Source organism: Hesperophylax consimilis, chromosome 22, assembly GCF_061612785.1.
Source record: "Hesperophylax consimilis isolate HC1 chromosome 22, BYU_Hcon_1.0, whole genome shotgun sequence".
Classification (NCBI taxonomy): Eukaryota; Metazoa; Arthropoda; class Insecta; order Trichoptera; family Limnephilidae; genus Hesperophylax; species Hesperophylax consimilis.
In genome coordinates, this window is record NC_142857.1 from 2,787,705 (window position 1) to 2,859,793 (window position 72,089).

Sequence of the window (72,089 nt, forward strand, 5' to 3'; positions counted from 1 at the left end):
TATTTTACGGAATAACTAACTAGGGTACCCCGCAATACTTCGCTATTGCTAATGTCTTTCTCAGGGGTCTCCGATTTCTTCCACCATTCACTAATGTATATATATGATATTGCGTTAAGTATTCCTCAGGCGTCCCTGACTTCTTCTACGATTCAATAAAAACAATCCTAGCACTAAGAAGAACACACATTGAAAATTTTTGCTATATTGGTCGACTACTTTTCAAGTTTTGCCTTCACAAACATAAGCAGACTTAATTTTTCTTATATACAAGATGATATCGACATATTAAGAATCTTGATACAATTTTACGTGTGACAGATTGCACAATACGCCGTATTTATTTGCACATACAAATCGAATATTAAGTACGAAAGTCGTACAACAGTTACATTTTCAGATATTTGTATCTGGTCGAATTGTTAATATTTTACGGAGTAATATTCACACCTTTCGACACAGGTAATGATCACATTTAATTAATAAGCCCAGCGCCTTACACCTTTATCAGTAGCGGTTTTGTATTGTGGCGGCAATTAATTTGTGGGTCGATTGCGAAAAGCTGTGGATTTGTAATCGAATAGTTCTTAGTGCTTTGATAATAACACGGAAACCCAGGATTGTGCCGCGGGCTCTGTTTGGTGACAAAATATCCACAGTTAAGAGCCTGAAGTAGATTCTGAAATTAATTTAAATTGGTATTGCTACTAAATATAGTGGCAACAAAAACGATTTTGATAATCGGTGATACTGATATGATGTTATATAAGCCCTTGTTCGCAGTATCTTGGAATAAAGCTCCATTATTTGGGCCTCTTCGTAAATGTACAAAAAAGGTTTTTGCGTTAATCATATTTGATTATTGAGAGAATATACGTACTATCCATTCCTGTATCCATCATTGTTCCTAACAGGAATGCTTGATTTGAACACCTTAGAACAGTGGTTCTTAACCTTTTTGGGGGTACCGAACCCCACCAGTTACATATGCACATTCACCGAACCCCTCCTAATTTGAAAAATTAGGAGTAAATGTCTATGGTCCGTATATAATGACTATGGTCATTTTCGGGCGGCCATCTTGACCGGTAATCGCAAGCTCTACCGCTGCGTGATCACCTGCAGCCAATGATGGACAAGCGGGGCATGTCACCACGAATCATATAAGTCGGGGGTCTTGACCTCCACCGAACCCCCGAGACTGACTCACCGAACCCCTGGGGTTCGATCGAACCCAGGTTAAGAACCACTGCCTTAGAAGAACGCTGAAAAAAAATTTCTCACACTAATCTCTGGAACGATACTTAATCCATTTATATTGAAAGAGGTTAACTTATGCCTAACAAGTATACTCGTGGGAGATCCCATGCATTTTTTATACTCTGAAAGCGGGAACTTCTGCCTATCAGAACTTGCCAATCAACAGAGCGACTCTACTGCTTAATTATTCTGTTTTTACCATCGAAGTTTTTGGCGTCACTTACATACAGTTTAGCAACTATCTTTTGACGTATGCCACAAAATACTTAAACTGCTTCCATGATCTTTTATACTTACATGTACCTAAAATTTGTAATGTTCTAAGTAATATATTGGTGCATAAACGTTTTATAGAAAATATATCAAAATATAGTTGCCGAACTGTCAAAAAGTGGCATTGAAAATGTCGATTTTCAATGGAATTTGTCAAGTGCATGCAAATCTTGGAGGTGGCAATTGACCCTCTTCCCGATATCCGATCGATCCGATGGACTCGTTGTCGTTGACAATGCATTCTATCATCATGGTGACAATCACTTACACACACGCCGACATATACGCTTTGGATGACATTACAGCAGTTGATATACGAAATAAATGTCAGTCCTACGCGATCAAAATTCGCGAAGTCGTCAGCGCTTTTGATTCCAGTCCCTGGAAGGAAGGTACAATGCTCAGTCAAACCAAGTTTTTTTTTAGTTTAAAAAAGTTATAGTATAAAATATATTTTTTAACTTTTTTACCTTTTTATATGTAGTAAATAAAAAAATAACTTTTTGTTATATACCACTTTAAATTAATCAATACATGAAAACCAACCAGGATTCAATACATGACAGCCCATGACAGCCAACCAGGTTTCAATAAATAACAGCCAAACAGGTTTCAATATATGACAGACAACCAGGTTTCAATACATGACAGCCAACTAGGTTTCAATAAATAACAGCCAACCAGGTTTCAATACATGACAGCCAACTAGGTTTCAATACATGACAGCCAACCAGGTTTCAATACATGACAGCCAACCAGGTTTCAATACATGACAGCCAACTAGGTTTCAATACATGACAGCCAACCAGGTTTCAATAAATGACAGCCAACCAGGTTTCAATACATGACATCCAACCAGGTTTCAATACATGACAGTCAGCCAGGTTTCAATACATGACAGCCAACCAGGTTTCGCTTACCTCAAGCTTTGTCAGGGCATATAGATTATTTATAAGATAGGTATATAAAAACACACGCGTATTCGAATCTAACGTTGTGTTAAAATTTAAAACCAATCGGTGAAGAAGTTTCGTAGATTTAAGATTTTTAGACGAAAATTTACATTTTATTTAAATATTTATGTTTATATTTTGGAATAACTTTATTGAGTAAAACCTCAAATTGTAATATTTAATTATTGAAGACAATATTGGCAATTTCTAAACGAAAATCTGAAACAGAAAAATCAGGAAAGGATACGGTCACATCTAGGACTCGAACCCATGACCCGTGCCCCGGCAAGACAAGGGTCCTGGGTTCGAGTCTGAGATGTAACCGTATCCTTTTCTGATTTTTCTGTTCCAGATTTTCGTTTAGAAATCGCCAATATTGTCTTCAATAATTCAATATTTAATTATTAGTATAATAGAGATTGGCTGAAGTTCCCGGCATAGCCAAGGCTTTTTGCAGAGTTTTTCCAAATAAAATCGTCAATATGGCAATAATTAAAAAAAAATGTGAATTCCGCACAAGAGTCCCAACTGTCCTTAGCTGAATGTGAATGCGACTATGGCATTCTCGATTGGGGTATGTCGTGAGACAGGTTGGATTAGGTTAGGTTAAGTAAGGTGAATGTTTGCCTCTCACAACGACAATGATTTTTAAAATTAAAATTCACTATACGTAATGTAAATACAAAATATAACGGAGAAAATATTAAAGTACAGTGATGGTGATGGTTTTATAGTTCTCCTCACTAGAGAGTCCTGTGCTGAGGCGGACTTAAAAACTTTTCCCACTAAAAACACAACACATAAATACGCTACAAGGCTCACAGAAAACTTATTAATACCAAAAGCAAACAAAAAAATATTCCAAAAAGGACCATACTACATGGCCATTAAAGTATATAACAACCTTCCACATAACATTAAATAAATACAGGATACACACAAATTCAAATCGTTACTAAACACTTTCCTTGATAATAAATGTCACTACACGTTGAGTGAATACCTCACGTAAATGAAACGCCTATTTTTATTGGTATATATATTTGTATTTTTTTAATTTTTCATTGGTATACTGTTATTTTATCTGTATAAACATTGTAATTATTTTAATAAAACAAATTATATTATAAAAACATTGTAATTAAATAAATGTGGTTAGCTGGAAGAAATGGGACCTACCCATAAGCTACACCTTTTGTAATTTTTATTTTACAATAAATAATTTTTAACACATTTTGATCGGGCAGTTTTCGGCCGCGTACTACGCTGGTAACGGGTGATTTTTCGCGTAATTTCGCGCTAACGTAGACCTCTAGAAAAATTGCGATAACTTCAAAAATATTTGTTTGATTTCAATAATTCTTTTAGCAAATTATTAATTTTATTTCATTTTATTTTATTATATTTAGAAATGTATTCTTCATCGTTAAACTAGTGCAGAATTTCACATAAAGTAGGAAAGTTTTGAAAAAAATAATATTTTTTTTACATAACATCCTTTATTTTACAAATTATACACAAAAATTATTTCTAAATGTTAAATAAAAATTATTATTGCATGGCTACAACCCTACAGACGCTATATAGCGAAAACTCAAGTATATTGGAACCCGTATTTTAACGTGACCCGCGCTCCACTAACAATCTATCAAAAACGTATAAATACGTGATCCGCTCTCTAGCATTAATTTGCTAAAAACGTATTAATACGTGATCCGATTACAATGTGTTAATTTGATTTTAAATTATTTAATTATACATATTTGTAATAAGCATTTACTTTGTGGATCGTCATAATTTACAATAAAAAATATAAATTTGTTTTAGACCACTTTAAAGATTATTGACAGTGGTCTAAAACAAGTTTATATCTTTTTATTGTATTTTATTTGTTTCCCATATTGGTTTTAGTGTTTTTTTTAAGTTTCTTCAATGAACTCTTTCAGCCCGATTTTAATTCTTGGTCGATACTCATTAAACTTTTCTATTCGTTTAATATCTGTGGAGAGGATGTTGAGAAGTTTTGTTACATGATAAGTTTACGAATACTCGACACTCCAAACCATTTGAACTCTTTTTATTATTTTTCTACCCCCTGAAAATCAAAGCCCTGAAAATTTTTAACTACAAATTAAATTCTCATAATTCGTGTCGTTATCATTTCTATTTCCGGATACATATATATTTTTCAAAAATCATCTTCCCTCACAACGATATTCAAAACACCTCTTCCATACATTAAAACTAATTTCATAATAAATTCAAGTTCTTTTTGAATCCCTATTAAACGCACTAGTCTAAGCTGAAGTGCTTCCTTATGACTTTTGAATCTGTCAAAAGAAATAGAATATATATTTTTATCTCGATAGATAATCATTTTGCGGAGATATAATTAAGGCAGGTATCTTAATCTTAAAAAACATCACAAGTAACTTATTGATAAAAAACAAAGCACGCGTTTCTACATTTGAACTCTTTTGATATTCAATAAAATATTATTTGATTTGTTATATTATTTTACTTTCAAGCTCTTGGAAATTTAATACATAGGAGTATTTTTTAAATACCCTGGATAATTAGAGAGCAATGCAGTTCTTCATCAAAAAGCGTCGACACTTGAACATTTTTATCAGCAATGAAATTAAAATAAGTCTATTTTTGATCGCATAATTTTTTTTATTTTATTTTATTTTTTATTTTTATTCCAGATCTCGGGGAGGGTGGTGCAATCCCACGAGCTCCATATTATACATAGAATATATATAAAGTAAATATAAAAAAATATTGTAAGATAATACATACACAATAAACGAAAACAAAAGATAATAATAATAATACAAAAAAACATAATGAGATTAAAGTTTTTTAAAAAGAAAAAAAATATATATATATGAATATATATTTTTTTTTTATCTACGACATCAGGATTTGGCTCCATCGCTTGTAAATAGGTCCCTGCCAGAAGTGCAGTGCTGCCATCACAAGACCGTTTTTGCTCGTGGCTAGTCGTGTTCGAAAGCTGGTGATCCGTTTTTTCATTAGTGCTCGGAATCCGGGAGCACGCCCTTCTACAAACATCTCAGTGGCACTGCAGTACCAGGACAGCCCAAAAGGTATTCGGTACGAATTTTTGTACTGTACTTCCATTCTTTTTAGAGATGCTTTGTTGAAGTTGGTCCACAGCTCCGAAGTATATAGACTCATTCAGAATGTGTTAAAAAGTTGCCTTTTTGCTTTTGGGCCACACTTGTTAAATCGTCGAGCAATCATATTTGCTCCGATGCACAGTGATCTTCTCTGTCGCTCAATATCCATATCATTATTGAGCTCCGCTGTTACAATGTGTCCTAAGTATTTGACCTCGGGTTTTTCACTTATTTTTGTGCCGTTTAGGCTGACGGGTAGTACTTTTGTAGGGCCTGGGCCCGTTTTTAATACTAGTAACACAGATTTAGTTGGGTTGTAGACCATATTATGTTTAGCGGCATATTTTTCGCGTATCTTTAATAGCTTTCTCAATGCTTTGATGCTTGGAGACAAAATAACCATGTCATCTGTGTACGCAATGTTAATTACGCAAATGTTTCCCAGGTAACAACCTATATTCGCCGAGGTGAGTTTATTGCTTAAATCATTCATATAGACGTTAAATAAAATTGGTGATAAGCTTCCCCCTTGTCTGACGCCACATTTCGTATTCACTGGTACTGACATTTTATTTTTCCAGATAACTTGGTTCTCTTGTTGATGATGCCAGATCGCCAGAATGTTACTTATTGAACTGGGTACATTCTTTTCTTTTAGTTTTTTCCAAAGCAGTGCATGAGATACTCGGTCGAAAGCTTTACTTAGGTCTTGAAAGCAGGCATACGCTGTTGTTTTTCTTGCATTATAATATTCGATACTTTGTTTAAAACTGAATATTGCCATATCTGTTGACAATTAAGATTTAAAACCAAATTGGCTGTCGGACGTAAATAGTTTAACTTCTATGTAAATTTGTAAAACCCTTTCAAATATTCTGGATATTATTGTGGCTAGAGATATCGGCCTATAGTTGGAAGCACTGGATATGTCTTCTTGTCGTAATTTAACTAACGGTACTATAATTGTACGTGAGAAGTTTCTTGGCATATGCATATGTTGAAGTATCTGTGTGAATAGCGTTGCTAGAAGCGTGTATATTTTTTCACCTGCATTTCTAACGTGTTCAATGCTCAGGCTATCATAACCGGGCGATTTTCCAGCTTTCATGCGTTTTACAGCTGTTTTGACCATATCTTTCGTAACGATTATGTTTCCGTCCTCATCTTCGCATGGCTTTTCTAAGATGGTGGATTTGTTTTATTCCGATATTTTTGAAAAGTTGGTTATGAAAATATTAGCAATCTTTTCTGCGTCCGATTCTCCTTCAATATGGGTGGATATCTGTGCTTTAGCTTTTAAAACGTTGCCTGTTTTTTGCCAAAATTCTTTAAAGTCTTTGTTCTCAATTGCACCTGATATTTTGTCCATTTTTATTTGTTCCGCTGTTTTTTGACATTTTCTTGATTCATATTTAAATTTTTTTATCAGTATTTTTCTATTTTCTGCCAAGGGACCCGACCGGGGTTTTCCATTTTCAATCCATTTCATAAGTGCATTTCGTGATCCTTCATAATGAATCGATACATTGTCGTTCCATCCAGGAATATGTTTGGATGTGGTTTTATTATGTTTGCGCCAACTTTCAAAGACGTTTTTAGCGGCAGTACTTAGTGACTCTACAATCCTCCCATATAGTTCGTCTATGGCATCTTTATGAAACATATTTTTGCATCCTGACTTTTTACAGAGTTCGACCCCGCTGCTGCATTTAATTCGGTTTGTTAAAAATGATGCAGTTGCAGAATAGGACATGATCTACGAAGTATTATGTGCTCTCCATTTTACTGGATCTAAAGCCATCGGGGAAATTTCCTCCGTTGCGGTTATACCTGTTGTTTCTAAACAAATTGACATGGGCCGGTGATCTGTCCAGTCAACATCGTACTTTACCGAAATATTTTTTGTCATCTTTTGAATTGTGGCCGTCCCTATACAGTGATCTAACCAGCTTGTTGTGTTATGTGCATCACTAACATATGTGTAAGAATTTTCTGGCATTTTTTCAATATCGATGCAGTGATATTTGTTTTCTTTGCAGAATGATAATAAATCTTTCCCAAACAATGTTCTTGGATCGGCATTAAAATCACCCATAATAAGGCAGTTCGTATATTGTTTATCTTCAATAAGTGAATGCAGGTTTGCCAGGCATCTTGAAAATTCGGGTATGTTATCATTGTAGAAAGTTGGCATGTAAACTGTGAGAATGCACAACAATCCTTTATCCAGTTTTATTTCTATTCCCGATAACCTATTGTCATTGCAGTCGATAGCCTTGGCCCTTATTGCGCTCCGCCACAATACGCCCGTCCCACCGTAAGGACGCCCTCTAAGTATGCCGGTAGATGTATCTATGGCAGATGTGCCCAAGCTTGAAAATTTTGGGTGTATTTCTGAAAGATAATTTATGTCAGTGGGTAATAGCCATGTTTCTTGTAATAAAATGACATCATATTCTTCACATATTTCGTGAATAAATTTCACTGTCCTTCTCACTGATCTGCAATTGATAGTAATAATTTTAAGAGGATCCATTATGTGTATTGTTTGAAATTTTGTCTGTGCTGTGATTTCTTTCTTTAAAGATTCGGTACACTATTCCTTTGGGCCAGAAAATATTTCTCCATAAAAATACTGATTTTCTGCGCGAGGGTTGTTATTTTGAATGTTTTAAACGGGGTCGGTTTGAATGGTTTGAGCCATTCTACGTCTATAAAAGATTGGTTCTTGGAAGTAACATAGTTTTTGAGGTCATCAGCACTCGTTGGGAGCTAATAAGGAGCGACAAAACAAGATGACTTAATTAGTAAATCTATGGAAAATTGTTAGAAGACAATGTATTGTGTAGTTTCTGTGTCGGTCTCTGCGTTTTTTACCTCTTACAATATGCGTCCCTTTAAGACCCTGAAGTCCCGAAAACCCTTCTGAATATAAGGAAAGGCGTTCCTCTAATTAAATCTCACTCAAGGAGATAGGTGGAAATTTGAGTGGCAATCAAGTGTCAAAGAAATGCCCATCTCGTGCACGACCCCACTGAGAGACAGCCTGGATTCTCACTGCCTCGTAAACACTTATCCGCCATCAATAGGACAAACTACTCCCACAGTTGTTGTGCCCACATGATGCATGGATGGGGCCTTAAAGAGTCGGCGATGTGTGAATGCGGTGTGGTGGAGACCACCAAACATGTGGTCAACGAATTCCCGTTAGATTCATTCCCCGGTGTGATTGATGAGGTCTACAGAACGATGCCAGAGGCCCTGACTCCAATCCCACCACCACATGAAAAAAAAGATGACACCTTCATTTTCTCAACAAGACCCCCCACACAGCAACTCCAAAAGTAATAGGCCCCGAGGATAATTGTTTACCTCAGTACCTCATGTCTTAAAATAGTAGGGAAGACGAGACATAATAATTATCATGGTATTGAAACCTCCATGACTGGCACGAGTACAAATCTTCGTACAAATCTGCGTGACTTATTCCTGGCTGTAGATCTCAATGATGATAATCAACTTCCAATTTTAACTTAGAAATATATAAATCTATTTTTCATGCCAACTACTAAACCATCCGCCAATTTCCCACAAGGATATACATAGCTGCCAAACAAGTCTCTCTTCCTGCTTGATTCAGATTCATACATCGTTCCATACATACCTATCTTTTATACCGATCATTTACACGATCTGACTCAATTAATTGTTAATTTTGAAAGTGCCACCTTTCTCGAGCGCCCGCAATTTCTTTTTTCATTCGCTAATAATATAAATGCACTTATTATGTTTCATCCTCTGACTCAGATAAAAGATCCAGGAGTCATTTTAGACGGTCTAATTTCAATTTTTCATCATCATTTAAATGACTTATGCAGTAGAAAATATAAAGTGCTGGAATTTGTCATTCGCAATTTTCACTCATTCCATAACCTACTAACATTAAGACTCCTTTACAACTAACTGGTACCAATAAGAACAACGAACATTCACTTATCTTGTACCATCTATTTCTAATACGATGCCATTGGATGTAAAAAGTGGATCAACGTGCACCACTGCACTATTTATTTTTGGAATAAATTAGTGATTGAAATCTCAAATTGTAATATTTAACTATTGAAGACAATCGCATTCTTAAACCATAATTTGAAACCGAAAAATTTGAAAAAAAATATGTATATAAATCTCGCATCTCGGACATGAAGCCAGGATCAACAATGAGTACTCGTTGTTCGAGTGGAAATACGTTTGGCGTATGTAAGTATGTACAGTCGACGAGACTCAAGAATAATAATGTCGACTGTCGAATTGGAGAATCGATACCTTCGCCTTGCCAACTTTAGTGAGAATAGAAGCAAATATACGGCACACAAAAGAAGACAACGAGTCACGAAGCTGACCGAAAGAAGCGTCGTCCCGTCTTGTCACGCTTGCTACACAAGAATTGGTTTTACCCCCTTAGGCGCACCAAAGAATGTTTCACATCAATAAAATGTATATAGCACCATCATATTCTGCTGACACACCTATTTATGTTAATTCACTCTTATTAGTACAAAAAAATATTTGGCATTAAAAACACCATGTTATTCAATTGTGAGATCGAATAATGCTAAAAATGATTAAATTAATAAGCATTAAAAATCACGACCTTGAGATCTTAAGAATAACTACATCAAGATGCATAGACATGAATAAATCAAATTTGAAAGTGGTGAAGCAACAATAAGTATGTATAATATTAGTGCGGGGAATTGGTGTATTTTTGGAGCCACCCTTTCCCCTTCCAAGATGATCTCGAAGGCTTCAGAGGAGTATAAAGGCATTGCGGCGTCTCCCCTCACAACACAAGCAGTTTTCCTCTCAGAAAAGGCTCATACAAGACAATCATGAACGCTCTGGTGAGTCACCCATCATTCTATTGTTTTCCGCTATTGGAAGTTTTTTAAAGTGATCGCGAGATTTGTTGAAAACAAGTTGTTTCTTTCGGTAGTGCAATGTTGATTATTGAACAGGATATAAATTGTTTTCATCAGACAATTAAATCTTAATGTGGCGTATTAAATTCAGGATTTATTTGAATAATTCTCAAAATAATAATAACTCTCCTTTTAACTGCAATTTAAAATTGCCTGTGTACCTATTAACTAGTTTTGACTAAAACTATTGATATTTCTGACAAAAAAATGTGCTACATTTGGAATATTTTATAGTTTGGTATTGTGACAGTATTTATATTTTGATGAGATTACATTGTTTGTATTTTATTGGTTAAAATATGATATACATTGATATAAATAACAGTTATAATCCAGAAATTAGTACTTTGATGACTTTACTCCGTTTGTTTAAGTTGTTCCACTAATAAAAAATGCTGTTTATTTAAAAGAAGATACTTACATTTAAAAAAATAATAATATATTTATTTTCTTAGGAGAACGTATACTTAAAATAGGCTTATTTTTGTTGTATTTTACTAAAGAAATATTATGTTATTATCAACTTGTTTGAATCGTAGTGATTGAATTTTTAACTGTAACCAGTAATTAAAAAACATAAATATGGTAATTTTCTTAATAAAATTTATAAGTATGTAGCATGTATTTTTTATTGACCCCTCAGGCCTCTGACATATTAACCGTTATATTTCTCAAAGACGCTGTCAGCCTGTCGGAGAATGTGTTTGTATTTCTACTTTGCAATAAAATTCAATCAAATGGAATATCTCTGAATGTATCCCAACAATAAAAGCTGTTTTCAAAAAGTGATAAAAAACGCTTTCTTATTTTATTGTTAGAAAAGTAAATATAATTATTGATACATCAAAATTTAGAATTAAACCTGTTTTAGTCTAAACACTAAACTAAAATAATAATAAAAATACTCGTTTTATTAGATGAGTGTATTATACACATTACTATCACCTCACTTTTATTAGATGCATGTATTATAAACATTACTATCACCTCACTTTTATTAGATGCATGTATTATAAACATTACTATTACCTCACTTTTATTAGATGAATGTATAATAAACATTACTATCACCTCACTTTTATTAGATGCATGTATTATAAACATTACTATCACCTCACTTTTATTAGATGCATGTATTATAAACATTACTATCACCTCACTTTTATTAGATGCATGTATTATAAACATTACTATCACCTCACTTTTATTAGATGAATGTATTATAAACATTACAGTCACCTCACTTTTATGCTATTTTATATAAAAATAATGAATAAAAAATTTCTTAAAGTTTCATAAATTTTTCTCAAATTTCGATCGGAACTATTAGTTTCAAAGAGGTGTACATTTAAATTCGTTTGCAGATAATTTTTATACATATTTGAATATAAATGATGTTTTTTCCCTTTATAACGCCATTTAAATCATATTTCTCATCATGATAGGAAGGGAGATACAACGATTTCTATGACACTATATAAGTTGTTCCCGAAAGAGAACATATTGACTTAACGGAAAACACATTTTGTTCCCAAAACTGAAAAAAAATGCCTGAAGGTTTAAGGAAGTTAGTTTTGAAACTTTTGATCAGTGAGTCATAGTGGTATTTTGAATTTTCATTGGTTTTCAGCTTGAAACGAAATATTTACGACTTTTCGAAATTCGTGTTTTTTAAATGTTCTATTTATTTATATAGTGCGAGCATAAGTCAAGGAATCAATAGTTTTTATAAGCTTTGAACATAAACTTTAAATATCCAAACAAACGTGTTTTTTCTATTCTGGTCAACGTAACTAATCACAATCGGAAATTCCCACGGTGTAACCTTTATTGGGAAAGGTTATCTGATGCCTTCATTGATTTACGGACCTGTTCAAACAAATAACGTTGTACGAATATAAGCTGCAATTAAATTAGTAATGGATCAAATTAGTTATATTCACCAATATTACTTCGTTCTAACCTCAATATTATTAATGGTTTGACCGGTTTCGGAAATCCAGGATAAAAACAAGATTTAATTAAATTTTTTAATTGCAGCCAAAATATAATTTTGAATTTTAAATACAAAAATTACGTAAAATAATTAGGTCTCAATGGCCGAGTGGTTAGGGGCAGGGCAACGCCAGAAAGTTAAAAATCCTTGGTTCGATTGCCAGTTGAGATATAGTTAACTTTTTATTTTTATTTTTAACGTTTTATTATTAAATTTATTTGAAATGTTGACAGGTTTTGAAAGCACTTTTTCTTAGGAAAGACAAAGGTTTAAAATTTAAATAAATTAATAAATTTATCTGTTAATGTAGAGCCACCATATACTATTGTTTTTGCTTTGAACTCGAAGCATATTTCATACTTAAACGAATTGCGTTAAAATCCAGTATCTTTGTTAACCAAACGTCTGTTGGCGTTTGCGTCCGACGGGAATAAAACCGTCACCAATCGATCAAAACGTTAAATCTCAATACAATAGTTACAAAATTTCACGGTAATCTGACCAATTAACGCGCGTCGATCGATAATAATATAAAGCAAATTCAATTCACTGCCGGTAGAAGCATAAAACCCATGGGAACAATTGCGAGTAACGAATTCATGGAAAACGTTGTATCCTATTTGTGAAAAAAATATACAAATGCCATTAAAGTCCGAGTTGTTTTTAAACTTTTGCTAGAATGGCTGCGGGCCGAGTCGCAGTCACGCGTTTTACTTATTAAGGTTTCGATACAAAGGTCTAAGATCAAAATTACTATGTAGTGAAATGTTTGCTGCATAGATCAAGGATGGGCATTTAGTATTTGAACTGCACTGAGACTGTTGTTAGTTATAAGAATACATTTTCATTCAATAATAGGATTCAACTGATTTTCTATAATTCGCGAGTGTGTCCCGCTGTTGGGTTTAGTAACCAGTTGTTTTTTCTAGCCTGTAAATAATAGTCCCTGGGTATATCTCTTTACTTTGCCAAAAGGGGCTATTCGTATGATAGTTTCCTTTATTTTAACTGACTGTTTGTATATTCTTGTCATGATATCAGGTGGAATTATTGTGCTCTGTCGGTTTTTAAATATAAGATCACAGCCTGAAGCATACAAGCAAGCTAAGTAATCAACAGCCTCTTTGTTGACTTTTTGCTTCCTGTCGCTATTTCCAAAATGAATTCTTTTGAGATTCTGTGGGAACTTTAATACCGTTTGTGTGCAAATATTATTAAAATTACGCACTGGTTCACATGTGCTGGAATCGGATCATGATGATAAAACATGTTGAAGTAGTCGTAGGAGTCGTCTTTTAGCGTTGTATTTTAAATAGCTCCTGGTTTATTGTCTAAAATACATTTATAACATGTTTTGTTTATTTTCAACAGTTTATCGCAACTTTACTGTGCCTGGGAGCTGTCGCCTCCGCAGGATGGGCAGGACATGAAGATGGCCAGTGGAAGGGAGAGGGCTTGGCTGAGAGCCAGGATCATGGACAGTACGACCATGGAAACGGTGCGTTCGGAGTCTCCGTCTACGGTGGTCACTATGGAGGAGCCCCCGCCCACTACGCCGGAGCCAACTACGCCGGAGCTAACTACGCCGGATCTTACGCTCATGGAGCCGCTCCTCTGGGGCATGACGGCAACGTCATCGATACCCCCGAAGTAGCTCACGCCAAGGCCGCCCACTTCGCCGCTAAGGCCTCTGCCGCCCATGGGGCTCATGGTGCTTACTCCCACGGAGGTCTTGCAGCCCCTGGATACGGTGCTTATGCCGCTCCTGCTCTCCATGGCGCTTATGGCGGATACGCTAACGGTGCTCACGCTGTCCCCGCTCTCCAGGGCGCTTATGGCGGATATGCTAACGGTGCTTACGCTGCCCCCGCTCTCCAGGGCGCTTATGGCGGACACGCCAACGGCGCTTACGGTGCCCCTGCTCTTCATAGTGCTTATGGAGGATACTCCAACGGTGCTTATGCTAATGGTGGATACGGACATGGTGCTCATGGAGCCGCTCCCCTTGGACATGATGGAAACGTAATTGATACCCCTGAAGTAGCTCACGCTAAGGCAGCCCACTTCGCGGCTAAGGCCTCCGCTGCTAATGGTGCTCATGGAGGTTACGGATCTCACGGTGCTTATGGATCTAACGGGGCTTATGGTGCCCTTTCCTACGGAGCTCCTTCTTCTTACGGAGGTTATGGACACGGTGCTTACGCTCATGGTGGAGCCCCCATCGGTCAAGACGGTCAGGTCGTAGACACCCCTGAAGTAGCCCACGCCAAGGCTGCTCACTTCGCCGCCAAAGCTGCTGCATCCCATGGATCTCACGGACATTACGGACATGGACAGTGGTAATTCCATCAACTGCCTCGCCATTGTGTTGTGATAACCCTGCGTCACTATTATATTGTAGTTGTAAAGATCTATGTAAATATTCATTTTTATACCAACCCCCATATAATATAATAAAATCCTATCCCGTTCTCCGCCAATCCTTTCCCATGAAACAGTTATATAAATATTTATTTATTATATTGTATTCCTTACCTCTGTCCTGTAAATAAATATGTAGGTTTTTATATCGACATTACATTAACTTCAACATCGCAAATAAAGCAAACGAAATAAATCGAATGAATAAAATACGTTTTTTTACTGTAACAAATTCCCCAAGGTTAACTTTTACTAAAGATCATTATCATTGGAACTCATTGCGTGTCTGGTACTATTAAATTTATTGCATGTCTACTTGTGTGTGAATCATTATTATTCCGATGAAATAATCAGATTATGAATAAATGTTTGTAGGCTAACTGAGTGAGTGCTTCTTGTTAATACCTTTAACAGGAAAATAGAAAATGAAAACTCTGAATACTAATATCTTTTAAAAGTTTTTTTTTGTCATATTTAAAATTTTTAATTTTTTTAATTTTTGTTTGTTTTAAAAAAAAAATTTTATTGGAAATACGCACTTATACTTTTTTATTTAAAGCTTTAATTCATATTTACATAATAATCGTTTTCATGTATTTATCTTATTTATTGATTATCTGTTTATACTACCGGTATCTCCCAGGTGAAAGACCACTATTCAGAATTGTAACGTTGCTTGAATTGGCTTTAGCCATCTTTGGTGACGAGATCTGAATAGCCAGGTGCTTTCCTTTTCCTTGTTCTCTTTCCATTCTCCCCCACTACTTTGAGCTTAACAACATTCCCAAAATCGGAGGTGACTTAGTTTTGCTGGCTTCAGACGGTTGGGAGCAGTTAGGACTATTGTGCACATTAAAAAATAAAGATTTCAATATTTAAAAAAAATATATTCAAATCTTAAAAATTGAGGCACAGAAATGCTCACCAAAAACTTCTATCAGTGTCCCTTTGCAATTTTTAATTGAATTCCCTTAAAAATTGTTTACTCAATTTTTTTTTGTTTCTAAATAGGAAAAAATATGAAATTGTATCTAGATTTACTATTTAAAACATATAATCTTCTTATTCTGGTACCATTTTCTATTAGAGGTTGTCTATCGTCTTGGTGATCTTCACACTGCAGGTTAAAGTCTAGAACAACTCTGCGGAACTGCATTCGTACCAGTTTTCAAATCTGTTATCTTGTCGTTCATCATAAAATAGACTTTGGTGGTTCGCTACGTTTGTTAATTTAGTGCTCAAGTTCATTGGGTGAGGTGTGTTCAGGATTCGCCTGCCCACCATCTGCGTGAGGTGCCTGATCTGGAGAGGCTGGTTTGGGGCTACCCTTTGACCTCTCCTGGTCCCATCTATCAATATATTCGTTCGTCCGTCACTCCTAGAAATACTGGTTCATATCGTTTTTCTTTCCAGAACTTTTTCTTCTCCCTTTACTTAAAAACGACCACCCCAACAGCATCCCTAAAGATGACATAGGCCACGAGGGAAATTATTTTCCTCAAGACCTCCTGTTTAAAATAAAAAAAATATTGTAAAAAAAGGTCCAGATTTTAAGTATTTTTCTCTGTTTTCCATATATTGTAATTTTTCATAAGTTTTCCTACCTGTTAACAGTGGTTATAGTATGACGTAACCGGTTTCGCTCTGGTGAATATCCTAAAAGAATGCAAGGCCGACGCAAGTGTAATGAACGCGCCTAAAAAATATATTTTTTGAGAAAAAATTTAAATGTATTTCCATACTAATTTCGGTTGCTGGTGCGTGAAGTGAAATATTCCCGCGTGAAATTATTTACGTTCAATGAACTCAAATTTGCTTTGAATTTAAGTAAAATTTTCAAAATTGGAATCAGTTGTGTGAAGAATCCAGACAGTCGATAAAGTAACCTTTACATACCAATTATATAATATTTTAGCAGAAAATTATTTTAATAAGATTGCGTTTTGAAAATTGTAATTATAATATCCGGTGCTTTTTTACGGGCCTGCGCTATAATTCTTATATAATCAGTACATTATTACTAAAAAAAAAATGACGTGGCCGTTATCAAAATATCACTCGGCTGTTCCAAATTAAATTTGATTTTTTTTAAATTATATTTTATTTATTTATTGCGCTAATTAAAAAAATAAAACTGATCAAAACAAGGCGTTTTATTTATAATAACAACAATATGTGTGTAAGGAGTGAATGAACGAAAAATGTTGTATTTTCTTTAAACCCTTGTGAAGAATAGGCTTGACACCTTCAAATTTTCAGGCTATCAAATTAATGAGGGATTAACGAAGGTTAACGCAATTTTTTAAATTTGTTTACATTTCTAAATTGGAAATATCTCCAGTGGTGACTGCAAAGTTAAGTCTGTCAAATTGTAAAATATTAAATTATTTATCACATTATGAAGAAATTTTACTTTCGAGATCACTGGTTAACACAATAACGACCTGGTAATTCTCTATACCTTTAATGACAGCGACCGTCACATTGACGGCTGATCACATGTCAGTGAAATTTTTGGTATAATGCAAAAAAAAAACAATAAGATTGAAATTCCTTGCTTTATTTAATTAGGTACACATTTGGTAGAGTAAAATCAACAAAAACACAAGCTAAACGAATATTTGGTGACATGAGATACAATACTAACAAACGACAACAAAAGACAATGACCAATCAAGACTGATCGAGTTCGAATGATTTGCGATACTTGAAGAGACAGACAGATTAGTACTAAAATTTCTCGAGGTGGAATGGGTATGTGGTATGGAGTTTCATTGCCGCCGTCACATTGACGGCGTCGGTCTTTATGGATAGAAATCATCATATTTTAGTAAATCACATATGTTCCTGTTTTTGCCACTATAGTCGTTAAATCAACTATGAAATGTAAAAAAAATCAAATGAATACAATAAACTGTAAGCAAAATATCTTCACATTACATTTGACAGCCGTCAAAATGACGGCTACGGTCTTTCTAGTGTTGAGATACAAGACATAGAAAATACACGGTAGATAGAATGTAAACAATGCCATGAAATAAATGTTAACACCGATTATTTGATTATGTTGCGAGTCAACATTGAAAGGTTTTATCAAGTTTAGAATAAATTAATCAAATTTCAAGCTCTGATTGTCATTTGGTTGGATTAGATAAAGGCGTCAATAAACATTAAAGTTGTTGTACGTGGTTTTCACTGTCAATGAATCTTTAAATTATACATTTCACTTAATTAATATAGTTTGTGATATTTAAAAATGCATTTTTTTTTTATTTCTTGCTAGAGCAATCCCGATGAGTTACAAAACTCATTTTAGGATGAGAGGAACTTACAATACATAGGTGGGAGTTAATAGGCACATTTTTAAATTGGTATTTTGATATCAAACTTATAAGTTTTACATACGAAACAGTACAAAAATAGAAAAAGGGAGGTTAAGTAGAACCAAGTAGAATAAACAAAAAAGGCAACAGAAAGGGATATACACATAAGCACAAAGCCAAGGCAGGAATTTACAAGAAGGTATTACAATATACCCACTAATATATTGGTAAAAATAGATTATGCTCGATTACAAATACAGGGGAAAGAAGAGAAAAAGAAACAAGACAAAATACAACACGACAAGAATTACGTATTTTCGTTTTTATATGTATTTAAAAAATATTCTTTTAAAGCATTACTTTAATTATTTTTATATGCCAGCTGTTTTTATACATATCTGGAAGAGAGTTATAGAGTGTGTAGGCAATATAACCATATACCGGACACCCTGTATATCATAGTCATCATAGGTAGGTACTATGTAAAACTTTATCGGACTGTCAAGCAGTGTCGCACATTATTATTATACACGTGATTCTCCCATTTATTACTTTTGTTTCCTTTTCATATTATAAAATAGTATTTATTTTATTCTTTTCATTTTTTAATACTATATACCTTTCTAATTTTTTTATTTTTTTTATTTTTTACAAACTCTTATTGCCTTTCAGACATTTTATAAGCACTTCATTCTTGCTTATACTACTTTATTGTATATTATTACATATAATTTCTTACTTTGACTTAATACTATACTACAGATTGCTACTTATATTTTTTTATATCTCTTTTTTTCATACTTTTAACCTTACTACTATTTACTGATTATACCATTATACTTAGATTTATATTGTTGCATTCCTTATGTTGCTGTACTATTCTCTGTAATTTAGTATGTGAATGGCACATGTTGTGCCGTATATGTGAAAATAAATAAATAAATATAGTTAATAGATTTTATCTCATATTTTGTAGTGTGTGTTAGAGGAATGCGGATGTTATTGTTATTACGATTATTATATATGTTCAAAAATATGGTTTTAAAACCTTACTTTGAATTTTTGGTATGTGCTGGCTATTTTTATACATATCTGGAAGAGAGTTAGATAGTGTGTATTTAAAATAATACATAGTATATTTGCGGCACGTTCATGATTGAGAATTGAAACATTGCTTGAAATGGCTTTGGCCGTGTTTGGTGACCAGACCTCAATAGCCAGGTATTTCCCAACCTTCTCTTTCCCATCCCAAATACCTTCAGCCTAACAAGATGCCCCATTTGGGGATGCCGAGTCTCACTAGCCGCAGACGGTTGGGACTTTTGCGCAGTAAGTACTAACATTAAAAATATGTCTCAGTTAAATTGTAGTAAATTTGTTTTAAATTCCAACACCTGAAATGTTGAAAACGCCAAATATTAGATTACGTGCATTTTCCGTTAAACAATAATCGTTTATGTTTCTCAAGAGACAGATATAAAATGATTATTGTATTGTTGTACGCAAAGCATGTTTGTTGTAATCGCCTGAGTTTAGTAAGAGGACCTTCATAAGTCAATGGTATGCGTGATGGAAAGGTTTTGAAGTTGTGATTTCGTATTGGAAAATGTATTAAGATTGTAAGGTTTATATTGCCGACAATGATCGATAATAATGATAAACTTTTTACACAGTATCACAAAGTAGTAGAGGTTTAATAGTGTGCTTTATTTAATAGAAAGTTGAAAATAAATATATTCGTAAGTTTCGTTGCTAACTAATAATAATAATATCATATGACAGGATCCCTAGTGTTGTCAGACACATTAAAAAATATATAAACCCAACTTATATAAATACCTAATAATAATAATAGTGTTTTTTTACATACATTTTATTTATTTATTTTCTGAAGATCGAGAGTTTACATTTTATCAGTTTGTGTGAAAAATAAATCTTAATATGGATTTCCTCCTGGTGACTTTTTTTTTGCATTAACACCACACAAGAGGGCCTGTGTCATCTCTGGGAATGTTGTGTGGAGGGTGTTTTCGAGGAGAGAAAGGAGTGAAAACGGGTCTTGAAGAGATCAATGTTGTAGGAGGGAGGAAAATCGTTTCACAGCCAAGCTGTTGAACTCAAGAACAAGTTGTAGAATCGACCCGTTCTCAGGGGACAAATGTCAACCATATACATATGTTGAGAGCGCGTTTGTCGTGTTTTCGATTATGCACCGATGCCGAAAGGATCAATGACGCTCGGAGCAACTTTCATTGTAATACCGGCAGAACAGGGACATCATACTTACCTGACGCCTGTGCTCTTAGGATTGCAATCCTCTTGTTAAGAGAGGAGAATCTATTAAACGAACCGGTCGTTTCTGCATAGAGTCAGTGGTTTTTCAGGTATTTTGAGACCCCAGACCAGAGATGACTGCCAAATTCAAAAGTGGGGCGCACTTGCAATTTGTACAGGGTCAGCAGTTGTGTTCTATTAAAGTATCTGCGGGTCCTGTACTACAGTACGCCCAGCTGCTGAGAGGCTATATTGACTCTGGCCCGATGGAGCCCACGTGACTTAGAGTTACAGCAAGCATATCAATGGAAGGTATCTTCGGAAGATTGTTATCGTTTGAAAAACTCAGCCACTTTCATGTTACTATTGAATAATATGATATTTGAAAATTAATAAATCGAATTTATCGTTGTTTTGTATGTACGTGCCCACACGGGCCAGTGGTTTTGCCTTAGGCAACTATGGACATTAATACAGACCTATAGAAATGGTCTGAAAATGGAATAGAATGTTTGTGAACCAACGAGTAACGCGATAGTCCCTTCTTGCGTGCTGGAATAATAATAAACTCGGCCTTTGTTTATTTACTGCTCTGCAATTGAAAATATGTATTACAAATTTTTAGCGTTGGTATCACTCGCTTAATTTATTAACTGAAAGTTGAAAGAAGATTTAGGTATTTTTTAATTTTTTTATAGTGAATACCTCACAAGAGTCCCAACTGCTCCCGTCTGGAGCCAGTGAGACTATGGCATCCCCAATTGGGGGATGTTGTGAGGCTGAAGGTAAGTAGGGAAGGGAAAGAGGAAGGGGGGAAGTACCTGGCTATTCAGATCTAGTCACTAAACACGGCTAAAGCCATTTGGAGCAACGTTTTCAATTCTGAATGGTGGTCTTACACCAGGGCGATACTGGTAGTATCTTCCACTCTGGAACGTGCCGCAAATATACTATATATTATTTTTAATTAATTAATTGTGAAATAACACAAATTAATCAAATAAAATTTATTTGCGCACGCCGGGTTCGAACCCGCGACCTTCGGAATGGCAGTCCAATGCGTTACCACTGGACTATGCCGGCCGTCAGGTAACAGGGCAATAAAATATATATCGCGTTGATAATTATTTCAAGATATTCGAATAGAAGTTTAGACATCTTGTTTGCAATTTAGAATATCGTTAACTAAAAAGTCAGAAAAAAAAGATGTCCTTTTTAAATATATCAATTTTTTCTTTTTTGTTTTCGATAATGAAGTAATACAAATCATGGATGTGGAAATTAAACTACTTTATGAGATCCGAACGGGCTGAAACACGGCAGAAAGACTCCTTGTTGAATGCGTTCTGTCATTTTAGTGGAAACCACGCGCACACATACGTATAAATGTCGGTCCTACCTACGTCAGTAGAGTTGTTGACTCCAGCTCCTGGGTTGGAAGGTTCAATTTTCAGCCAATTTATTTTTATTAATTAATGAGATGATTTTAATTTTAATATTTTTTATTGTTGTTAATTTATAAACATGAAACTTACACTCTTTTTAGTTACGTTCATAATCAAGTATCTCTATGTTTTATATTAAGATTTTTTTTTTACAAAGAAAGACAAACATTCCCGGGTTACGAATAACCAGACGATATTTGAAAATCTCCTATTACCACCACACTAAACTGAAAATGTTGCTTGTGTTGTGATGAAGGACTTAGCCAGCCGAGGAATTGAACACACTACGCCAGGGTGGGACCCAAACGCGATGTCAACTCAGCCACCGACCGTCATTATTTTAAATACCATAAATATTATACACGTTGTCTATAAAAGTATTGGTAACAAGTAAAATACTGGTGAATCTACAACCGACAAATAACTTTTATAACACTTGGACGCATTACAGTATATTTTTTTACTGTTATTTTTTTAGCTGTTGCTGATTTTTTTTAGATAATCGATATTAAAATTTAAACTTGTGCTCAATTTACTCGAAAAAGAAATTTCAAATTAAAAAAGTTTTTATTCAACATCGCATTTAAGTGTGATGTAGATTCACTAGTTTCCCGATTTTACCGCTAATTTCTAGACACTCTGTATATGGAACTATTGTTAATATCTGGTTACTATTATTACTTTTAATAGAATAGAAATAATATTGGGTGAAATTGAATTATCAGCCTAATTTTTAAATAAACTTTTTTTAGGGAGCTGATTTTATATCTGTATTTCTCGTCCGTTCTTCTCGACATTTTTATAATTCTTTCAAAATTACCATACCTCATGTATCTAAGGTTTTTTCATCCACATTTTATGGGAATGGAAAATACTCTCATCTCTTCCCCCTGGTGAAAAACCACCAATTAGGTAGGTAAACATAGCTTGAAATTGCTTTAGCCTTGTTTTTTTTTTAACAGAACTGAATATCCAGGTACTTTCCAACCTTCTTCTTTCCCATCCCTATCCCCATCCAACTGCCTTCAGCTTCAAACAATATTGGGGATAATATAATCTCACTGGCTCCAGATGGATGGGAGCAGTAGGGACACTTTCTACTTCCCATTGTCCTATCTCTCTCTCCGCTACGCACAACCTAATAACATATCCGTTATATTGTCGTATAACTCCACTTCTAAGGGATCGTTGTCACTTTCTGATGCCCTGAAAAAATAGAGTTTAAGATCTGCTTAATGACCTTCAAAGCATTGCAAGGAATGGCGCTAGGCGCCAGCCAATATATCGGAACTATGTGTTTGACAAAATTTAAACAATAGACAGCTTACTCTAAGGTCAGAAGATATAGATGTTAGTAATGGTCTAATCGAACTTTCTAGGTCAAATCGAGCCGTATACTATGATCGCTTTTTTCGTGTAACAAGCCCGCTCATCTGGAATAGACTACCATCAGCTCTTACAAATCTCCAGAATTTGGCTGAATTTATGCAGGCTTTAAAAATCAAATTATTTAAATAAATCCTACCATTCATAAATCTTAACTTCTTTTCAATATTTTATCAATAGCCATTTTCTAAAATTTCCGGTAATTGTTTGGTTTTGGTTGCCTCGTTATTATACCTTTAAAATGTCTGCTCAGAAGATTCTCATTTTTGAGCACAAACTGCCTCCTGTTTTATATTATGTTTTAGTTTTAATATCCTTGTTTTGTCCTGTCCTGCTGTTATTGTTATTCTAAGTTTTGCCATCACTTTGTATAAACAGTATATTTAGTGTTATTATATTAGATCTGTATTGGTTAAGACACACTGTAGGAATAATTTTAAGAACATGACCACTAATAATAAATTACCATTTTTAACTTTGTTAGAGTAAAGCGCACTTGATGTAAAATGACACTAAACTGCGCTATATAAATGCCATGTTATTATTTTTATTATATCCCAACTGGGGATTCAGTATGTAGTCTCACTGGCTCCAGACGTTTGGGAACAAAATAAATATATCTTAGAGATCCGTCTAGCTCAGAAGATAAAAGGCAAGCGTAGTAAATTAAGTTTTTAAGAGGTCAATAAAATCCTTTCTAACGTCAGTAAAAATATTCGTGCCAAAGATGAAAAAATTATCGACAGAAAACATAGAATTTCAAGATCACGTTTGGCTATTGCACTCCCAATGCAGTACGTTCCTTCCCCTACCACAGGCGAGGCTCCGAGGCTTTCGCCGCGTATAAAGCCTCGCGTTCTCTCCCCTTACGGCACAAGCAGTTTTCCTCTCAGAAAAGGCTCACTCAACAATCAACATGAACGCTCTGGTAAGTTACCACCGTGCAGTCATTTATTTCTAATCCAAAATAAACTATTCGATTGGATCAAATTAGTGAAGTGAAAAGATTTTTTATGGGTCTTTAGTGTTTAATGAGAACGAATTCAAAATCAAAAATAATAACTTATTGTCGATGGATTTTCACATGTTGTCAAGCATACTTGAATTAATTTTTAATTTTATTTTAAATGCTTCTATTTGAATTTCTCTTTTGCTTTTGACAATGAAATTGAAAATTTTGAAATCGGAAATTAACCCACTTCCCGAAATGTAATAGATCTGAAATTCGGCAGATAGCTACAAAATGCGTTGTCGATGACAATGCATTTTATACACAATCTTTGTGGCAATCACGTACACACAGGAAGACATATACGCATGTTTACTGAAATCTAATGACTTTTTAGCTGTTAATATACGAAATAAATGTCGGTTTTACCCGATCAGCATTTAGCGAGGTTGGTAGAGTTGACGACTCCGGTTCCTGGATAGGAAGGTTCAATAGCCATTTTGTTTTATTTTTAAATTTTAACAGAAGTATAATAATTAAAAAACTTTGGTTTTTATAATTTTAAAATTATAGTTCCAAAAAAAAATTATCTATTATTTTAACATTCTCAACATTTGGGCACCATTTCTCTTGTCATGCTGTGCTAGAAAATCTGTTCTACTATGTGGTATCTTGAACGACGTGCTATGTAAAGTGTTTTGTTCTGGATACTTTCTTCTTCTACTCCCATATCATTTAAGTCAAATCACAAAATTTCATTATAATAATTAAAGGTGATATTTTCTACCGGTTCTTTAAAATAACACGTTGAAAGCAGACTAATTTATTTCAAGATACTTTCAAGGGCTCGGTGGAGCATATTTTTGCTAAAACGAAGGATTAAGGGAATTTAAATTAGTTTCAAGATAGTCCAAGATAATAGGGCTCGGTGGACGAGGGTTAAGGCTTTCGACTAGCAATCCAGTGGTCGTGGGTTCAAATCACAAAATAAATTTTTCACAATTGATTTATTAAAAATAATTCGTTGTATACCTACCAGGTCGCAACGGGTTCCAGGGTGGAAAACACTGTCAGTATCGTCATGGTATAAGACCATTATTCAGCATTGAAATGGCTTTAGAAATGTTTGGTGAAACTCAGATCTGATGTGCTCCAGATGGTTGGAAGCCGTTAAGACTCTTGTGCAGAATTATCTTTAAAAAAACATCTTTGTTGATATAAAATGCTTGTTTATGTGGTGTTGCAATAAAGTTTTGGTGTGTCGTGGTACTGGTTCTCCAAGTGGGGAGTAACATACTTGTGAATATGTATTTACAATAAATTGTTTAGATGCTAACTCCACTCTCCAAATGATTAGCAAAAAAACTAACCGATAATTATATCTCTTACAGTTTTTCGCAACTCTAGTGTGTGTCGGAGCCGTAGTATCTGCTAACGGATGGGCTGGACACGGAGCATGGGCGGGCAATGGCGCATGGGCTCATGGAGCCGCCCCCATCGGTCATGATGGTCGTGTGGTAGACACCCCCGAGGTAGCTCATGCCAAGGCTGCTCACTTCGCCGCCAAGGCTGCCGCTTCCCACGGAGCACATGGTGCAGGAATCTACGGACCCGGAGTCTATGGTGCCATCGGAGTTCCCTCCGTGTATGGTGCCCATGGTGCGTACGCTCATGGACCCGCTCCTCTGGCTCATGATGGTGTTGTCGTAGATACCGCCGAGGTTGCCCACGCTAAGATCACCCACGCTTCCGCTGTTGCCCGCCTTTCCCAAGGAATCGCTCATGGTGGTCCAGTGTACGGAGGACTCGCCCATGGAGGCTATGGTGCTGGTTACGGAGCTCCCGCTATCTATGGTGGTCATGGTGCCTGGACTCATGGAGGCGCCCCAATCGGTCATGATGGTCGTGTAGTAGACACCCCTGAGGTCGCCCACGCCAAGGCCGCTCACTTCTCCGCCATCGCCGCTGCTTCTCACGGAGCTCATGGACATTATTAATTCATAACACCCCAGCACCGTGTTGCGAAGACCCTGCGTTAATGTTATTTTAATTTTAATAACGCCATGTGTATATATTATTCATTACTTCCCCCTCTTCATCTTCGTAGTATTTTTCTAACAGAATCACTCATTTTAGTTTGATTTCCTCCCTCTGTGTTTTAAGTTGTTATTTTTATACCTCCAACCTGAAAAAGCAAACGAAATAAATCGAATATAAAAAACTCTCGTTTTTTATTGTTATTTAATAGCGCAAACCTGTAAAAAATTAGATGGTGTAAATTAACAAAAAATCAGTAAAAAAATTGTTGGTCTGAAGTCTCCAACTTTGAGACCAAAAGTTAATCACCTCCAGGAGAAGGCTCGCGCCTGGTTAAGGCCAATTTGGTTAGTTTCATCATATCAATAACTCAAGCGTATCTGATTTCGGAATTCCTGATGCAATTTGATGGAAGCACCCTCCATCCTTGGAGTAAGTATATCAGACCAGCTCCAGTGTCGGAACTCCATAGAAGCCCAAGTAAATCTGGCTTCCAACAGCTGCTAACCTTGTAAAAATCTCAAGTATGCCCAACAATTGAATTCGGAAGCCATCTCTTGGATGGAGCCCACATAATTGGCAAACCTATTTAAAATAACAGTAAGTACAACGAATTATATTAGATCACATGTGCTGTTCCTAAAAGCTAACATATTGACTCAATGAATAAAAGTAGTTTGTTCCCTAAACCGAACAAATTAGCCTGAGAGGTTAAGTGTATAGTTTCACGTGTCTTTGAGATATACACAGTTTGATGATGCAGTATCGTCACAAAATCCAAAGATATATTCCTGTTCCCCTACCACATTAATAAAAAAATATATTAACACGCACACATGAGATTCAAGACCTTAATTTGATCGAAGCAAATCTCTCTTTCAAATGCCACACATCTGCCATTGTCTCCGTCGCTAGAAAAATGATTGGATTTGTTCTTCATAATAAAAGAGCATTTACTAACGCATTACGTAGAAAATATGAAGTATTTCGCAGTATCCTGAAGTATAGCTCCATTATTTGAACCCCTTCTGAACAAAACCATATCCTAGAAATAGAAAAAGTAAAAAAATTGGTTTATGCGTTATCTAAATATTAGAGAATATACGTATTATCCATTTCTATATCCATCCATGTTGTTCTTAACAGGAATCTTTGATTTCATCACTTAAATTATTTTTGAAACTTATTTCAGGAACTATACTCAATCCACTTACACTGAAAGATATTAACTTACACGTGCTTAAAAAGTATACTCGTGAGAGATTCCTTACACATTTTCATGCTCCGAAAGCGAGGACTTCTGCTTATAAGAATGCGCCAATCAATAGAGCAACTTAATTGCGCGTTGATCATCGTTGACATTTTAAACGCAACTTACAAGAATTTCATCAATTATCTTTTGAAATATGTCACAAAATAGTAAAACTGCTCCTATTACCTTTTTACTTACACGTGCCTCAAATTTATGATGTTCTCTGTAATATATTGTGTTTTATGGAGAAATAATGCCAAATGCCTTCGGAAGGCGAAACAGCGGTCATGTAGTAATAATTGAACAACAGAAATTTTTTATAAATATTTACAAATTTAAAAAAAAAATGAATAATAACATTATTCGATGCATAAAAGAAGAACTTAAATTATAATGGTTACTTCAATTCTTCTTGAATTTGAGTTTGTCCTCACTGAAACGATTTTTTTCCTTCGTTTTATATTTAAATATATATCTCAACTCATGAACGTAGTTAATATTATGCATATTTTATTTTTTAAAATTATTACGATAATTTTTTATATTGTCAAAAAAATTCCCGGATAATATTTAGCCCTTCAGTACTTTCAACATATTTGTATTTCAAAAGTTCTAAAATTCTATCAATGCACAGTTATGTGTCACTCCTGTCGATGCATATATCGATGCAATACGGTAATAAACTATGTAACAAGTACAATGGGAAAGCGTAACATAGTTGAGCATTCCGAACAAATCCAATATTGGCCGTGAAAATCATATATTCAATGTTGTTATTTAATTTATTCTTACCTGTACGTACATCAAATCATGTTTGAATACATAACTAGTCAGAATGAAATACTGAATCAAATTTTAAATCATTTGGATATCACACTTTGTTTTTGTCGGCAGTGAAAAATTGTTAGGCTTAGGTTAGGTTCGAAGTTGTCAACATTTACCGATCAATTTGGTTTTACCTGCTGACCACAAGTGGTTGCTCAACTGACCGGGTATATTATTTAGTGAAAAACATTTTATAGCTGACTAAAACCTCAATATTTTGCTGACCATTTAAATGACAGCAAATGGAATTTTTGGTTCGTATTATTTGGGATGAGTTTTACAAATTATGTAATAACTTCATATAATTAACTTTAAAATATTATTTCGTATACAATACATTCTCTATTTAACTTTAAAGAGACCATTTGTTTGTAAATGAAGCCACATATAATATAATAATTACTCTAGATCCTATGTTTCCCTGCACAACAGAAATAAATATATGGGTAATGATTTAGCAACGTGTACTTATTATGATAATAGTGCAAAAAGTAATTAAGGGAAGAAAAGCCAATCTGTTAAATTAATACAACGAAATGAAAAAAAAAGTATTTACTAATACATAAACTAATAGAAAATAATAATTCAATGAGGTAAAACATAATACAAAGAGAAATTAAATTATTGATTCCTATTATTTGGGATGAGTTTAAAACTAATATAATAACTTTATATAAATCACTTTAAAATATTGTTTCGTATACAATAAATACACTCTCTGTTTCGATAATTTTAAAGAAGACTCTATTTTTTTTGTAAATGAAGCCAGATATAGTAAAATATTTATTCTAGATCCTTTGTTTCGTGCAAAGCATAAATCGGTAAAAGGGTGATTATTTAGCAACGTATACTTATTATGATAAAAGCTCTCAAAATAATTTAAGAAAGAAAAACTAATCAGTTAAATTAATACAATGACATGAAAAAAAGTATTTGCTATTACATAAACCAAAAAGAAACTCCTAATGGTAGTAAAAATGAGATAAAACATAATACAAAGAGAAATTCCTGGTCGTACGCAGGGACAAGGGACCACCCCCAAATAAGGGAGGTCGACGGCACAATACATATAAGTTACAAATAAACTGTCACAACCAGGTTAAAAAAAGCCTAAGGATTGAAAGGGAATGATCTCTTACTTAACCCTTTAACTTTTCACTCTTTGCAACAAAGATAAATAATGCAGTTCCACTGGCCATTAGACAAAACACAAATTACGCTAAATACTCGTATATAAATTGGACCCTATGTCAAGAGACCAAGTTAAGGACACCAGCCAAGACAGATCAAACATCAATAATTTTTTTAAACCTAATTATAAGATCATATTACCGATATTGAACGATATTGATTATTTCGTACGATATTGATTGCCTTTTTAGTTTTATTTTTAATGTTTATTGCATTATTGTCTTTTAAGCTGCGCTTGATCTCAACAGTGGATTTCTTAGCGAGACAGGCACAGTAATTTTTAATCTACCATGTGGTAATTTTTAAATAAAGATATATAAATAAATAAAAAAACACAATTTTTATTGAGACAACTTTTCTTAAATTTTTAATTTGATACTTTTTATATTTTTTTTTGATAAAATAAAAAATAAAATCTTTCTTATTTTTACGGAATGGTAATTATTTTATGGTTGATAGACCTTCATCTATTTACTGTTTAAGAAATAAAGAAAATACCTATTTTACAACGCAACATTTATTCATGTACATGTTAGCGAAACTGATCAATAAAAAAGAAAATGGATTTTCAATGCCAAATGCTATAGTATTTTGCAAAGGGAACCGTAGCGTATCACGTTCACCCCTCCCAAATACGAGGCTTTGAAGACTTTCAGTTGGTATAAAGCCTTGCGCTCTCTCCCTTCACGGCACAAGCAGTTTTCCTCTCAGAAAAGGCTCACCATACAATCAACATGAACGCTCTGGTAAGTTCTGTGCTGTCATAAGTAACATAACAACATACGTGCTACATTAACCAAGTGAAGTGAAAAATAGACTTTAGTTTGTTTTAATAAATAAACAATAATATTTTTGCGTGCTTTATAAAAATGTGAAATAATTTATTATAAAGTGCTTTCATTGACGTTAAAATTAAAAAAAAAACTTTAAAGTAAAATTTTATTATTTTTCGATTTGTGAGGTGGGTATAGGTACCGCCACCCAGGAATAATTTATTAAATAATTAAAATCTCTTCCATGGGCACCCCAAGTGGTTCGCTAAGTTTGAAGATTTTGCAGGGGTTCCCGGATTCATGGGGTGAGGTTTGTCTAGGTCATGGCGGCGGATGCGTCTACCCACCTACTGCGTAGGGGGTCGGATCAGGAGAGAACTTTTGACCTCTATGGCCGGACTCTCTTTCGTTCCATTGCCTTGTACGGCAGCGGGAGGGATGGACTCATGCGTTCGTCACTTCTTGACGCATTGAATCATACACACCCCTAGGACATTTTTCCTTCCCAGAACTTCCACTTCTTCCTTTCCGTAAAAATTCCCTTCACATAGCATCCCAAAAGATGACAAAGGCCCTAAGAAATTCTTTTTCCTCAGGGCCTCCAGTGTGGAGCTAATGTAAAAAAGGGCAACATACTACTGTCACGTACTGTACCGTCGACAATTTCATAAGACTACGAAATGGTTTAAAACTAATATCATGATTTTTATTTCAGTTTTTCGCAACCTTTTTGTGCCTGGGAGCTGTGGTCTCCGCCGGTGGATGGGCTGGACACGATGATGGACAATGGAGGGGAGAAGGTCTGGCCGAAAGCCAGGATCATGGACAGTGGGGACTAGCAGGACATGGAGCCTATGGTGCTGGAGTCTATGGTGGTCTTGGAGTTCCCTCCGTCTATGGTGCCCATGGCGTGTACGCTCATGGACTCGCTCCCCTGTCTCACGATGGTGTCGTCGTAGACACCCCCGAGGTTGCCCACGCTAAGGTCGCCCACGCCTCCGCCGTTGCCCGTCTGTCCCACGGAATCGCCCATGGCGGTCCAGTCTATGGAGGTCCAGTCTACGGAGGACTCGGTCATGGAGTCTATGGTGCCGGTTATGGTGGTCATGGTGCCTGGGCTCATGGAGGCGCTCCCATCGGTCACAACGGACAGGTCGTAGACACCCCCGAAGTTGCCCACGCCAAGGCAGCACACTTCGCCGCTATCGCCGCTGCTTCTCATGGAGCTCATGGACATTATTAATTGCTGACACCCTAACACCCTGTTGCGATGACCATGCATTAATGTTATTGTAGTCTTAATAATGACCATTGTGTAAATATTCATATCTTCACAACTCTCTCCAATCTTTTATAGAATTCTTATCTCCAACTAACCCGTATTCGAGTTTGGTTTTAGATCCTTCCCTTCTGTTCTTTTCATTTCTATTATTTAATATCATGGATCTCATTTCAACTGATAAAACAATGGATCCCATGTTTATTGATATGATGGATCCCACCTTAAAAAGCAATCGAATAAATCGAATGAAAATATAAAATTATTTTTTTATTTACAATTACTGAACAATGCACAATGACGGGAATAATTTGTAAATGGCAGCACATTCGGTGGAGAAAGTTCTGCCAAAGCTTAGACTTAAGATTTATCATGGGTTATTTTGCAGAATTTTAACAATTCATCAAATTTCAACGTTTAATTTCAGGTTCTGTGAAAGTCCTATACATGTTCTGCTATTCTATTAATATAAAATAGTTGGTTGTCAGTAATAATAGCAGCTAAAATAATAACAGAACTTGAAAAATCTTTCACAGAACTTGGAAATCAACGTTGAAATTTGAACAATTCTTAACATTTCAAGTTGTCGGCCTGTTGTTTCGCAAAATTGGAATGATGAAAAAAACTTGAATAGAACCTTTACAGGACTTTTAGAGTTTTAGAGCGAGAGTTTTAGTAATGTTTTGATTTTTGAGAAAGGCCTCTCTTGTCTCAAAAGAATAGGATGATCCATTTATATTGTTCTAAATACCTGTATTATAATGTAATTTATCAATACAAATTTCGCGATTAGTTTCAGTTGTCAACAACGTCAAGCCACATATTATATTAAATGATTTGGAAATCAAAAGACTTGTGTGGCTAGTTCTCATCGACTGCCTTAATCTACGTGTGCCATCTACTGGCAGTTTGCAAAATAGTCATTTAATAGTCATTTTAACAACTCATATTTTTTAACTACGGCATTTTTGATGGTTATCAAAATGTTTGTATCAAATTTGGGGCTTGAGTCCCTTGGCATATACGGTGACGATATGTAGGTAGGTATCAAAATCATCATTGCGACGCAGTTTCCCTCAAATAGGGTCAGTATTTGTGTATTATTAAAGAATTTGCGAGCCTTGTACAGTACACCCAGTTTCTGCTAAGATGCTGACTTGATTCGCTTCGTACTAGCTTCGATGGACCCACCGTGCCTGAGCTGGTCACTTGGAGATAAACCAAGCATACTATCTTAAAAGGTAAGAGGTTAGCAGTATGTGTAAAAGTAATCTACAATGTAAATAGGTAAAAACACTTTGACAAAGGTACCTTATTCTTTCAATGCAGTTATTTGAAATACATACACGACAGATTTACAGAAGAAAAACCTATGTTTCTAAAAACTAATTACAATAAAATATTTTCTATTTAACGTAACTACGTAAAAACGTTTCTCGTGTTTGAATTGGGGAGTAATGCCATTACAGTCTACAACAGTCTAACTGTTATTTGTGAAATGTAAATGGATTATACTGTTTTTCACAATAAATCAATAAAATAAAAATAAGGTAAAGAAAAGAAAGAAAGTTTTTATTAAAAAGTAAGAAATAAACAAATTTATGTAGCATGATAACAAAAGTATAGATAATGAAATAGTCTAATATGGCAGTTACTAAATTAGATTCACAGTAAATGTAAATAAATTTTAAAATGTGGATGTAGTAAAATAAAAATAAAATGATTGCATCTCGATTTATAATAAGGTAGGTGGTAAGTACATGGAGTTATTCTATTCGGATGGAATGAAACGGAGCTGATAATATTGCAACAATAGGTATATAATAAATTGTGACAATAAGCTATTGGTAGTTCGAATACTGATATAATATTTCAAGAGGATATGTTTAAAAAAGAAAAAAATATTTTTTGTTAATTAATGATGAAATTAAATAATTAATTATATCCTAAGTATATCATTTTAAAATTTGCATTTGATCAATTACAATAGATACATAAAAATTCGTTCTATTAAATTAAAACATATAATTATTATTGGGTTGATCAAGTAGTTGTTTTATTTGTGATTTAAAGGCTTTGTAATTTTTTTCAGATTTGATTTTATATGGGAGCGCATTAAAAATGTTTATACCTTGATAAGTATAATGGTGTTGAGAAGCACTCATTTTAAATTTAAGGATTTCTAAGTTTGCTACGTGATCTTTATCGGTTATTTATTTAATATCTGTTATGTCAGTGTAACAAGTACAGTGGGAAAGCGTAACACAGTTGCACTTCGAATAAATCCAATATTGGCCGTGAAAATCATAATATATTCATGGTTGTTGTTTTATATACTCATGCCTTTACGTATATCAAATTATACTGGAATATATAGTTGGAATAATTGAAAAGTAATTAAACGAATTAAAAATTAAATAGAAGTAATTAATTTGCTTTTTAAATACTGCTTAAGCAAAAAGAAATATCGATTTCATCAATAAGCATAGTAGATACTATATTTTTGTCGGCAATGAACAAATATCATGCGTAGGTTAGGTTAGATTAGGGTAAGTGAGGTTAGGAGATGACATTGTTTGCTGATCTATTTAGTGATTCCCCTTGGCCGGGAGAGCTGTCGGTTTTCGGCCCCTTATGTAGCGGCATAATTTTTTTTTAGTCGGAGGGCCACTACTGTACTATTTGCTGACCACAAATGGCTGCTCAACTGACTATATTTGTTGACAGAATATATTTTAGAGCTGACCAAAACCTCAATATTCCGCTGACTATTTAAATGATAGCCATTCATAGACCTGTGCAATGAAAGGTGCTATGACACGCAATAAACGGTGTGCGCAGACCGGATTCGGTAGTTTTAGTTAGAGTATTGTGAGCGTTGGAGGTCAATTGAAGGTAAAAAGAGGAAACAATTTTTTTTCAACAATTTTCATGTCTCATCTAAATATAATAATAATATATTTAGATGAGACATGAAGCATGTTAATACAATACATCAATGTAGCCAATGGAATTTTTCCACATTTTAAAATTTATTTGTTAATTCATAAAATGGTACATTACAATAAAATCCTCTGCTGCTCAACTAACTACGGAATTTCTGTGTCAAGATGAGTAGCAATACAATTATATTTAATCTAATAAGTAAAGTATATAATATACAAATAGATGGATTACATTAGTTATGGGGTTTTAACGTGATTTATGACAAAAAATACGAAATGGGTAATCAAAATCACCACTCTCAGCTAGTATGGAATTTTTGACCATTTTCTTGAATAGATTTAACGAACCAATAGTTTTTTTTATGTTCACTGAGCAACGGAGCTTTAGTCCAAAAGATGTTCTGGTCTGATACATTAAAGAATAACCCAATTTCTTGTTGCCCACTTCTTGTGATATTTAGGCAGTATCAATGCTGTTAAAAAAATTATGGAGAGCCTACATTATGTACAACTGATATAATTTCGGATAGCGTTACAGCGTCCATCATAAGGACAGTTGTGTAAGCGTAGATTGTAATGAACAGTGTGTTTAAAAGTTAATTATAATCTTTAATTTTCTAATTTTATTATTGAAACTCGTAGTTTTATCAGAGATTAGACACATTTTTCTGTATTGACATTTAAAAAAAATGTATTCACTTTTAAGATAACTATTAAAAACTGTTTTCACACAAAAACTGTATTTACATAAAAAATTGAAATAAAAAATTATTTACATAAAAAACTGTATTCACGTAAAACAAACTGTATTAACTTAAAAACTGTATTCACGAAAAAAACTGTATTCATGTTAGAAACTCTTTTCAAATAAAAAAAAACTGTTCAAATTAAAGCGATATAAAAACTATACAAACATAAAAAAACTGTATTCACATAAAACTGTTTATACATCAAAAATAAACTATGTCTGTGAGATAAACCATGCTGAAATTGTTTCGCAGTTGGTGTAAGAAGCATTGATAAAAATGATAAAACCACTTTCCACAATTCATTACCAAATCCACGCAGAGTAGTTGGTCCATAATCCGGGTTCGTAGGATGTTCAGTCGATTTCAACTGTTATACATTTTGCTAATTATAATATTAGGTGGGCTTTTGGTCAGGCAAAGAGACCACATTGCAACGAAAACCCGAAAAAGGTCTTGTTTAAAAACTATATAAAATATACAGCCAAAACGAAAACGCATCTTTACTATGCTGTGTAGAAATAAATATTATTTTTTAATAATTAATTAGCAATCAAAAAAGATTAATGTTGTAACAATGCTTTGAATACATCGCTAATAAGGCGTCTAAACTAACCATGTACATGTTTGCGAAGCCAATCAATAAAAAAGAAAATGGATTTTCAATGCCAAATGCTTTAACATTCTGCAAAGGGAACCGTAGCGTATCACGTTCACCCCTCCCAAAGGCGAGGTTTTGAAGACTTTCAGTTGGTATAAAGCCTTGCGTTCTCTCCCTACATAGCACAAGCAGTTTTCCTCTCAGAAAAGGCTCACTCAACAACCAAAATGAACGCTCTGGTAAGTTCTGTGCCGTTATAAGTAATAGAAAAAACATATGTGCTACAATAACCAAGTGAAGTGAAAATCGACCAGTTTGTTTTTAATAAACCAACAATAATATTTTGAGTGCTTTATAAAAATGTGAAATTACACTTAAAATAAAATAAAAACTGTAGAATCGCAAAGTGCAACATACTACTAAAGTGCATTCCTTTAACAACTTCCCAAGACTAAAAAAAGGGCTTGAAACTAATCATTATTTTTATTTCAGTTTTTCGCAACTCTTTTGTGCCTGGGAGCCATGGTCTCCGCTGGCGGATGGGCGGGACACGATGATGGACAATGGAGGGGAGAAGGTCTGGCCGAAAGCCAGGATCATGGACAGTGGGGACTAGCAGGACATGGAGCCTATGGTGCTGGAGTCTATGGTGGTCTTGGAGTTCCCTCCGTCTATGGTGCCCATGGCGCGTACGCTCATGGACTCGCTCCCCTGTCCCATGATGGTGTTGTCGTAGATACCCCCGAGGTTGCCCATGCCAAGGTCGCCCACGCCTCCGCCGTTGCCCGTCTATCCCACGGAATCGCCCATGGCGGTCCAGTCTATGGAGGTCCAGTCTACGGAGGACTCGGCCATGGGGTCTATGGTGCTGGTTATGGTGGTCATGGTGCCTGGGCTCATGGAGGCGCTCCCATCGGTCACAATGGACAGGTCGTAGACACCCCCGAAGTTGCCCACGCTAAGGCCGCTCACTTTGCCGCTCTCGCCGCTGCTTCTCATGGAGCTCATGGACATTATTAATTGCTGACACTCAAACACCGTGTTGCGATGACCCTGCATTAATATTATTGTATTCTAAATAATGACCATTATGTAAATATTCATATTTTCACATCTCTTTCTTGTCTTCCATATTGTTCTTATTTCCAACTAGCTTGTATTCGAGTTTGGTTTTTAATCCTTCTTCTTCTGTTCTTTTCAACCCTTAAATTATCTCTATCCTATTTAATATCATGGATCTCATTTAAACTGATAAAACAATGGATCCTATGTTTATTGATATAATGGATCCCACCTTAAAAAGCAATCGAATAAATCGAATGAAAACACGTAAAATTTGTTTTTTTTATTTACAATTACTTAGCAACGTGCAATGATGTGAAGAATTTGTAGATGGCAGTGCATTCGCTGGAGTAAGTTTCGCGAGAAGTAGACCAAAAATTCTTTTCACATTTTTTTCAACAAAATATTTACTCTAAAATAATGATGTTGATAGGTGTGAAAGGTGATTGATATACGAGGAATCCATGTTATGCAGTACGCAAAAATATAATTGAATGCGTCCAGAAACGATTTTTGAGGGATCTTTTCGATGTCATGTTCTGAAGACTGCAGTTGAAGTTCTTCAACAAATAAATATGAATAATTGTTTGCATTAAAATTTTACAAAACAATAGAAATGAGACAAATATTATATATTCAGATAACCATATTGTTACATTAATGTTATGGGTTTTGATAGGCTTTTACGTGACACATATTTTACATGATTTATAATGTAAAAGGTTTTTATTTTTAAAACACAACCTAAAAGGACAATATATAAATCAAGTATGTTCGTACATGTATATAGTTATATACGTGTGTTAAAAATAAAATAAATCTAAAAAAGAGTAGGTATGCATGTAACGATGTACTTGTAGTGACTGTGCTCAAACTATTATTGATCCTAATTTTTCAAAAGAAGCAAACACATTGTGACTTGACATTTTAAATAAATGAAATGATAATACTTGGTCACTTTATCGACATTTTTTTTTATAAATTTTAAATTAAAAAAAATATCAACAAAGTGACCTAAAACCAAGTGTTTTAATTTCATTTATTTATTATTGATCCTCTACAAAAAGCTCAACAATGGTAATAAGTGTTATCAATAAGCGACCGACAAGATATTCCTCAATCTGACTTTTTATTGATTATAGCGTCTTAAATATACGTCAACTATATTTAAAATTTATGCTAACACATTTTTGGAATAGATACAATAAAAAACACTCTTACAACACAATCACACCACCAGAAATATAAGGAAACACTAGAATATACCTCAACCTCATACTACATTAGTACAAAGACAATTCACCTACCTAGCTCCCAAAACCCTCATCCTTCTCCTTGATATCTTAAAAAAAAGTGGGTGTGTCAAGCCTACGCAAGACAGAAGTGAAACTTCTAGTATTCCTCTCTCTCTATTTTCAAATTTAATTTATTCCTCTCTCTCTATTTTCAAATTAACCGTATGAACCACAATCAATTACGTATTTCACTCGTATTACACTCACGACGCAGTATACTAACCAAGCAGCTGATGCTTGGCGTGGTGCAGTTCGCTGGTGTCTGAGAGAGAGGAAAGAAGAGAAGAGAGAGAACGTTCGTGAGCGGCTCCCCCACCTCAACAAGCGCATATGGTGAGAGAGGGACAGTGAACGGTGAGCGGTGGTGGGGGTACCCGCATTTTCGTGTCGATCCTGACTCGGTTTTACTCCGTCCCCGAAAATCCATTACGCGCCTAAAGAAGTTTCACTTCAAAAAAGAAACTCCACTTTATACTTTCAAAACACAAATAACTCAATGGATCCTTACATCTGCAATACATTTCAACTACAACACCCATACATTCTACAATTTAATCCCCTAATCTCGCTCCACACATCTCTCACATTCCTCAATTGACGTAATTCATATAAAAATAGCACTTGTCAATATTAAATTATATATTTATCACATAAAATATAAATTTAATCGGAATTGTATAATTTACTAACTATTATGAATTTTATTAAATTCTTCAATCTGTAAACTTCATCCGCCATAACACAGAGGCATTCCTACATCTCTAGCACAGCGGTTGAAATAACATTAAAAATGTAAATTTTATTTGCAATAAAAAAAATTAACATAAAAAAATAAAGGTATAGAGACAAAATTTAAAAAAAAGACAAATGATAAATGTTTAACGAGCAAATAGGTCTGAAATTAGCTGCCTTTTGAAAACCACAAAATTATTAACACCAAACATATCAATAAGTTCACAGCGTTTGTTTGCAAGGTGATGGATTCTTGGAATTGGTGAATAAATAGAGTACTTAGTTAGTATTGAGGTTATTGTTACATTTTAAAGCGTCTTTGCTTCGAGTTAGTCTGGCAGCTAAATTCATATAAATGAATGCTTATAATTCAGGCTTAACAATTAGAGATTCAATAATTTAGAATAAAAATAATATATTAGCTAAAATTCTGATCAGATAGTTTGAGAAGTCTGGTTTCGGTACGTAAGTTATTATAAATTCGATTCATTCCATAGTAATATTTTAAGCTTAGTTATTAATATTATTGAGGTATGCTACTACAGTCTTCTTGTAACTATATTCCGTGCGGTTGAACACATCTACAATTTCTGCGAAATTATTACCAACTGCATGTAATCTAGATACAAGTGAGCATCTAAATGACCTGATCCTGATATTTTTGTTGTAGTTAAAAATAAATTTTTCAATTATTTCTAGTTGGCATTTTGAAGGTGATTAGGCTAAAAAAATCAGGGCTGTCTATAATACAATTAACAATTTAAAAAATAAAAGTCAAGACGGAAACGAGTGTTCTATCTGCAAGTTTGAAATATTTTAATTCTTTCGTTGGTAAACTGAGTTTACAGTTTTATGTTGAATTTTTTTCAATGGAATCAGTGTTGATTTTAAAGCGAAGGGACCAGATAAAAGAATTATAAATATTCGACTTGACTTCGAACTAATGTAGAATATAAGATTTTTACTGTTGATAATTTTTCAAAGTCTCTGCCATTACGGAGAATGAAGCTAAGCATTTTTAATCCTATATTTGTCACTGTATTGATGTGAGAAAGAAAATTAAATTTGGAAAAAAAATTATGCCAAGATCATTAATTACGTTTGCAGAGGTGAGAGAAACATTGTTAATTTTATATTGAAAGTTGAAAGGTTGATTTAATCTAAAAAATCTAATTACGATTTTTAAATAAAGTTTGCACCAATCTTGTAATCACCTTAAATTTATTTGTCTTATATCAAGTTTTTATTTGTTTAAATAAGTTAAAATGGAAGTTAAGTGAAGTTATACTTGTCAGGAATAATTAAGTAAATAATTGCCTGATTTTCCCTTTGTTTATATTTATTATCAGTCTATATTCATCTCTACTTTATTAAGATGTTTATAATTACTCTCTTAATTGCTCAATATTTAGTATGTAACAGAATTCTATATATATACACCTACACATATAGATGATCTAGAAGTTTCAATTGTTCCTATTATTTTGCATAACGTTATTCTATTTTCCTTATAATTAGTGTAAATCGCTCCCCAAGCACAATAACCATTTTGTTATTTGGTGAGATTGCGATTATAAATATATTTTGTACCCATATGTAATTTATTTACCACCACTGTACCCACTTATATCTATAATAAAAAGAGCTTTAGATAATCGGCGAAAAGGATTGGGCAAAAAGCAAAAAAAATGGGTACCTATTAAACTAATTCCAGCCAATTTATTGTATTATATGTAGTTAACATGCAGGGTGACCATGATATGATATTTGTTTGTAATTGACATGATTTGTCGTGATATTATTTAATTGCAAATCGCAATAGGAGACAGTCGCTTACTTCTCCCATTTATCATCTCCCAAGACAACTTCTTAACTGCATTATTTTCCACAGATCCCCAATTTTTGGTTTATTTATAATGGACTCATTATTAATTAGAGATTACAAAGTAATATTGTCATATTAGCAATTACATTAAAATTCAAAAGTATACTTTTAGTAGTTTTTCGATGGGCTAAAACGCTATCATGCGTGACGTGTATTTTTTTTACTATAACATGCATCAAAAATATCAACACGTACTATCAAGAATTTTTATGAATAACCAGAAAGTCGTCTTATCGTGATTAATTTTTGAGGTGGTATGCCGTTCCGGACAGCTGTCCGAAACAGAGTCTAATGATGAAGGCGGAAGCGCAACAGGACATCACACCCCAAATATATCATTTTATAAGGGTTTCTGGGTGCTATTAATACTCATACGGATTTTGAAATATGAAGGTATTGATGAAAAGCACACCCACAGCAAATACATTTTCAATTTTTCCTTGTAAAATGGTTTCAAAATATTTGGTTTAATGTCATAATCAACATTAATATAATCAGCACATCCACATTGCGTCTGCGACCCTCCTGTGCACATAATCAGGCCAGAGTTGGCTCAAAAATTCATTTGTTGGGCAAACTATTGAAGAATCTGCTAGCCCTATTCGAGACAAAGACGAACTTATCAGAAAAGAAGAATTATTATTATTGATTGATAGTTCATATATTTCATTACTGGTAGTAGGTAGGTAGCAACATTTGATTTGTAGACAAAGACAATCTATCTTGATAGGAAAAGGAAATTCAATGCCAAATTGTAAAATGGTGTATGTATAGCATTATTGCATTCTGCACTAGAAACAAATACACTTTTAACTGTAGCAAGCTCACCCCTCCAAAAGGCGAGACGTTGAATACTTTCGACTGGTATAAAGCCTCTGCGTTGGCTCCTTAGAATCACAAGCAGTTTTCCTCTCAGAAAAGGCCCACTCAACAATCAAAATGAACGCTCTGGTAAGTTTTGTGAAAATAAAATAGAAAATTAAATGTGCTACAATAACCAATAACAAAGTGAAGTGAAACCAAAAGTTATTGAAATGAAAATGTTTTTAAAAATTGTGGAATAAATTCAGTGGTTTGTTTGACGTAAAACGGATGTGATAATATCTGCATAAAAACGTACTTGCCAATTGCCAATCCAAATGATTTTTGGCTAACATGTTTTTTCTTTTACAGTTTTTTGCAACCTTTGTATGCGTGGGAGCCGTGGTCTCCGCCGGCGGATGGGCTGGACACGATGATGGACAATGGAGGGGAGAAGGTCTGGCCGAAAGCCAGGATCACGGACAGTGGGGATTAGCAGGACATGGAGCCTATGGTGCTGGAGTCTATGTTGGTCTTGGAGTTCCCTCCGTCTATGGTGCCCATGGCGTGTACGCTCATGGACTCGCTCCCCTGTCCCATGATGGTGTCGTCGTAGATACCCCCGAGGTTGCCCACGCTAAGGTCGCCCACGCCTCTGCTGTTGCCCGTCTGTCCTACGGAATCGCTCATGGCGGTCCAGTCTATGGAGGTCCAGTCTACGGAGGACTCGGCCATGGAGTCTATGGTGCCGGTTATGGTGGTCATGGTGCCTGGGCTCATGGAGCCGCTCCCATCGGTCACAACGGACAGGTCGTCGACACTCCCGAGGTTGCCCACGCCAAGGCAGCTCACTTCGCCGCTGTCGCCGCTGCTTCTCATGGAGCTCATGGACATTATTGATTGCCTACACCCTAACACCCTGTTGCGTTGACCCGACCGTAATGTTATTGTAGTCTTAATTATGATCATTATGTAAATATTCATATATTCACAACTCTCTCCTATCTTCTCTAGTATTCTTATCTCCAACTAACTCGTATTCGAGTTTGGTTTTAGATCCTTCTCCTTTTATTCTGTTCATTTCTATTACTTAATATCATGGATCTCATTTCAACTGATAAAACAATGGATCTCATGTTTATTGATATGATGGATCCCACCTTTAAAAGCAATCGAATAAATCGAATGAAAATATATAAAATTTAGTTTTAATTTTTATTTACCGAAGAATACTCAATGATGTGAAGAATTCGTGGCAAGCAGCATATTAAGTGGAACATGTTCTGTCGGAAGGACACAAAAGACAATTTTTTTCTACAAAACAAAAATTTAATGAAATAAAGACATAAAAGATATAAAGACATAAAATATATAAATACATCAAATATATAAAGACACAAAGTAAACGAAGACATAAAATATATAAAGACACTAAGGATATAAACACAAAAGATATAAAGACATAATGACATAAAGTATATAAAGATGTAAAAGATACAAAGACATAAAAGATATATATACAAAAAATATATGAATACATAAAAGATATGAAGACATAAAAGATATTAAGAAATAATTCTTATTTACTCAGACACACATCGTTGAAATTCTTCTTCTTTCGTATAGTGGGGGGATCAGATAGGAACATCTAAGTCAGTGAGTCAATCTAGGGCCTAAGGCGTTGCCCTGTGGACCTCATCATTCCAGCTGGAGAATGAATGCAGCGGGAATTCTGTTTCGGAAGTTCTGTTTTTATTTCAGTTTTGTCAGACAACTAGCCTACAATTATAAAATAACAGAACTTGAATAAGTCTTTCACAGAACCTGAAAATGAATGTTGAAATTTAATGAATTGTTCAAATTTAACAGTTGATTTTCAAGTTCTGTGAAGGTTCTATTCAAGTTATGTTATTATTTTAGTTTTGTGAAACAACTGGCCAAAAATGATATGTAATAACAAAACTTGAGTAGAACCTTGAACTTGAAAATCAACATTGAAATTTGATGAATTCTTCAAATTTTCTGAAACATCCCATCCTAAGATTATACATGTTCGATCGATTGTAACATAATAACACTATGATTATACATCTTCAATCAATTATTCAACACAGAATAACACTATGATTATACATCTTCAATCAATTATTCAACACAGAATAACACTATGATTATACATCTTCAATCAATTATTCAACACAGAATAACACTAAGGACGGGTTGTTTCGGAGAATTTAAATAATTCTTCAAATTTCAAAGTTAATTTTCAAGTTCTGTGACAGATTTTTTCAAGTTTTGTTATTTATTGTTTCGGTTCTGTCATGCAACTAGCCTATAATGATATAATAACATAACTTAAATAGAAATTTCAAAGAACCCGGAAATGAAAGTTGAAATTTGATGAATTGTTCAAATTCTCCGAAACAACCCGTCATTAGATTATAATCTTCAATTAATTATTCAAAACAGAATAACACTTTTCAATTTCCAAGTTCTGCGAAAGATTTTTTTTGTTCGAAGTAATGTTTTTATTTCGGTTCTGTGAAGCAACTAGCCTATAGTGATATAAGAATAGAACTTGAATAGGACTTTCACAGAACCCGAAAATCAACGAATCCCGAAACAACCCATCCTAATAAGATTATACATCATTAATAAATTATTCAAAACAGAATAACTCTAAGATTATACGTCTTATTGTTCTGTTTGAAATAATCTCTATTTTTTTTTTGTAAGACAAGTTCGATTCCCAGTTGAGACAGTTATCTTTTTTTTATTTTTCTGGGTCTTGTTCTGTTTTATTTTTCATTTAGATTTGTTATTATCTTCTTCTTCGATTATTTATAGTTTGATTAGGTTTCCTGATCAAATATAATATCGTGCTATAGAATATAACGATTGGCAATTATGCAAAAAATTAAACAAACCACACAAGACCTAAATTGGTTTCCGATAACAAAAGAGAACTGCAATGTGATGTGTTAATTTTGATACATAAAATGCCTAAATACTAATTAAATGTTTTTTAATAGAAAAATACAAAATTATGAAACCAGAAACGTAAAAAGAATTGGATTTCCGCAAATGAGAAAAACAGAATCACATAATTCTTTAATGTATAAAGGATTAAAGATGTATGATGAAATGCATGGAAGTCTAAAGAATGAATATATTAAAAAAAATTATGCTTCTGCAAAAATATATTTTGATAAAAAAAAATTGTTGCCATGAAAATAATAGTTTATATACGTAAAATGCTTCATGAACTAACTAAATATACAATTAAAAGTAATCAAAAGGTTTGCTTGTCGTCTTATTTACATGCGCCATTTACCCTCACACTGCGCTCCTTATTCTAAGTCCTCTAAAAATATTCATAATTTAACAGTTAAAAATGATGTCGACATTTTTTATTAAAAAAAAACTAAATAATTAATTTTAAATTGAACCAAAAAATAGTTCAACTTTATACAGTGGTAAAGGAGATATTAGAGTAATCCGAAAGGCTTAATACGTTAATTCAAGAGGAGCGGAGGAGGAACCATAGTAAGGAAACCAGTAGCTTTTTTAACCCGCTAATTTCGTTGTGTATGTGTCGGGCTAAATATGTAAGTAAATATTAAACAACATAATATAAATATTAAAATTTGTGTAAATTATTAACGTTCAAATATTGAAGGTATCATAAGGTATGGATATATATCCAAGCTATTAGATAATATTAATAATATAACAATAAATGAACACGTAACATTATGTTCTGCCAGCTAATTGGAAGAAAATGAAGAATAATCATTGATTTAAAAAACAGCTTCTCTCATCACTGGTTATTAATTGTTTTCATGCATAAATATGTAAACAAAGACCGTGATAGAAAACGGATATTCAATGCCAAATTACATAGAATTATTGCATTATGCAGTAGGAACCAATTCACTTTTAACTGTAGCAAGCTCACCCCTCCAAAGGCGGCGATGCTTTGAATACTTTCGATTGGTATAAAGCCTCTGCGTTGGTTCCTTAGAACCACAAGCAGTTTTCCTCTCAGAAAAGGCTCACTCAACAATCAACATGAACGCTCTGGTAAGTTTTGTGCAGTTAAAATAGAAAATTAAACGTGCTACAATAATCAAGAACAAAGTGAAGTGAAACCAACAAACCAAAAGTATTGAAATAAAAATGTTTTTAAAAAGTGTGAAATACATTCAGTGTTTTGTTTGACGTGAAATGGATATACTTAGAGCTGCATACAAGCTTTAACTTAAACTCACTTGCAAATATTTTATATTACTGGGCCAAATGGTTTTATATTACTATGCCAAATGGTTTCGTAGCTAATATGTTTTTTCTTTTGCAGTTTTTCGCAACCTTTGTGTGCGTGGGAGCCATGGTCTCCGCTGGTGGATGGGCTGGACACGATGATGGACAATGGAGGGGAGAAGGTCTGGCTGAAAGCCAGGATCATGGACAGTGGGGTGGTGGATGGGGAGTAGCCGGACATGGAGCCTATGGTGCAGGAGTCTATGGTGCTGGAGTCTATGGTGCCCATGGCGTGTACGCTCATGGACTCGCTCCCCTGTCCCACGACGGGGTTGTTGTAGATACCCCCGAGGTTGCCCACGCTAAGGCCGCCCACGCCTCCGCCGTCGCTCGTCTGTCTCACGGAATCGCCCATGGCGGTCCAGTCTATGGAGGTCCAGTTTACGGAGGACTCGGCCATGGCGCCTATGGTGCTGGTTATGGTGGTCATGGAGCCTGGGCTCATGGTGCTGCCCCCATCGGTCATGATGGTCGCGTAGTAGACACCCCCGAGGTTGCCCACGCCAAGGCAGCTCACTTCGCCGCTATTGCCGCTGCTTCTCATGGAGCTCATGGACATTATTAATTGCCACCACCTTAACATCGCGTTGCGATGACCTTGCGTTAATGTTACTGTAGTCCTAATAATGACCATTGTGTAAATATGTATTACTTCACAACCCTCTTCTTTCTTCTTTTGCTTTCTAGGAATGTTTTTATAGACCTTTGCCTTCTGTTCTATTTATCTTTATTAATTGATATCATGGATCTCATTTCAACTGATAAAATAATGGATCTCATGTTATTGAAATATCTTACAAAGCAAACGAAATAAATCGAATTAAAAATACCAACCTTTGTATTATTTCATTTCTCATTGATTTGAGAAGAAATTCAGAATAATTATGACAGCTAAGTAAAAAAATAGTTATTATTACCACTAGATTAACACCAATGCTTTTTTCGATGTGGTCCGATGTCCTTCGAACACTTTAGAATAAGTACAACAATCCTTATACATTCGTATTTTACAGTGTTAGGAGTTTTTTACATCATTGACCAATAAAATAACGACATTAAAAATTTACGACCAAATTGAAAAACAATAAAATACATAAGAATATAATTATATGCAGTTCTGATAAAATGCATCTTTTTAAATAAGTAAAATTTTAGAATATTTCTTAGGCTCACCTTTAAACACGAAGACTATGAAGATTATATTATAAGTCGGTATCAATAACGACAGTGTGAAAAAGTTATGTTTTCCAATTAAAGCTGCTGTTATTCAATTGTACTGTTCTTCTGCTGTTCAAAACTATTTTTTTCATCAATATACCAATAACGACAATGAGAAAAAAGATGTTACCAATTAAAACTGATGTTATTCAATTGTGCTGTTCTTCTACTATTCAAACAATTTTTTTTTATCAATATATCAATAACAACAATGAGAAAAGTGATGTTATCCAATGAAAACTGATGTTATTCAATTGTGCGGTTCTTCTGCTATTCAAACATTTTTTTTTTTTTTAAAAACAAATTCAATTTATTCAATAAACAAATTTACAATGTGTGATATACATGTATATATTTCACTAGTAATAAGATAAGATATTATGATATGATTAATATTTATTATTTTTCAATGTTCTCCCATAAAAAGCAATTGCTTGTGTGTATGGGATGAGGTATTATTTGTTTAGTTTCTTAGATTTTTATTTAATTTATTGTTTTTCTTTTTCTTTTTTTTTTCTTTTTTTTTTTTTAAATTTAGTTTAGGTTTTCAGTATATTATTATATTAATTCAAACTGAAAGCAGAACAGGAAAAAAGAGGGAATTGTTATGAAAAAAAAATTATATCAATAATATAATAAGTCTTCTGACGTATTCGATCGAATTTGAATTTTAAGAATTTTATTTATATTTTTAATTTATACATTCCATAAATAGGAAAGACACAAAGGGAGTGAAAATCTTGAAATAAATTATCAAGAATAACTGAAACGGGGTAAAACAATAATTGTACTACGTCCTTCCTTACAATCAATTCTGGTGGATATTTGAGGGTCTCTTGTCTTTAGAAGAGTTGTCCGAGCAGTTGTATTAACACGTAATACCCGGAGGTTCAAAATAAAACACATGCGGCGATGGTGGGTACAGATTGACCCGGCTGAAATGATGAAATTAAAAGGCTTTTTAAACAAAGTCACAAACAAAAATCACAATTCTAGAAATGTGCCCGAATGGTTGACAACATCTGCGCGGGACTGTGAGAGACAAAGACGGAAGGACAGAGCAAGAGATATGCTGTTTCGTCGGCTGCTCGAATTCAACTGAGAAGAAATGGAATTTTTGCGTGTTTTTATACACAATTATTCTAATAACTTTTTTAAAACGTGTCCGATTTTAATCATTTTTGAGTCGAAATGTGGGTAAATATTTGATAAAAGAATAGACAAAAGGAAATTAGCCTAAACGAGATATTTGCGGCAAAATCTTTTATTTAAAAAGCACTGGGTCAAATCAGACCCATCACCGGAGTCGAGATGTTAAAAATACATCGTTGTATCATTTGTTATTGTTACGCGATTAGAACGTTGGCTTTGATTGCATTTTTTTCAATAATACTGCGTTGTCGACCCACTGAATATGTTGAATGAATTTACAACAATATGTTTTAGGAGAACAAAGTTTATGGAAACCCCAGTAAACGAAATACTGTGAAAGGAAATTTTACACGTAATTATCAACCATAATCAGATTGCATGAAACTGGTTTTGAAAAAAAGTGGCAGTCTTCATTATGGCCGATTCATTATGCAAATTAGTAAGAGATTAAGATCAACTTCAAGATACAAAAAAATGTCATCTTTTTCACATTTTTCTGACCGATACGTAATAAAATATAGGTCTTTTCATAAATTGTTATTCTAGTATGTCAATTTAAATAACGTTAATAGAAAATAATATGACATAGCAGAGATATTTTAGTGTTCAATGAAATAACTAATTCAGGTCGACTTTTATTTTATTTTGTAAACAGAAACCTAGTTAGGTATGATTTGAGATTTTCACGGCCAAAAGTATTATAGTGATTTGTTGTTGGGGTACTATGCCGTGTTGCTCTATCTCCTTCTTTATTATACATCTTCATGATTACACATCTGCTCCGATGATGGACACTGCAATGCTGTCCGAAACGTTGGCTAAAGAAGGAGGTAGCGCAACACGGCATACTTACCCCAAAAACAAATTACAATCAAAACCTAGTTATATAATTTCTCCAGTGCCTATATCATCTTCGGGGATACTGTATGGAGGGTTTTAATGAAAAGGAAAGAGTATGAAAAGTGAGTTTGTTTATGAGTGATGGACTTAACAATCTATCTCTCCCAATGCAATGGGTCGATAAAATAGAATGAAATTAAAAAAAATTAATTCCAAAAATTATAAGAAAAACTTATAAACTTAATGTAATATCTACATTTTGAGAACGCTCCTACTTCACATTAAACGCTTTTACACTTTGATTGTTCTTTACAAAAACATTTTTACGGCCTAAGTGATCGAGAGTAAAAACTATCGACTGGGAATCCGAAGGTCGCGGGTTCAAATACCTGCGTGTGCAAGTAAATTTTATTTGATGAATTTGTGTTTTTTCACAATTTATTCATTAATAATAATATAAAGCGTACTTGCGGCACGTTCCAGAGTGGAAGATTATAGAATTAGGTGCGAATATTAAAATACAGATGTCAAATTGTTGCCAACGTAGTTAATTTAATAAGGGGAAGAATATTTATTAAAGAAGAAGATAGTACTAAAAAATCTAAACGAAACATAAAACAGAATAAAACTTAGAAAAAAAGATAACGTCCTCACATGGGAATTGAACTCAAAATCTCTGCCTTACCGGGACAACGTCTTTATCCATTCGATCATTGCGATCTAATTATTTTACGCCATATTTGTCGAGCCCATAATTCAAATTCAGAATTAACGTAGCTGGCAGTGCACAATCGAGTGCTGGTACCTTCCCTGATGTATGGAAGTGAAGCATGGAACTGGGAAAGAAAGGATGAAATTAGATTAAATGCTGTAGAAATAAGATCCCTGAGGCGTGTGTGTAGTAAAACCTTGTGTGATCGTGTGAGAAATTTGTAAATCCGCAAAGAGTGCAAGGCTGATGTAAGCGTAAAAAGTAAGATTAAGAAAAGGACGCTTAGAAGGTTTAGACGTGTAGAGCGAATGCAAATGTGAATGGTAGCAGAAGTCGGGGACACCCGAGGAAGAAATGGCATGACAAAGTGAATCAGTTACTCGAGTCAAGCCACGTCAAGAGTCAAAATAATAGAAGAGTATGTATGAATGTGAGTAAGGCAAGTAGTGTGTGCTAATACCGAGTTGTTTGGTTGTCCGTTCACTCTGCCTACCCCTGCGGGGAAATGGCGTGATGGTTAGTTAATTAGAATTAACAATCAATTTAAACTGTGTGAATTATCAGCCTTCGGTACTAAAATTACTAAATGGTTATTAGACTTAGGTAGGACAGATTCCGAAAAATTATTAAAAAACGTAGTCTGAGTTGATTTCTTCGATTTTGTATTTTGTATTTACCTAAAAAATATTTTTTTTATTTTTCTTTCTTACATTGATATATTATATTTTTATTTTATATTTTACATGTACCTATCTGGATTTTATTGTTTATTACTGCTAAATTGTATTTTCCTAAAAACATATTTTCTTTCTATTTTTCTTTCTTACATTTATATGTTAGATTTTTATTTTATTTTTATATTTTACATGTACCTACCTGGAATTATGTACACGCAACCTGCCAATTTGACTGTCCTAAAACGGGAAACTTCCTAGTTGGACAGTCAAAGCTTCCTTTTATATTTGTATATCTTGTATGTAATAAATGTAAAAATAAATAAATAAATAAATAAATAAATAAATAAATCTTGCAACAAATTTTTCCCATATTTCAGCAGCTCTCTTTGAACGATCACAAAGTTGTAAAGTGAAAAAGTAAATAAAGTAAATTAAATTAAATATACATAAAAATTAATTTAATTAAAGTAAATCACAAGTGAAAACATGGCTAGACTCAAACATACTTACACTTAACATATCAAAGACAAAATTCACAACATACAGTATAAATAGCACGGGACAGCCAAAAAAACAACACAAAAACCATAAAAATACACGAATGTTTAAACACCAACATCTGCGATTGCCCTCCTCTAGAAAAAACAGAACAAATAAAGTATCTAGGAATCGTAATTGACCATAACCTTAGATGGATACCTCACATCAAACAAATCACAAATAAACTTCTCAAAACAATACACATTTTCCTAAACATAAGAAACATATATAGAATAAAACAATTGAAAACAATATATTTTGCACTTTACCAATCAATAATAGAATATGGAATTATTGCTTGGGGAGGAGCAACAAACTTGGCTATCAATTACATAGAAACCGCACAGAAAACGATCATAAAGGTAATACTAAAAAAAACATAGACTGACTAATACAGACCAAATATTATTCAACAGCTGTGGCGTACTAGATATACGACAATTATACGTTAAAACACCACTAAACTACATTTTTGACAAAAAAAAATAAATTTCAACATACACAAAAAACACTAACAGACCAGTTAGACAAGTGTACAAAGAACACATAAACAAGTGTACAAAGTAACATAAAAACTCCGACAGTAAATTCAAGCTTTGGACAAAGACACTACCAATACCATGCAATAAAAGCTTTCAACAGTTTAAAACTTGAAATTAAAATTGAGAAAAATAAAAATAAATTCACACACAAAATTACAAAATGGATTAATGAACAAAAAATACAATATTACCAAAATTTCATAGCATAAAATAAAAATAAAACCTACAGGTAACACACAAAACCAATATAAACACACATCACTCACAAACACACAAGATTATTTTCAATGTACTATTTTTTTTAATTATAAATATATTATTATGTATTTTTAATTTTAAATGTATAATTTTTTCATTAAATGTATTAAGTAGTTTATATCTCATATTATAAAATGAAGGCCTCAGCACGGGCAAGCCACCCAGTGAGGCCTACATTACTGGAAAACTTGAATTATAAAAAATATTGTACCTAATAAAAAAAAAGTAAAAAAAAAGAATTTGTTTCTCTGTTTAACATATCGGATATTTGTTTAAATGGCTTACCCATTGACTTTTTGAACTTTTTGACTTAGAATAATTATCAATTGATAAAACATTTCTCTCTCTATCGGTAAAACGTTATATTCATGTCCCAATGTGATAATGTAGATAAAGGATATCTAATACCAAACTACATAGTATTGTTGCATATTGTACTAGGAACTAATACACTTTTAACCGTATCAAGCTCACCCCTCCAAAAAGCAAGGCTTTGAATACTCTCGATTGGTATAAAGCCGTAGCACTGGCTCCTTAGAATCACAAGCAGTTTTCCTATCAGAAAAGGCTCACCAACAATCAACATGAACGCTCTGGTAAGTTTTTTGGAGTTATAAAAAATAAAACTTTCGAAAATAATAAACTAGTGAAGTGAAACAAACAAACAAAACGTAAATGCTTAGAAAAAATTGTGGAATGAATTCAATTGTTCGTTTGCCGTGAAATGGAAATAATATCATATTCAAAGTATTGAAATGCAACCACATACATATAAAAGCAAACGCATATTATATTATAACATGAACCTATATTATAACATGAACGCATAGTGAAACATGACCGTACGTACTCCAGATATGATTTGAGATTTTCATGACCAACAGTATTATAGTGATTTATTTTTAGGGTATTATGTTGTGTTGCGCTACCTCCTTCTTTAATCAACGTTTCGGACAGAAATTCAGGGTTCATAATTAGGAGAGATGTGCCTTGCCTTCAATCACCTACCCAGATGATGGACACTGTAATTGTGTCCGAAATGGTGGTTAAAGAGCAACACGGCATCTTACTCGAAAATAAATCACTATGGCACTTCACGTTTATTATGCGCGCCTGCAAATGTTGATTTGTTGTGCCTAACGGTTTTTAACAAACATATATTTTTCTTTTTGTAGTTTTTCGCTTGTCTTGTAAGCGTGGGAGCTGTAGTCTCCGCCAGTGGATGGGCTGGACATGACGATGGACAATGGAGGGGAGAAGGTCTGACCGAGAGCCAGGATCATGGACAGTGGGGAGTAGCCGGACATGGAGCCTATGGTGCTGGAGTCTATGGTGCCCATGGCGTGTACGCCCATGGACTCGCTCCTCTGGCCCATGATGGTGTTGTCGTAGATACCCCTGAGGTTGCCCACGCTAAGGTCGCCCACGCCTCCGCTGTTGCCCGTCTGTCCCACGGAATCGCTCATGGTGGTCCAGTCTATGGAGGCCCAGTCTATGGAGGACCCGCCCATGGAGTCTATGGTGCTGGTTATGGTGGTCATGGTGCCTGGGCTCATGGAGCCGCCCCAATCGGTCACGATGGTCGCGTAGTAGACACCCCCGAGGTTGCCCACGCCAAGGCAGCACACTTCGCCGCTATCGCCGCTGCTTCTCATGGAGCTCATGGACATTATTAATTGCAAACACCTTAACATCGTGTTGTGATGATACCACGTAGCTTTAATTATGACCATTGTGTTTAATCATTAATTCACGACCACCTTTACAATTAGTATTCTAATAATCTTAGGTGAGCTTGGATTTTAGACCTGTCTCCTTCCGTTTAATATAAATAATGTATCCCACCTGAGAAAACGCTCATAATAAAACGAATAAAATGAATCACTTTGTTATATTATTTGAATAAATGGGTATTTGATACCTTTGAGTATTTCTGACTGACTGCCGAGCACGTATGTGTATCTACCGACCAGATACTTTCCGTTTGGTGAACGCGTTCAAGGAATGCAAAGGTTATCCCGCAATTGCGTTATTGACTGGTAAACGCGAAGGAAGTATTGCGTTGATCTACTGATATAAACTGGAGAAAGTCAAAATATCTTGGATAATACAATGAGCGATAAACCTACACAATTCTGAATATTGTTATAATATTTTGTTAAAATGATAGACCCAGCTTGATAAGTATCTTTAATCAGCACTCCTTGAAATACTATCAAGAAACTGACCAAATTGAATATCTTTGTCTTAAAATCGTCTAGTGGATGTTTTACACGACGCATTTTTTCGCCAAGTTTCCACATTATGGGTCATTTTTTCATATCGATTTGGTATGAAAAAAAGACGTTTTCTGTTTTGATTTTCGAACAGATTAAGATGGTGGATTTTATTTGACTTATAGTATCGTGGGATGGGGAGGTTGTGCAACATCAATTATTCATCCCATGGTTTTAATTAAAAAAAATATATATTCCTAAGCTATTAAGGATAATATTCAAATGTCACCTATCACAATCTTAAACATTCGATAAATACACATAAAGACAATTCTCATATACAAATGGAAAATGGATTTTTTAAATCAAATTCTTACCCGTCACTCATCACAACTAAAATGAATAATTCCTACAGCGAAATCAGTTTTCGCCCAGCGATAGTTCTTAGGGTGGTGGGTTTTGGTACCGCCGCCTCGGGAACCTTTTATTCAATTACCAACACCTCTGCCATAGGTCACTCCAAGTAGTTCGCTACTTTTGGTGATTTAGCAGGGGTGCCCGGGTTCATCGGGTGAGGTGTGTTCAGGATACGCCTACCCACCAGCTGCATGGTATGCAAGATCGGGAGAGGGTTTGGGGAGACCCCTTGACCTCTCCAACTGGTCTTTCGACCCATCGCCTTGCGCCGAAGTGGGAGGGATATATTCATTCGTCCCTATACTCATGGACGCACTGAAGCACCCTAGATTTCTACCCAACTCTCATACATTTTACCTTCCATAATTTTGTCTGTTTTCTTTCCTTAAAAGACCTTCCACACAGCATTCCATAGGCCATAATATGACAAAGGCCCTGAGGGAAATCAGTTTCCTCAGGGCCTGTATGGAGTCTTAAAAAATAGAAAAAAGTTCTTTTTATATAGCTCCCAAAATGTTCAACTCACTGAGCATTGACTCCAGGAAATCAAAAACAGACGATCTCTATACTTATAAGAATTAGTTATTTATTGGGAAGGAACAATTTTAATGAACGCCCCACATCATTTAAATAAGTTAATTTGCTCTATTTGTATTTCCATTCTTTCAACAATAAAGTGATTTATTTATTAAGTGTAGGGAAATCAACAGTTTTCAATAAGGTTGGTAACTTAAAAATCAATTTTAGACTTCCGCACTATACGTATCAATAGTATTTAGCCAAACAGTATATTTAACATTCAACACGTACGTCATTTATAAAATTATGTACACACATTTCGACTATCATAATTCGGGAATGTGCGTAGTGTGGTGGTCTAAAAGCATGTAAAAAACTATGTACACAAACTTATATTATGAATAAGAAAAAAAAAATCTTTAGTATTGTGAAATCCGAGTATATTTTTGATTATTTCTTAACAGCAATGGCAGATACAAATTTAAAATCATTATCTTAATCTTTCTGTGGTTATGTTTAATGTGTGTTCATGTCCCAGTTTATTATAGTTTATTATTTCTTCTCTAATGGAAACCATGTGTAGTGATGATCGTAAAAAGCAAAGATTTTTCATATGGGTCCCGATGTAATTTTCATATGGGGAGCGGGGTAGAAAAAAAAGGTAGTGTAAAGCGCCCATAAAGGTTATGCATTAAAAGTAATTTGGACAGATTGTAATTATTATTAATTTTCGGAGAAGAGAAGAGCGAATGGTATGAGTTTACCTTATTGATAAGTATGACACTTGAAACATGTATATTTTTGATTGAGTTAACCCTTCAGGTCTCGGAAGGACATTACTAGCCACAAACATCATATTCCTTTATAACCTTTGAAGGACAGATCTGACCGCGGCGTCAATACATTACAAAAGTATTTTTATCTTATTTTCTATAATGCGTAGATATCTGACATGTTCGTCATTTGAAGGATAAATAATTCTTCTTCACAGTTTCTATCAAATATTTATACATTTTAACATGAAATATAATTGAAAATTTAAAAAAAAATCAAATTGCATGGTTACGAATTTCGGCATTTTTTCATTGACAATTGAAAGTTAATAAAATATTTATATTTTTTATTGTAATAACGTTATAAAAAGTGAAGAGACAGTTTTATTACATTCCTACACAAAAATAATATGTTATATAAATATCAAATTATTTAAAAATTATGGACGTTCCGAGTCAAAACGTCCTGGTTAGTTTTTTTGTTAACATTTTTGTGTTTCATATTAAAAAAATATTTTTTAGAAAGATCAAAGTTTTTTCAAATGCAAATATTTGAAAGATAATTTAACCTTGTTTCTAAAATAGTATTTTTTTTAACGACAACTTCAAAATTAAGTAATGTGTAGCACATTTTAGATACCTAGGGAGCATTCCGAAATTCGAAGAAAATCACCATGACGTTGGACTTGTTGGTAAAAATATTTAAAAACCTGAAGGGTTAAGACGACACAATACACAAAAATGTGCGACAAGCGATCCAGGGTATTGGACAGACACACGGTTAAATTTGTCCCAAGCAAATCGATAAAATAAAGTGCAAAGCCCGGCGTAAATCGTTATATCAATGGGGCTTATATTAATTATTTCTGATGAACGTATTACTGAAATCTTAGATGTTTCTAGAGGAATCTTTCAGGAAGTTACTAATTCATCGTCTAGAAAAATAAAATCTGGTGATTATTACGTTTATTACAATTTTCAAACCGTTTTACAAAAAAATATTTTAATGTTAAGGAACTGTTTTTATTAATCTTAAATATAAATAACTTACATTACTTATGGATCGGTATAACAAAAAATATTATCCCTGTTATGAGTTTTGTGTCGCCTTAAGAACTACTGATTTGCTATAAGAGTGCAGCCACACGCTAACATGAACTAAAATATTTAAACAATGAAAAGCTAATGCAAACTTATCTTGCTGTGAAACTAGACCTTACTATTTTTGAATAAATAGTTTTGTTCGATTTCCTACGCGGATATCCTCGACGGATAGCAAAATACATTTAATTAAAACAGTAATACAAAATAGGTACATTAACCCAACGATATTGACCGGCACCGCGTGTCCACGTATAAGTTCGTTGTCTTTAATGCATTTTGTAATAAATTCGTCTCTCTGTTAAGACTCTAACACTCTAAGTTATTTAGCTCCGAGGCCAAAAACCTGTTAAGGACATGAGCAGTGGCGGTTCGTGGACTATCGTTGGGAGTTTTGTCGGAGACTAAAAAGGGAAAAAATTCCTCAAATTTTCGTAGTATAAAAATATTACCCTTTTTCCAAAGATTAACGGCGGCAACAATATACAATTAGGTAATTAATTTTGTGACTGAAGAATGTAATGATGTGGGTTACAAAAATAGTTTTAAACATGAACATTTACCCCAGAAACTGTTTGATTTTTAATATATAAAAGTAATATCTTCAGTAATTAATTTGTTTGGGTAAAACACTTTAAAACTTTTTAAAACCTACATATTCCTTACAAATTTGGCGTGTAAAATCTCATACGTACTGCGTACTCAGGCAGCTAGTAGATTCCCAAGGTTTGCAGATCTACCGCTCTGGTGTCACTAGTATGTTTTGTATGAACATAATAAATATGTCAAAAGGTCTCATAGGTACTGATATACAAATCGCACCTACAGGTTTTGAGATTCATTTCGGACTCGCTCTTGGGTAGTACGAATATCATTGACGGATGAATTTTGTAGCACGGAATTTGAATGTCGCGTTTAATAAAATTTTTTTTTATAAAAAAAACATTTTGTTTTGAAGAGTTTTATTCACTTCTAAATTTGTTACTTTATTTTATTGTTACGTAGTTAATGCCCTAGAAATACAAAAAAAATTAGAATGAGCGGTGATTAATTAGTTACTACAGTAAAAATATGTATAAAATAATTTAAATTATCATTAAATAGTTAATTATTGCATTTATGTATTCAGCAAAAACTTTTACAAATGAACACATTTATGTAAAAATTTAAACCTTTTTTAAATTAAAACATTTATTTATAAATTGAAAACTTTTATGAATTAAAACATTTATGTACCAATTTAATACTTTTATAAATTAACATAAAATAATCAAGTTAAACTAAAACATTTTTACATTTAAATACTAAAAATGAGATGGCTATTCAAAAATTAATATATGGTTATTAATAATATTTAATTCAATATTAACACATTTTATAATTTGTAAAATTTCAATGTAGTCTAATTGTAAACCCTCAGCGCCCGTGAGGTGATGTCTCACAAAAGCGGCGCTATACAAATTAGCCAAGAATAAATAAACAATAAATTGTATTCGTATGTAAAAAATTTAACTCTTCATTTATATCAAGAGAATGATTTCATTTTTCAGTTCGTTGTAAAACAATTTTTACATTTTCTAAAAATGGAAAAAACGATGATTGTTACCATAAATCATTATCTATTTAATTGTATGCTTAATACTGCCTACCTCACCAGGTGTAACCGGTTCTGAGGTAGGTGACAGGAATACACAATACAACATATTTCAATTATATTTTATTGACAGATTTAGGAAATGTTAAATTTAGATAAATATTGAAAGAAAATAATTATTAAAACACTAGAGTCAAAAAGAAGAAGAAAAATAATACATTTTAATGAAATATCAATACAAATTGAAAATATCTCCCGAGTAAAAATAAAAGTGCCTTCTGATGTCCGGTCAGGTGCTCTGAAACCACTGAGCTATGTCGGCTTATTTCCAACCCGCCAAATAATTCAATATGTACTAGTACTTCAATCAACAATTACTGCTTATTTTAATTTTTTCCGTGTGTAAACAACACTCGGGAGGTATGATTTGAGATGTTTACGGCCAAAAGTATTACAGTGATTTGTTTTTGGGGTATTATGCCGTTTGTTTCGGACAGCATTGCAGTGTCCATCATCAGGGAAGATGTCTAATTTTGCATCATAAATTATAAATTATCATAAATTAAATATCTGTCCTGATGATGGATACTGCAATGCTTTCCGAAACGTTGGCTAAAGTAGGAAGTAGCGCAACACGACATAATACCCTAAAAACAAATCACTATGAAACACTCGGGAGATATTTTAAATTTGTATTGATATTTCAGGCGACTAATTATTGCTTATAATTATTTGTTATCCTCTATGCGATGCATAAAACCTTGTCATATAAACATTTGTTAATCATTAAAAATAAAAATAAATAATTAAAATATTGTAAAGTGAAAATGAAAGACCGTACTATCAGCAATGCATAAAGAATAATAAGTTTCAATTATTAAAATACAAGTTTGTCTTATTTCCTTATATTTTATGGAAGTTGACCGCACAGACGCTCCTTAGAGAAAACTTCAACTGATGGAGAAAAGTACAGAATTAAAAACAGTTTATTTATTTTTAATTTTCGTTTTAGAGTGAAAAATACTTGAGTTTTGCCCTGGTGATTACCATTTATGATCGAAAAGTTGTATGAAATTACAATTTTTTTTCTAAATGCCCGCAATATGTATCTAGATCAAAGTGTAAACAAATTTCAATGTCAAATGTGTGAACATTATTAAACTCCGTACGAGGAACCAATCAAGTGAGTGTATCAATCCCACCCCTCCAAAGGTGAGGCTAGGAACACTTTCTGTTGGTATAAAGCCTTGCGTTCTCTCCCCTCACGGCACAAGCAGTTTTCCACTCAGAAAAGGCTCACCACACAATCAACATGAACGCTTTGGTAAGTTTAATGATAATAATTTTGAAATCATGTGCTACAAGCAAACAAGCGAAGTGGTAAATATACTCTCCAATATTAGTTAGTTACTTTTTACCAAAAGCAACTATTAGTTATGACCGTGTGTATTGAAAAACCACGAAAATAATATTATTATATCTAATTTTATGTGTTCTTTTGCAGTTTTTCGCAACTCTGGTGTGTGTCGGAGCCGTAGTCGCTGCCAATCCCTGGGGACACCATGAGGATGGACAGTGGAAGGGAGAAGGTCTGGCTGAAAGCCAGGATCATGGACAGTGGAGCAACGGATGGGGTGTAGCCACCCATGGAGTTTATGGTGGTCATGGTGCCTGGGCTCATGGAGCCGCCCCTATCGGTCATAATGGACAGGTCGTAGACACTCCCGAGGTTGCTCACGCTAAGGCCGCCCACTTTTCTGCCATCGCAACCGCATCTCATGGAGCTCATGGAGTCTATGGAGCTCAAGTTTATGGAGTTCCCTCCATCTATGGTGCCCATGGTGTGTACGCTCATGGACTCGCTCCTCTGGCCCATGATGGTGTTGTCGTAGATACCCCCGAAGTAGCCCACGCCAAGATCGCCCACGCTTCCGCTGTTGCCCGTCTTTCCCACGGAATTGCTGGATCCCACGGAGTCTATGGAGGACTCGCTCATGGAGTCTATGGAGTCCCCTCCGTCTATGGTGCTCATGGTGCCTGGGCTCATGGCGCCGCTCCCATCGGTCACAATGGACAGGTCGTAGACACCCCCGAGGTTGCCCACGCCAAGGCCGCCCATCTCTCCGCTGTCGCTTCTGCTTCTCATGGAGCTCATGGAGTCCATGGACATTGGTGGTAATTTCTGACCATTTAACTGTGATGTGATGACGCTGCGTTTATGTTATTATTTTGTATATTTTCATTACCTGTTATTTTGAAACTCCATCATCATAAATAAAAACGAAATGAAAAACTATTTTTTCTCAATTCGATAACTTACCTAACAAAATACCTTAACCATTTTGAAAGTGTCAGGACCCGAAAAACTAATTGAAAAAGGTTAACGTGAAAAAAAGAGACCGTTCATCCAAAATGAATTATTCTGTCTACTTTCAAAAAATCTAACTAACCTTCGCTAAAAGAATCGTGTCTGTTATCGAGGAGGGGGTTTACAAATAAATATCTATTATTTGTGGTATTAATTTCCCTACGATATGTGTTATTGCTTGGAAAGGGTTCAAAGTTTCTATGGCGTAAAGAGGCGGTGTTCAGGAGGCTACGGAGTAAGTTTTAATAGCATCTTATAAAATTATCGTAATAAGTTTACACAAGTGACAATCAATAATTTTTTGTTTAAATTTTTTAGGTAACACCATACAGGAGGTCCATAATAATTTACTTCAGGAAATTTTCCCTTTGAGGATGCCATGTGTCGTTTCCACAGCCGAGTTGTGAAAACTGTAGACCAGATCAGCACAGTTCCGCTGATTTAAAGTCTAAACGGTCAAAATTACCGTGATGATAGCCAACCTTCGACACCAGTCACCATAATTCACCTTTGTCAATCCATGAGAAATAGTTATGATGCAGACGAATTCTTCAATGAATGTCTTTTTATCTTTTTAATTACTTACCGTTTTTTCTTTAAATTAAAAAAAATAATAATCTAGTTGTTACTAACTAGACTTTACAGAAGCAACATCATTTTAAAACACCTGAAGAGTCCTTCGTAAATAAACAAATGGGTATTTAATATCCAAAATTAATTTATTTTACCACTTGAGTACAAGTTGTTTTACAGATTTTGATTTACAACTAACGACTTACATTGGACTAAAACTTATCCAACACATTTTAACAACCAAGCTATTAATCAATTCAATGTCGCTGATTTATTTATGATTGTCATACCTGAGAGACTTCTTAGCATTTAAGTATGAGTAACTTGATAACTCTATTATCTGGGATCATAGCCTTAAATAGTTTATCAGTTCTAACTCTCTTGTGGCCGGTAAAGTTTGCTGTAATTAACTTCAGCATAAAACCGAACAGGGAAGAGCTGAAAAATTTGCATTTTCTGGGAAAATCAAACATATTTAAGTAAACCCATCGTACAAAATCACATTTAAGGTGATGGTGTCAAAATACTGGCACAATTTCGTCATTAAGAACTATCGCACTTAAATCGTGGTTCCATCAAGTCCCATACTATTACAAATAAATAAAATCCTCGCTTATATATACAGCTTCAGAAAAAATGTTCTGTTATTACTTTAAAAATATTTTACAATAAAATTATTGGACGTATTTATCATGTCTCACTCGTGTCTCTTGTTGTGTATCTTGCTTCTATTAGTATTACGTATTATTTGAATGGATTTTTGTAATTTTATGTATTTTGTATCCATAAATAGAGGATTTGTAAATTTATGAATTATGTAACCCTACTGAGTTTTTAAAACTGAATGTTTAATGCGTAAAATATGTAAAAACTCATTAAAAAAATGTATATATTTTCTAGTCCCTCTAAACAAAAATATAATCATTTCTATCAGGTATTGTCAAATACGTATTTATTATGTATCACCAACTATACTTAATATCAGTGGCGGATCCAGGGGGGGGGTCACGGTGGTCATGACCCCCCCCTGGGCTGGGGCCTAGGTCATGACTACCTAGGTCCTGGGCCCATCCAGGACCTAGGTGGACCACTAATTAAAATTGTTAAACATAATGTTTTTATATATTTTTTGTCACAATATAAATTTGATTTAAGTACTTTCAATATTTAATTAATTTAATATAATACTTTGTTTGACGGCAAACGCATTATTCGGGAACGAACGCATCGAAAATTCGAATGTTACCGCGTCACCGCGCACCGCCACCGGCGCGCGCTTCGGCCGCCACCTTTCATATTATTATGACACATTTCGTGTAACCACGTGTGACGCTTGCGCGATATTTGCATTTGATATTTGTTTGCCGGGTTTGAACACGCGATCTCCGGATCGCTAGCTGGCAGCCTTTCCCCTCTACCATGGAGGCCGTCGAAATTTTACTTTTTGTTTTAAAATAATATATATTGTATTCGTTTTAATTATGCTCTTTTTGGAATAAATTCAGCATAGGTAGATGCAAGTTATTTATTTTCACCGTTTTTTTTAAGTCTATGTATCCATAAATTGATGTATCTAATGTAGAATATTTTCATTTGAGAAATTTTAGGTTGACGAATATAATGCTTAAATTCAGTATTGGTAGATCAGAGTTAATATTTTATAAGAATAATTTTTAAATATATGTAGCTGTGAGCTGTTCCTTGAAAATGTCTAATACTGAGATTTGTTTGCCGGGGTTCGAACCCGCGATATCTATTGTATTTGTTTTAATTATGCTCTTTTAGGATAAATTCAGAATAGCTAGATGCAAGTTATTTATTTTAACCTTTTTTTTTAAGTGTATGTATCCATAAATTGATGCATCTATTGTAGAATATATTTAAACCTAGCTGTGAGTTGTTCCATCATCATTTCTAATATTGAGATTGGTTTGTTGATTTGTTTCCAAAAAATTTATTTGTAAATAAATTTTACAAAAATTTTAGATGTGGAAATTTGATAAAGTGTATGTAAATTTGTTAAAAATAAAGTTTTGTAAAAGAACGTATTAGTTACATTTTGTTAATATATATACATATTATATTTAACTTAATCAAGTTTCTTTTTATTAATATTTATATGTACCTATTAATAATTCACTTTCAGAATATTTTTGTTTGGATTGTAAATAAATAAAATCAATTCAAATTTTATAAATATTTACTTTTATTAGCGTTCCCCATAGTTTGAGGATTGTCGATAATATTGACTACGCTGCCGGCTCGGCCGCTGCTGGCAAAATAGAATGGACGGTATTCATCCACCAGGTAACAAGGTATTAACAAGCGTATGGAAGCATCGGCGAACGGAGATCTCGCTGGGCGCTTCTTACGTATTGCAAGCACCGCGTCATGGCAACAATATTTATTTCAAATTACTTGCCTCGTGCAAATCAGGCCAAAATATGACGGTGCAAGGCGCTCGGTTTTAAAATTTATAAAGCACAAGAATCGAAATATTTCCAGCGTTTATATTCCTCTTAAATATGGAAGTACAGTACTTACATTTATTAATAACATTTGCTGCACACGATTGGTCCTAAAGGAGTTCAAATTTTTAATTCATTCGGCCTCACTATTGAGAAGAGCACGCTGGAAGGCATTATTCTACTCTTCGATAGACTGGATAGACACTTCATACCTACAGTGAATATTACAGTGGAACGATTCAAATTCTTTACCAGGAAGCAAAGAAATAACGGTCAACAAGCTGTTATTATTTGTCTATTTTGTCGTGACAAGCAAAGTGTTACAATAATAATGTCGAGTCAAATTCTGCAAATGCAGAATGCTACGGATATGGTTGGCGAGTGGAAACGTTTTAAGCAATCATTTCTTTTATATATGATGGCGAATAACTACAACGAGGAAAAGGAAATTCAAAAAGTTGCAAGATTCCTACACACAATACTATGTTGAAGACACACCTGACACCATGTTATATTGTGGTGAAATAAGAACACGATTAATAATTGTAATCTGTACTGTATTGGTTGACAATTGACATTACACGAGCCTACGCCGCCCGGGCTTGCGGAGCAAAAGACAATCTTAATGATATACCTAGTATTACCATATCCAACAATACCTACTTTTTACTTGTATATATTATTATCAAAATTAAATTATAACTTCTTGTAACTGTAACTGACCGGACCTAAGTCCTCCATCACAACACAAGCAAGCATTTTCGGCTTTCTGTGGTGGTGGTAGGAGTTATTGTTGGGTTATTCGTAACCCGGGAATGTTTCTTTCTTTAAAAAAAAAAAAAAAAACTTGACCACGACTACGTGACCCCCCCCTGGCGCCAAAGCTGGATCCGCCCTTGCTTAATATATCACCAACAAATGTAGATATAATATGTCTCGGAGCCATCTAGTGGGATATTTAGCACTAACAAAGCCTTTCCTACAAAAATAAAGTTTGTTATTTACAGGTGGAAAAAATATAATGAGCAATAATTGTTGATTGAAGTATTAGTACATATTGAATTATTTGGCGGGTTGGAAATAAGCCGACGTGGCTCAGTGGTCCAGAGCGTCTGACTGGACATCAGAAGGCGGGGGCATTTATTTTTATTCCGGAGATATTTTCAATTTTTATTGGTATTACAGGCGACTAATTATTGCTTTTAATAATTCATTTCTATCAGTTTTCATCTAGAATTGGCTTTTTACACTTCTACCTCCTCTTAGTCAAAACTTATTATTCAGAAAATTTAGTTGATATTTTATTTTTTTAATGTGAAACCGCTGTCCCAACGGCTCCCAACCATCCGGAGCCAGTGAGACTATGGCATCCCCAATTGGGGTATGTTGTGAGTAGGGTTGCCAGACGTCCTTTATTTTAAAGGACGTCCTCTATTTCAAATTGATCTTGTCCTATAATTTAAAATCTTCAATAGAGGACAATACTTTGTCGTTTAATTTGGAAAAAATAAATGAATCAGCGTGATTTCGCGCAATGTGCTGCGAGGCGGCGGGCAGCGGCGCGGCGCGGGCGGCTGAGTCGAAATGCGGAACACGGTCGGGCAAATATTGCTCGGCGCCCTCTGCTAGGTGAGGTTACGCGTGACGTTAAGAGCATGTTATTTCGTCTGTACGCAAGTAAATCGAATTGAAGATGCCTTTTTGGTTTGGCAGTCCAGCAAATTCTTCGAAAAATGTCTACTTCTCAGGCTGAAAAATACACTACTATATTTTTGGAGTGGTATCAAAATGTACTGACATAATATATAGAATCGCGATTCGATTTCTCAGAAAATAGTAATTTCCATTGTTTGCAGCCGCTGACACTGACGAAAGAAATTAAGTTCCAGGATTTGTGCATCATGGTATCAAAACTACAGATACCTAATATTAACCTTGGTGCATTGTATGAAGAGTTCTGTATATTAAACGACGAAAATTATAGACGATAAGAAAATGTTCTTGAAATTTGGAATCAGATTCTCAAATCTACGGATGAAAACAAGAATCTGCTAAAAATAATACAATACCTATTTTTCATCCCCGTTTCTAATGCCCAAGCCGAAAGGATTTTTTCCTTGTGTACGAATACGTGGACAAAAACCGAAATAAGTTAAATATTGATACATTAAAAGCCAAAAGTAATACCAAGTATTGACTTTATTTATTACTTTAAATGAAAAATGACTAATTAAGGTCGTACTACTTACTTGGCTTCGATTAACGTTGTTTTTTATTAATAAATGTAACTACTGATACCATTACAGCATTTTATTAAAAAAATATTGATGTCCTTTATTTTCATCATGTGTCAGATTATTTAATCGTATCAAATCCTCTAATTCATAAAACGGGAGCTGGCAACCCTAGTTGTGAGGCTGAAGGTAGTGAGGAGGGGTAGGAGATAGAGTAAAGGAAGATAGGTAAGTACTGGGATTTTCAAATCTTGTCACAAAACACCGCCAAAGCCATTTCATGGGCTTCCCTTGCTCCATTAATCTTAGTTATAAACTTATTATTCCTACAATTGTCTAACTAAATCTGAAATATATTAAGCTGTCAAAGCAGTCCGACAGATTATTTATTTATTTATTATACGCCCATTAGAGCTTTTACAAACATTTGATAATATGAACATAACAATTCAGTGAAACAGAAATCAATATTAAAATTTGCATTTAAAATTATACAGAAGAATGGTATTATGCTAAACTTTATTGTTATTATCACTGAGGTGTGTTATTATAGCCTTCTTGTAACTATATTCCGTGCAGTTTAACTCATCTACAATTTCTGAGAAAACATTGCCAACTGCATATTGGTATATAATGTCAGTTATCTTTTTAAAAACATTAATTCTCCAATAATTGACAGTCCTGTATTATTACAACTGATTTCATTTCATGTATCTAATGGAATCACACGAATTATTAACATCTTTCACAGCAGCAATAATTTTGATACCAATTCGTTTATTAAAATTTCTTATATAATTCACACTCATCAGGTAACAAATAGGCAGAGGTTGATAATATTTTTAATAGCGCCGAGTGAACTTACACAAAAAAATTTCACATATTTTTTGAAAATAGTTACTAGGTAGTTTATATTTTGTTTTCTAAGGCCTTGTTGTAATCTTCAGTTAATTTCAAATATATTAGTATTTTAACACGTATGTAGTAATATTATATGTAATATTTTTAGAAATAAAAAAAGTATATTATGTATATTTAAAGGTACTTGAACCGTAAATACATAAATCTATTGCTAAAAAACGCTATTGAATGGCTGAAATCAGATATAAATTACAGGAAAGCAAATAATCGGAATAATTGACGGCCTCCGTGGTCGAGGGGTAAGGCTATCGACTAGCAATTCAAAGGTCGCGGGTTCAAATCCCGGCGTGCGCAAGTAAATTTTATTTGATTAATTTTTGTTGTTTAACAATTTATTAATATAAAATATTATATATAGTATACTTGCGGAAGATACTCTCAGTACCGCTCTGATGTAAGAACACCATTCGTAATTGAAATGTTGCTTGAAATGACTTTAGCCGTGTTTGCTGATCAGATCTGGAGAGTTAGATACAAAACCACATTCGTTTTCCCCGTCACCTCCCCCTCTCCACTACCTTCAGCCTAAGAACATACCCTAATTGGGGATGCCATAGTCTCACTGGCTCCAGACGGTCGGGAGCAGTTCGAACTCTTGTTCGGTATTCACATAAAAAAGAATGAACCAGTAAACTCGATAGATGAAACCGCCAATAACAGGAAAATTAACCAAAATTATTATGAAAAGATTTGGTAATACTGTTGTTAATAGTCTCATCAAAATAATTTTAAAGTTTTTTTTGTTTATTTTTAATGTAACACTATGACATGTAGGCGCACTTATTCATTAATAGCAGTACAGTACATAATTCGTATGGCTGATTGTAATGAGAATAAAATATAATTTTGTTAGAGTTCCTATCTCAAAGAACGTAGGCGGAGAAACGAAGCCGATCGAGACAACGTGGCCCTATTTATAGAGATACATTATTGTTGTATTGCTCTAGGCTAAAAAAGTGTACATTACTTAACACTGTGATACGGTTGACTTTATAGTAGGTAGTAACATTCAATTATGGCCACCTACTTTTCATCGGCCATCGACGCTAGTGACCAAATTATTTGAGTAAATGCACTGAGTATTATGATTTAAACAAAATAAAAATAAAACATTTTACATAATTAGGTACCGCACAAGAGTCCCAACTACCCAAAGTCAGTGGGACTATGTCATCTCCACTTAAGGTATTTTACGTTGCTGAAGGAGAGGGGAGGGGAAGGGGAGGAGCAAAAATGGGGAGGGCAAAGATGTGGGGAGGGCAAGGATGTGGGGAGGGCTAAGATGTGGGAAGGGAAAAGATGTGGGGAGGGCAATGATGTGGGGAGGGCGAAGATGTTGGGAGGGCAAGGATATGGAGAGGGCAAGGTTATGGGGAGGGCAACGATGTGGGGAGAGCAAGGATGTGGGCAGAGCAAGGATGTGGGGAGGGCAAGGATGTGGGGAGGGCAAAAATGTATGGAGTGCAATTATGTGGGCAGAGTAACCATGTAGGGAGTGCAAAGATGTAGGGAGAATAAGGATATGACGAGGGCAAAGATGTGGGGAGGGCAAGGATGTGGGAGGGCAAGGATGTGGGAGGGCAAGGATGTGGGGAGGGCAAGGATGTTGGGAGGGAAAAAAAACGTTTTTTATATTTTAATAATTATTTTTAATTTATATTCGCTAAATACCCAAATAACATATCAATAAGCACTTCCTTAATAAGTTAGCTTTAATATTAGCTAATTTAACATTACCTACCTACAAGATTATTACAAAAATTGTTTTTGTTCCTTTATGAAGCAGATACTCTGTGATGTGACATTATTATTTTAAATAAAACCATAACTTAGTAAACACTACTTTTATATTTTCTATAATGAATGCATCAGTTTATCATCAGAATAGGGATCAGACTGGATAACTTAGAGGCATTGATGTTACAGAAAGACAAAACATTCATTGAAATGTCATCAACAACCAAATAAACCTAAGTAGACGTCCGATATTTAGCTTGTTCCCTATTGACAAACTCTCTTTCTAACTCTTCATCTACTCCTAAAACTTCTTCCACTGGAGATCAGCCATTTTTTGCAATCCTATGTGAAAGCTCAATGTATTTGTAACACATGTTACTTATAGATTTCAGTAGAGTATTGTACTACCTTGAAGAAGCTACGGTTGTTCTAATCTAACCCGTTCGGCATTAGGAATAGAAGTTATTATTTGATTTTAAACAATACATTTTATAAATAACTTCAATAGGTTATTGAGAGCATTGTTGAAGTCGCTATCCGCGTCAGTCTGTTTGTGCGCTTAGGTATTCTAAACTACGCAAAGGATTTTGATAGGGTTTTCACTATCATTTCAAGAATTTCTTCCGAAAGGTTTATATATATAAAAAACATGTATATTATATTCTATATCTTAAGAACGTAAAGAAAAATCGATATTTTGTAATAAAGTCGTAAAAAATATTGTTTTGGGCGATTATATTGCTAACGTTGGCTAAACCTTATGAAATACATTGAAATAACGTACTACGGAATTGTATATCTAATAAATTTGCCTCCCAACCTCAAAACTTTACCACAAACCGTTTATAAATCCCCGAGCAACACCGGGTACACATTAGCTAGTAAATAATATAAATTTCGGGATCTATTAAAAATAGGGTATATTTTTTTAAAGATCTGGAAACAGATAATCAGAGAAAAAAGACATATTGTCTTTTTCACGAAGCATTTTGTGAAAAATTCAAGATATCTTGTTACAGTTCGAAGATTCAGAAGAATTGAATTGCAGATCAATTGCTCTTGAAGAACCCAGTTAAATCATTAAACGGTACGATATTTAAAATGTAACCAACAAAAAACCGAACGACATGTTTCCTATTCAAATGCATATATTTTATTCATTTTTGTATGGCCATTGGCCGCAATCTCGACACTGATCAAAACATAAACAACTGTGAAGGACATTTTTTTTGTCGAACGAAGCGTGCGGACCGAAGGCAGTAGGCACTACCTACACTTATGTCCACATTTGATAACATTAGGACACAGAGTAGGTACCTAGCCCCACCCTCTCAAAAAAAACTTGTTTTGTACTTGTAGGCTCTCTGGGAGTATAAAGGCTTGCGTTTTATCCCCTAACAGCACAAGCAGTTTTCCTATCAGAAAAGGCTCACTCAAAACTCAACATGAACGCTCTGGTAAGTAATTTTACTTAATTCATCTTGTTTGATATATTAAAATACATGATCATATAATATTGTCAGGTTATTCGTAACTCAGGAATGTTAACTGTTTGTCTTTCTTAAAAAAAACATTTGCAGAACTCGTTTAAAAACTGTTTTTCCTAATTTAATTATTACTTATAAATCAAAGCTGTGAAGTAATTATTTTGAAAACCCTCAGCTCATTTACTATGCTGCTTAGAGTTTTGAATCTAATCTTGCCGTTTTTATTAACTTTATACTAGCGCAGACCCGTATTATAATTTCGATTTTGTAAAAAGCAAATTCAAATCATTTTCAATTGAAACATTATACTATAGGAATGTAACTATTTTATCGTTGGTAAATGAATTATTGTTTACAAAATCAGTTCGAATTTTGAAAATGATACTAACATTCGAATTGAATCTGAGTTTAATGAATAGATTCATGCTAGAATTTCAAGTAGGAATAACACACGCCACAAAACAAAACTGAAATTAGTATGTTTGATTTGTTTTTTTTATACCATGGGGATGATTTGCGGGCTTTTGTAAACACTAAAGCAGTAGTAACAGTGGTTAAATTCACCATCAGATCACTTAAGTTTCTAGGTATCTGAGCCATCTTGCCATCGTATCAATGTAATTTGATCTGAGTAACACACATTAATTACTGTATTTTTCTAAATCCAGTTTTTCGTAACTTTGGTGTGTGTCGGAGCTGTAGTCTCCGCCAACCCCTGGGGACACAATGATGATGGACAATGGAAAGGAGAAGGTCTGGCCGAGAGCCAGGATCATGGACAGTGGAGCAACGGATGGGGAGTGAACGCTTATGGAGCTCATGGAATCTACGGAGCTCACGCCTATGGCATTCCCTCAGTTTACGCTGCTCATGGAGCCTGGGGTCATGGACTCGCTCCTCTGGCTCATGATGGTGTTGTCGTAGATACCCCCGAAGTTGCCCACGCTAAGATCGCCCATGCTTCCGCTGTTGCCCGTCTTTCAAGCGGAATCGCTGGATCCCACGGAGTCTATGGAGGACTCGCTCATGGAATCTATGGAGTCCCCTCCGTCTATGGTGCTTGGGGTCATGGTGCCTGGGCTCATGGAGGCGCTCCCATCGGGCATAACGGACAGGTTGTAGACACACCCGAGGTTGCCCATGCCAAGGCCGCCCATCTCTCCGCTGTCGCCGCTGCTTCTCATGGAGTCCATGGACAATGGTGGTAATTTTAAAACCCAGCATCGCCTTTAGCTCTGCTCTTGATAAAAGATTTCATTTTTACCATGTGATGTTCTTCCTTAAGGATTGTTCTTTTAAAATATTAACAATACTTTACCCACCTTTAATCTCCTGTAAATATGTTCATTAATACTTGTACATTTGTTTAAGCAAAGTTGTAAAATATACTGATTGATATTATAATCAATTTCATTTTATTGCTTTCCACACTTTTTCCATTCCTCGTGCCAAACCCGCTTTATTCGGCCCTCGACAAAAATTCTCCAAAACGAAGGCAATAGTCTACAGGCGTTCTGGGCTTCATTCTATATATGCAGTTCACTTTGATAATAGTCGATTTGCAATTGAATGGACACTTAGCATAGCGAT

The 72,089-nt window shown here is 34.3% G+C and overlaps 7 protein-coding genes across 7 annotated transcripts; all 7 read left to right on the forward strand.

The window, feature by feature from the left end:
* Nucleotides 1-10,431: 10,431 nt before the first annotated feature.
* On the forward strand, nt 10,432-15,241 carry LOC149412631 (uncharacterized). The gene is made up of 2 exons (XM_089644880.1): nt 10,432-10,536; nt 13,982-15,241. Exons 1-2 carry the CDS (start codon nt 10,525-10,527, stop codon nt 14,951-14,953), a joined length of 984 nt encoding a protein of 327 aa, XP_089501006.1. The 5' UTR covers nt 10,432-10,524; the 3' UTR covers nt 14,954-15,241.
* Nucleotides 15,242-24,278: 9,037 nt separating this feature from the next.
* LOC149412632 (uncharacterized) lies at nt 24,279-26,629 on the forward strand. Its single transcript, XM_089644960.1, has 2 exons — nt 24,279-24,387; nt 25,800-26,629. The coding sequence occupies exons 1-2, from the start codon at nt 24,376-24,378 to the stop codon at nt 26,403-26,405; spliced, it is 618 nt and encodes a 205-aa protein (XP_089501086.1). The 5' UTR covers nt 24,279-24,375; the 3' UTR covers nt 26,406-26,629.
* A 3,777-nt stretch (nt 26,630-30,406) lies between these two features.
* Nucleotides 30,407-32,027, forward strand: LOC149412633 (uncharacterized). The gene is made up of 2 exons (XM_089645013.1): nt 30,407-30,459; nt 31,202-32,027. Exons 1-2 carry the CDS (start codon nt 30,448-30,450, stop codon nt 31,727-31,729), a joined length of 540 nt encoding a protein of 179 aa, XP_089501139.1. The 5' UTR covers nt 30,407-30,447; the 3' UTR covers nt 31,730-32,027.
* Nucleotides 32,028-36,218: 4,191 nt separating this feature from the next.
* LOC149412634 (uncharacterized) lies at nt 36,219-37,392 on the forward strand. The gene is made up of 2 exons (XM_089645588.1): nt 36,219-36,296; nt 36,550-37,392. The coding sequence occupies exons 1-2, from the start codon at nt 36,285-36,287 to the stop codon at nt 37,075-37,077; spliced, it is 540 nt and encodes a 179-aa protein (XP_089501714.1). The 5' UTR covers nt 36,219-36,284; the 3' UTR covers nt 37,078-37,392.
* Nucleotides 37,393-41,877: 4,485 nt separating this feature from the next.
* Nucleotides 41,878-54,011, forward strand: LOC149412635 (uncharacterized). Its single transcript, XM_089645384.1, has 8 exons — nt 41,878-41,982; nt 42,205-42,714; nt 44,889-44,892; nt 45,857-45,915; nt 46,190-46,713; nt 49,422-49,484; nt 52,630-52,687; nt 53,267-54,011. Exons 1-8 carry the CDS (start codon nt 41,971-41,973, stop codon nt 53,765-53,767), a joined length of 1,731 nt encoding a protein of 576 aa, XP_089501510.1. The 5' UTR covers nt 41,878-41,970; the 3' UTR covers nt 53,768-54,011.
* A 5,872-nt stretch (nt 54,012-59,883) lies between these two features.
* LOC149412636 (uncharacterized) lies at nt 59,884-61,007 on the forward strand. Its single transcript, XM_089645587.1, has 2 exons — nt 59,884-60,035; nt 60,216-61,007. The coding sequence occupies exons 1-2, from the start codon at nt 60,024-60,026 to the stop codon at nt 60,888-60,890; spliced, it is 687 nt and encodes a 228-aa protein (XP_089501713.1). The 5' UTR covers nt 59,884-60,023; the 3' UTR covers nt 60,891-61,007.
* A 9,337-nt stretch (nt 61,008-70,344) lies between these two features.
* On the forward strand, nt 70,345-71,903 carry LOC149412637 (uncharacterized). Its single transcript, XM_089645054.1, has 2 exons — nt 70,345-70,469; nt 71,168-71,903. Exons 1-2 carry the CDS (start codon nt 70,458-70,460, stop codon nt 71,705-71,707), a joined length of 552 nt encoding a protein of 183 aa, XP_089501180.1. The 5' UTR covers nt 70,345-70,457; the 3' UTR covers nt 71,708-71,903.
* The last annotated feature ends 186 nt before the right edge of the window (nt 71,904-72,089 follow it).

Coding starts and splice junctions, on each gene's coding strand:
- LOC149412635 (XM_089645384.1), top strand. Junction 45,916..46,189: donor CAATCAACATGAACGCTCTG/GTAAGTTTTGTG, acceptor TTTCTTTTGCAG/TTTTTCGCAACCTTTGTGTG. Junction 46,714..49,421: donor CATGGAGCTCATGGACATTA/TTAATTGCCACC, acceptor TAATTTCTCCAG/TGCCTATATCATCTTCGGGG.